Source organism: Lycium barbarum, chromosome 8 (genome assembly GCF_019175385.1).
Source record: "Lycium barbarum isolate Lr01 chromosome 8, ASM1917538v2, whole genome shotgun sequence".
NCBI classification, from domain to species: Eukaryota; Viridiplantae; Streptophyta; class Magnoliopsida; order Solanales; family Solanaceae; genus Lycium; species Lycium barbarum.
The window spans coordinates 29,435,609-29,507,697 of NC_083344.1; positions in this window are offsets into that span (position 1 = coordinate 29,435,609).

Here is a 72,089-nt window from a genome sequence, read left to right on the forward strand (position 1 = left end):
TTATTGTGATATATGGAATTCGGAGATACCAGCGATATTAGGGAGATGCTACCTGTTTCGTTTTAGGATCAAGTTATCAATTGATATACACGATATACGAAAGCCATCTAAAGTCATACATGTATTTCCTTGTCATAGGTTTAGCATCAGCATTACGACGAGTTCATTTGGGTTTTATATTGGCAAATTAAGGTATGTAAAGTTAACCCTTTCTTCTTTTTGGCATGATCTTTATGAGACGAACAGACGATGTGTATATGGTTCCAAAGAAATTCCTATTCTTAGAGACACTAGGATGGCTAATGTTCTTGATTCCCAGAACTTACTTTATTATGTTTTGATACGTACATACGGTTCCAGAGTTCTATTTTGATATAATTCACAGTGACATTCGAAAGGTATTTGATATGACTATTGTCTTGATTTGCAAATGATGGTTCGTTTGATTATTCCATTGAGTCTCAGATATGATTTAATTTGCATATGGTTTCTCACTACTCTGCTCGTGCGTGCCTCAATATGTCTTTCACTGAGTCCCGGGCCAGGACACGTTTTCGTGCACAGTTTCACTGCATTATTCACCGAGTGCCTCACTAGAGGGCCGGGACACGTTATATATATATATATGATGTGATAATATGATGGTGTGATGATGTGATGGTGGGATGATGTGATTATGGCGCCAAGGATGGTATGTGGCGACCTTATTCACCGAGTCCCTCACTAGAGGGCCGGGACACGTTATATATATGATATATGATATTGATATGCATGATTCTCATTTCATAAGGCAAGTGTACTGATGTTTTAAAAGTCATACTTGTTTCTGGTAATCTCTATTTCAGTTATGATCCTCTTTACTGTATTTCATGCTTTATATACTCAGTACATATTCCGTACTGACCCCCCTTTCTTCGGGGGGATGCGTTTCATGCCCGCAGGTACAGATAGTCGGTTTGGCGATCCTTCAGCATAGGAATTTCACTCACCTGTCTTGGGAGCTCCGTCGTTCCGGAGCCTAGATTTTGGTACAGACTTACTTATATGCATATATATATGTTTTTGCCCAGGGGTATGACGGGGCCCTGTCCCGTCATATGTTACTGTTGATACTCTTGGAGGTATGTAGACATGTTTGTGGGTGATGTACAGGTTTGATCAGCTGTGTCTATATGGTTATTGCGGATGTTCTGTCGTGGTAGCAGCCTTGCCGGCTTGCATATGTTATCGTTTCGTAATGGAAGCCTTGTCGATTTGCGTAATATACTGATATGTAGTGGCAGCCTTGTCGGCTTGCGTAGTATAATGATATATATACTGTGGCAACCTCGTCAGTTTGCGGATGTTATTTCAATATGATTGATTGAGGACCTATAGTATCAGTCCGGTTATGTTGTCAGGTATATGTGGGTGTCCAGCTCGGGCACTAGTCATGGCCCATGGGGCTGGGTCAAAAAAAAACGTGTCACGACCCAGCTAGGGGCCGTGACGGGTACCCGGGGCTAACCACCGAGCACCGCTCGTTCTGTCGCTCATTTTACTCATTTAATGCCCTTTTCATCAATTTTATACTAAAAGCGTAGGAAAAATCATATTTCATATGGAAACATAAAACACTTTCATATACATGTGCCCTTAGGCTATCAAAATAATATATATATATATATATATATATATATATATATATATATATATACGTATACAGCTGCGACCTCGTGAGACCATCTACCCCGCACTGCGTATCTACGAGTCTCTACTGGAGTGCTGAACATAGGGACTGGACAAGACCCCGTCGCGCCCAAAAATACATATACAAGGCTATATATATATATATATATATATATATATATATATATATATATATACACACAAAAGAATAATCAAAAGCACCTCCGGGATAATGGAGGGCTTCCAGTCAGCTGACAGCTACTACGGATCTGGATCGAGCTCTCCTCCCTGTCTACCAGTGGGCATGAACACAATGTCCAAAGAAAACGGACGTCAGTACGAATATTATCTGAGTGTGAGAGGCATAAACAACGAAATAAGACAATGATGTAAAGAAGATACTCATATGGAACATCAGAATCTAACTGCCAAGTATAAGAAAACAAGTCATGATGTCTTACTCATACTCATCATCATATCATAGATGCATAATGTATAAACTGCCTGTCCATATCGGGTCAGGGTGATAATCATAACATGAGCCTGCGTCAAGGCCTCCCGCGTCCGGGGTACCATCTCATGCCGCCCACTAGTGGTGTCTGCCCATGCGAATTGGCCATGGTGTATCATATAGCTACCCACCTTGGCGGTGACTGCCCGGCCAAATAGGCACGGTGTAATAGTAATATCATCATATGCTTATCACAATATGCATAGCTTACCATAATAGCTTGGAAAACGAGTAATACAAGTGACAGAACTGTGAAAGACCAACCTAAAGAAAGATGAGCAACGAGATAGAATGAATGCCAGAAATGACTGGTATGATAAGGACAAATGGAAATGAACAGAGTATGTTTTGAAGACGAAAGAGGGATTATGTAAAGTAGTGCTTTCCGAAGGATGTAGGGGTACCATGAGATTGCGCACGCACAATATAAAAGATGGACATAGACTGGAGAAATGGAAGGGATACTGAAGAAAGCACCCAAGGCAGACGTAACTAATTGAGTATGAGTATAGGACAAAAGGGAAATATACAGCTATGAATTTAAGAACAAGAAGGTGACAAGACAAGACCATTATCAAGACGAATTTGATATGATTTTGAGTAAGTTAGAAGTTAGCGTTGGGTATACAACAAGGATGAAAAAGAACAAGGCATCAAAAAGTACCACGTGTAAGTGGCTTCACCTCGGAAACAGTGAAATCCTTAAAGGACAAGGATTGTGGATTTGCAAAACAACTGATGTATTGTAAATTTATTAGAAGAAACAGACGATATCCGTTGGGATGAAGATAGTGTTATGAGAAAGCTTGAGACACTTATCATTAGAATATAAGTGCTACTGAATGGAGAATTTGAAGCGAAGATAAGCACTACCTAATTACTGATTGGGAGGAATGAAATGTGGCTTCGGACGAATTGCTACATTAATTACATTACTCCTATCAGATAAGATTTTGTACTATATATCGAGAGTTCTCGTCGCCTCGTGATTGTATTAGGGTTTCATACATGGGTAATCTAAGTTATGGATGATAAAGAAAAGACATGGATATGGCACAGTATATCAAATGTATTGGAAAAAGAATCATAGAAATTTGAAACTTAGAAATGGAGGCATAGAGCGGAATATAAATAGATAATGATTTGAGTACACCCAAAAGGGGGGAAGCGAATGAGAGAAATGCAAGTGTAAGATAAAATCAGCTGACATCAAAACGTGGATTCTTATAAAAAGGAAGAATATGACAAGAGAATGGTAACAAGTAACTTAAAAGATATTATAAGGAGCAAGGCTATACTGGATTAGAGGTTAAGGTGTAGGCAACAGAGTTATTGGCTAATGATATTATGACACATAAGTAGCAAAGGAAAAAGGGGGTAGGAAATCTCTCTTATAGTAGGATATGAGAAAACCAAATGGTAAATAGGGGAAAGGAAAGGAGTATGGCGAAATAAACAGCAAGTGAGTGTTAGTACAATAAGATATGTAGAGCAGAATAAGCCAGGAGAAGGAAAGACTATGACTAAGATTGGATGCACTTTGTACAAATGGTACAAGAATAGTTATGTGACCTACGAATATTTGTATGCTAAGGATGATACCAAGGGAGCACTTGAAAAGAAGAGTAAGAATTCAGTAACAACAACGCGGTTGTAATATTTTGGTTACACCAAAGAAACTTGTAAGATGGGTTGAGGCAAAACTACAGAGATGAAATTAGTACTGAGAGCAAAAGCCATAGTTGAGCCTTGACATCAATTGAAAGATATAAGAGAAGAATATAGGGTCTGCATAAAGACTAGCGAGGCAACGCTAAGGTCTTTACTGGGCTGATTTGAACACCTACACATACTTGTGTAAAGATTGCAATAGGAGGCGTGATAGGAGGACTAAGAGCAAATTAGAGTAATGGGGCAATAACAGAGTTTGAGTCAAAAATAGAGAAACGACACGAGATAATATGCCTAAAGTATTGCCAGTTAAGGTAAAGGGAATTACGAAATGATTTAATCGAGACAATCAGAACAAGCGAGTTACTGGTTACTGGATGACAGTAAAGTTATAATATGCGGGGGACCCTAGCGCTATTTGATAGCCAACCCTAAAGATCGAGATCGAGAAGTAAAAACAAGCGATAGTTAAAGACCTTTAAAAGCAAGTCAGAAAGTGACACATGATACTGAAGATTCCAGAATACGGGATATAACAACACGGTGAAGCAAGGATATTGGAGTGGAAAAATGTCACCTATGGGATGTTTCGTTTTACTCGTAGAACCTGAGAAGGGTATACAGGTTACCAGAGGCTTGCAATGCTCCAGGAGTATTAAATTCTAATGAACCAATTAGGGACGTTTGCGCATTACAAGATCTTGTTTAATGATAAGGAGGTAAAGTGAAGTGAATGATACGTCATCTTAAGGGAATAACAATAGAAAAAGAAAGAGTCGAATCATGACTACATGCACCATGAGTACAAGTCCTAATCAACCGATGACAGCACAACTAAACAGTATGCAAATAAGAAAGACAGTAACAGTTTAGCTGAACAGCTCGAAATGCAGTTGATAACCAACGGTGAAACAAAGAGAAGAGCAAAGACAATGGCATGGAATAATTACCTCGAGAAGCAACAGAAGGAGGAGATATTACAGGAATCACTATGTAAAGAACTGGAATGCGTTATAATGAACTAAAGCGAGTCAACAAACGAAAGAGGTATAAAAAGGGCATAATTAGTTAAGAGACCACTTGAGAAAGTATTGGGAGTTCAGGATCAGTTCAACATTCGAGGAAGAATGTTCTAAAGGGAGGAAGGATGTTATACCCCGTATATTTACACGTCGAATTATCCGCAAGAAAAATCGAGTCAAGTTAAAGGCGGAATCATTTTCGGACAAAAAGTAGAAACCCTTAACTTTTAATTTCTAAATTAAAACATAAATTGTTTATAAATTTTATTTAGTGTAAAAATATTATTGGAGATTAGGGATTAATTAATTTTGATTATATTATTAAGTGGAAATTAGTAATTAATTAAATTAATTACCTTGGTGGGCCCCACCCGACTACTAAAAAAAAGAAAAAAGAAAAAAAGAAACAAAGCACAATTAGATGACGCATTAGGTGATACGTGTAGGGACCAAGACAAAGGTATATAAGTGAAAAGATGATTCACAAAGGTAACATTTCATTTTGAATTAGTAAAAGAGCAAAAGGGAGTGTGGAAGCTTGGATTTTAAGCAATTGACGGTGTTCAAGGAGTTGCAACGTGAATTAGATTTTAAGTCGGAGAAGAAGAAATTGCGAAATTGGAGAAATTAAGAGTAGAAATTCCTCCGAGAAAATTAAGGTAAGATTTGTTTTGTTTTAGGATGTAATTGTGTTGATAGTATTGTAATGGAATTATTAGAATTGGATTGGACGAAATTGGAATTAAGAAAATGCATGAAATCGAGGTTATAGGAAATTGTGGGTTGAAATGGATTAAGAGAAATTGTTGGGTTCTTAGAATTGTTATGGGCTGAATTGTAAGAATTTTATATGTATATCGTTGTTGTTGGTATTTCTGTGTTGACAGGAGGACAATTAGAAATTCGGGATAGGCGAATATATAGGGGAAGTGCTGCCCGATTTTCGTTAAGTCTTTAGATAATAGAAAACCCTAAAACGAGAATATGTGAACTAAAGGATAAAGTCTATAAGGAATGGGCTATAGATTGGTGAGATATAAAATGTAGTTACTAATGGTAACGTTACTTTTATATAAATAGGCTAAAAGAGCTTCGAGGCGAAAAGGATTCACGAATAGTCGTTAACAGGTATGTAAAGCTGTCCCTTCTTTCTTTTGGAATGTCTTAGATCTAAGTAATGAATGATGTGAACTTTGGGGAAATTCTATTCATAGATTTTGGGTGTGATTTATAATTCTTATTCACTTCTTGATGTTAGAATTCTCAAGTGATTGAGCCTCCCTCTTCAGTTTTCTGTACGTTGGTTAATAGTCGATATATATCCGTTCCTATTCTTAGAAACTCTATGATAACTAGTGACTGGACTTCTATAAGGTGTTTCGTACTATAGTGACATATTACATGATCCTTAAGGCTTTATGATATACTTATGATGACATTCAAGGGATGTTTGATATGTTCCGAGTGACATTCGAAAGGTATTTGATACGACTATTGTCCTGATTTTCAAATGGTAATTCGTGTTGACCATTCTATTGAGTCTTTGAAAATGATTTTTTAAATTGCATACAGTTTCTCACTACTCTGCTCGTGCATGCCTCAATATGTCTTTCACCGAGTCCCAGGCCGGGTATGTTATCTTGCACAGTTTCACTACATTGTTCACCGATTCCCTCACTAGAGGGCCGGGTACGGTATATATATATATATATATATATATATATATATGATATGATGATATGATGATATGTTATAGCGGCCAGGAGGGCATATGATGACTTTATTCACCGAGTCCCTCACTAGAGGGCCGGGTACGGTATATATGTATATGATGATGATATGATTATGTCACCGAGTCCCATAATGGGCCGGGTATGATATATGATATTGACATGCATGATTTATGTTTCAAAGGCAAGTGTTTTGGTATTCTGGACATTGTACATGTTTTTTGTACTCCTTATTTCAGTTATGATCCTTTTTACTGTAGTTCATGCTTTATATACTCAGTACATATCCTGTACTGACCCCCTTTCTTCGGGGGGCTGCGTTTCATGCCCGCAGCTACAGATAGTCGGTTTGGTGACTCTTCAACATAGGACTTCTACTCAGCTGTCTTGGAGAGCTCCGTTGTTCCGGAGTTTAGGCCTTGGGAACAGATCTTGTGATATATATATATATATATATATATATATATATATATATATATATATATATATATATATATATATATATATATATATATATATATATATACATATATATATATATATATGTTTATCCAGTGGTACGACGGGGCCCTGTCCCGTCATATTTCGCTATTCGTATTCTTAGAGGTCGGTAGACATATTTGTGGGTTATGTATGGGCTCTATTCAGCTGTGTCTATACGATGTGCTGTGGTATGATGTTCATCTCTAGTAGCATCCTTTTCGGCTTGCATACGATATTGATATGTGATGGCAGCCTTGTCGGCTTGCGTATCATTTCATGATATGATTAGTTGTGACTCCTCAGGAGGCCGTTGATCTGGAAATATATATATATATATATATATATGATGTTACGAACTTTGGAGTTCCTTTATAAGTTTCCGTATTGTCGTAGTTTCAGTTTGATGTTATATGTAACAGGTTGGTATATGGGTGCCCAGTTCGGGCACCAGTCACAGCCTACGGGGTTGGGTCGTGACAACCAACGTGTCACAACAACCCACAATATCAGCGCCTCACAGGGCTACATTACAACAACGACATATCGATGGCCACACGCGACCAAAAGCATGAAAAATAACTATACATACCTCATCATTGGCGTTTCATCTTGAATCTCCTCTAGGGGTTGGAATAAATGCGGGTACTTGGACTTCATTTTATCTTCTGCTTCTCCAGTCATTTCTTCCCAATTGTTGTTTCGCCATAAGACTTTGACTGAAGCTACCTCTTTATTTCGGAGTCTTCGTACTTTCCTGTCTAAAATAGAGATAGGCACCACTTCATAGGTTAGCTTTTCTGTTAATTGCACATCATCTATCGGGACAATCTTTGTAGGATCCCCGACACACTTGCGAAGCATCGAAACATGGAAGACTGGATGAACTGCTTCAAGCTCCGAAGGCAAGTCCAGTTCATAGGCTACATGACCCATTTTACGGACAATTTTATAGGGTCCAATGTATCTAGGACTTAGCTTCCCTTTCTTACCAAATCTCATCACACCTTTCATTGGCAATACTTTCAGAAATACCCAATCATTAACCTGAAATTCCAAGTTTTGGCGGCGTTTATCTGCATAAGACTTTTGGCGGCTTTGGGCTGTCAACAACCGGTCTCGGATCACTTTGACTTTTTCGGTTGTTGTTGAACCAAATCGGGGCCTATCAATTGTGTTTCTCCGGTTTCAAACCATTCAATTGGAGATCTACACTTTCTTCCATACAGAGCTTCATACGGAGCCATTCGTATACTAGAATGGTAGCTATTGTTGTATGCGAACTCAATAAGGGGTAAGTGATCATCCCATCTACCACCGAAATCCAGCACACATGCTCGTAGCATATCTTCTAAGGTTTTAATGGTACGTTCGGCTTGCATGTCAGTTTGCGGATGAAATGCCGTGCTAAACATCACTTGCGTGCCCAAACTTTCTTGAAAAGACTTCCAGAACTTAGTTGTAAACTGTGCTCCTCTATCTGTGATAATAGACAATGGAATTCCATGGAGTTGCACAATTTCTTTGAGATACAACCTTGCATAGTCTTCTGCTGAGTACGTGGTCCTAACTGGAAGAAAATGGGCTGCTTTCGTCAGTCTATCCACGATCACCCATATAGAATCATACTTGCTACGGGAACGGGGTAATCCCACGATGAAATCCATGTTGATTGCTTCCAACTTCCAAGTAGGTATTTCTATGGCTTGCAACAAGCCTCCTAGCTTTTGATGTTCAACTTTTATTTGTTGAAAATTTGGGCACTGTACTACAAATTCTGCTATGTCCCTCTTCATGCCATCCCACCAATATACTAACTTGACATCATGATACATTTTTGTTGTACTTAGATGAATAGAATACCAGGAACAATGTGCTTCTTCTAGAATTCGTCGGCGCAATTCCGCCACATCCGGCACACATAGCCTACCTCGGTATCTGAGAATTCCATTAGTAGAAACTTCGAATGGAGATTTTTCTTTTCCGTGAGATGTGTCTCTGTAGTGGCATAATTGAGGATCTTCATGTAGCCGTTCTCTTACTTCCCTGTCCAAGGACGAAATTGTGGAATCTTTGATACTAATACCTGCATCACCTGAATAAAGTATACGCACTCCTAGAGTAGCTAATCGGTGAAGTTCTTGAACCATCTCTTTCCTTTCCGGAGGGATTTCACATAAACTGCCCATCGATCGTCGGCTAAGCGCATCGGCTACTACATTCGCCTTTCCGAGGTGATACAAAATATTTACATCGTAGTCTTTAATAATTCTAACCACCGCCTCTGCCGTAAATTCAACTCCTTCTGTTTGAAAATGTACTGAAGACTCTTGTGATATGTATAGATATCAACGTGCACACCATATAAATAATGCCTCCATATTTTCAGGGCATGAATAACCGCAACCAATTAAGAATCATGTGTCGGATAATTCTTCTCATGTTTCCGCAATTGCCTCGATGCATATGCAATAACTTTATCATTCTTCATCAATACGCATCACAATCCGACATCGGAAGCGTCATAATACACAACATAGCCATATGGCCCTTTGGGAAGTGTTAAGACCGGAGCTGAGGTCAATCTGCCTTTCAACTCTTGGAATCTGCGTTCACAAGCGTCATTCCATTGGAATTTAGCACACTTCTGGGTTAGCTTCGTCAATGGGGATGAAATAGATGAGAAGCCCTCTACGAATCTTCTTTAATAACCTATCAAACCCAGAAAACTACGGACTTCTGTAGGTGTCGTAGGCCTTGGCCAAGTCTTCACCACTTCAATTTTCTGAGTGTCAACTCGAATGCCATCATTTGAAATAACATGGCCCAGAAATGTCACGGAATTTAGCCAAAACTCGCACTTTGAAAATTTTGCATACAATTCTCGAGCTCGAAGAATGCCAAGAACGATTCACAAATGATCAGCATGTTCCGATTCCGTGCGAGAATACACCAAAATATTATCAATAAACACTATCACAAATAGATCCAAGAGAGGCCTGAATATGTTGTTCATCAAATTCATAAATACAGCCGGAGCATTATTCAGTCCAAACGACATCACTCGGAATTCATAGTGGCCATATATCGTTCTGAAGACCGTCTTGGGAATATCCGCTTCTCTAACTCTCATTTGATGATAACCCGATCTCAAATTTATCTTAGAAAACCACTTGGCACCTTGCAGTTGATCGAATAAATCATCAATCCTTGGAAGAGGATATCTGTTCTTTATCGTCACCTTATTCAATTGCTTATAGTCGATGCACATTCGCAAGGAACCGTCTTTATTTCTCACAAACAAGACCGGCTCTCCCCACGGTGATGAGCTGGGCCTAATAAATCCCTTCTCGAGCAAGTCCTTCAACTGCGCCTTTAGCTCCTTTAATTCTGTCAGGGCCATTCGGTAAGAAGGAAGAGAAATAGGCTGGGTGTCCGGCAACACGTCAATAGCAAAAACGATTTCTCTTTCTGGTGGAAGACCTAGAAGCTCATCTGGAAACACATTTGGAAATTCATTCACTACCGGAACTGACTGGAAAGTTGGCGGCCTTGCCTCGGTGTCATAAACGCGGACTAAGTGATAAATATAGCCTTTCTCTATCATCTTCCTCGCCATAAGGTATGAAATAAACCTGCCCTTTGGCGATGCTGCATTCCCATGATTACATCGAAATCTACCATTTTTAGCTCAATCAAGTCAGCTTTGGTCTGAAGATCACATATCACCACGACACAATTTTTGTACACTTGTCTTTGTCACACCCCGACTTTACTAGGGTGTGATGGGAACCCGACCCCATATCTGGAGCCGAGCGAACCCGCTGACTCTTGTTACATATAGAAACTCTTGAATCGGTAAGGAAAGAAATACATAGCAAGCTCTCCAATATGTATATATCTTTTTTTTTCATAAGTAAACTCTGACATCATATAAGGCTCGTGACATAAGACATAATAACATATCGGCTGCTGAAGCAGCTTACAGACTGACAACTCAATACCCATTGCTTTGTCTGCAAAGTCTCTAACATAGAAAAAAACATCATAGCATATACTTGGACCTGGCAACCCTCCGGGACAAATGGAGTTAGCCATCTCCGCTGGAACATCTTCAGTAAGGTCTTCTAATCATCTAGGAGTACCTGCGCGGCATGAACGCAGCCCCCGAAGAAGAGGGGTCAGTACGAGCAATGTACTGAGTATGTAAAACATGGATAGTAACATAATAAAGGAATATGTAGAATGAATAATGACAGAATAGACATATGGAGCTTATCCTGGGACAGATGTAACCTGTACATATGATTGCCTTTCTGCAGATGTCATGCATGTTTAGTTTCTTTTTCAGAAAAACGGTGTTTCTTATTTACATATACAGAAAACAGAACATTTCATAAAACGGTGTCCTTCGTTTACATTCACAGACGCCGAGTACATCGACTCTCCCACCCCCCTCCCCAGCAGTGTCCAATATATATATATATCAAAAATACAGACACCGTATCCGGCTCTCCCATAATCCCGCGTCCGGGCATCCCGCGTCCGGGACGAAATCCAGCTGAATCAGGTGGTGATATAACAGTGGCCCTTCCCCTTTCCCCATATACATATACATATACATATTCACATTCATATACATATGTCATACAATTGGCATACATGAGAGCCTAAAGAAAGTCATGTGTCCATCGGAGTGACGTAAGGTCGGTGACCTCCGATTACGTTATGGAATAATCATGGTCACTTTGTCTCACCTTGAAGGAACGAGTATTTTAAGGCGAGACTAGCAACGGAAAATAGCCTTAAGAGAGAGCATAGAATGAAATCATGGGCATTATATCCGTCAATTCATATTCTTTGAAGTCTTTTAGAAACTAGTGTCATAGCTACGGAATAAAATTAAGGTTCAAGAACTAGTATAACACTTTCATATTCGCATTGGATTTTTAGCTCAAGACTCTTAGTCGTGAGATCATTCTTGTCGTACTTATCTTAGGCATATTCTCTTTTTTGACATCATCGTTATCATTATCATCATGGAAGTATTCTCGTTGGGATAGGTACAGTACTTGTCATTTGGTAATGGAATAAGGATCGAAGGTTTCTTTTGGATTCAGCATCAAAGTAGGTCAAGTGGAGTAATAAGGTAAATCCGGGAAATAGTGGGCCCACCTCGGATCAAATGAGGCGGCGTACCCAGTTTACATATATTACATATCATGGCGTTACTTGTGAGGGTTTAGGGTCATCGGGTCCTATTTATGCGAGTTCTAGAGGTTTAGGACATTCTTCCAATATTTTGCACACTTTTTAATTCAATTCTACTGAAGGAAAACAGGAAAACTTTAGGTGCGGACTCCGGGGAATAGGGTTGTTCCCGAGGCTCGTACCCAACTTATTACGTCTAAGACATGCCATAGAAGGAAGGATAAAGCCTTACATACCTTTTATGCTTCTTATGCGACTCCAAATTCACGTTCCAAATCCGCCAAAATCTACAAATTGGTCATGTTTACCAAAACTTGATTAGAGCCTTTAGAAGTTGATTCTTTAAAGTAACACTTTGTCTGCCAAAATTTCGGCAGCATTTCCCCTGTAAATGCACCATCCCCGAGAATACGGCTCGGCCCCAAATCAACAACAAGAACAATCCGGGAATTCAACCCGGCCAAACTGTCAACAATACCAACAATTCATAATAACAATATCAATAACCAATCCCAAACGCATTCTAACATTAATAACTCCTTCCTATACAATTCGACGATATTCCAACATTCAATTTACCTTAACTTACCAAAATGCCTATCATTTAATCATAACCACTTCTTACATATTTCCATGCATTCTCATCCATCCCTTTACCTTTCAACAACAACATGACAATCAAAATGCTAACTAAAATTGTTTCATTTTTTTTTCTACACCTTGCAACAACCATACGACCAACACACATGCACATACGGCTACAACTTCAACATTGCATGATTTCACACTTTTTATCTATTCTACATTATGGAGTTCACCACAACAATTAAAACACTAAGTAAAGTTAATTCATCATAGGCACACACACCACCCGAAATCTTACAACCACTACAACTTCAACACGAGTCATCAAACATTCATTTTCATCATAGAATCTACACAACAATCAATCAAGAATACTAAATCAATTCAATTCATTTCTCCTACACCAACCACCTATATCCACGGCTACCCCCTTAATCATGCAAGGTTTCATGAGTTTCATCTATTTCAACACATAACAACATGTTTAAACATCCATAACACATGCAAGAAAGGATTGAATTTTACCTTCTCCCTTCCACTTCTTCACACGGCTAGGAGTATTTATTTTTTTGGCAAAACGAATGGTTTTCTTGTTCCAACAACTACTCCACATCGAAGAGGACCCTCCAATTAGCATGAAAGCATGAAGAAACAATTTTTCATGATCAAGTTTATGGGGCTGGTTCGGCCAGCCCCTCTTGGCCGCCCCTCCTTCTTATTTTTCTTTCTCCACCTCTGTTGAATTCTCTAGAGGAAAATGATGGATTGCCTTCCTTTTTTCATGACTTATTTTTATATATAGGTGTGCACATGACCATGCACATGGCCGGTCATGTGCCCCTATTTTTCCTCCTATTCTTTTTTTTTTTTCCAATACTCTAGAATAGTCTTCCTTTTTCTTGAATTTTCTCAAGTGGTCAAAGAAGACTAATTGTCTTCTTTTGTTCACTTTAGTCCATGCATTTATTATTATTATTTGTAGTTAGCCCCTTCATTCAATGGAATGTAAACATATGTCTACATAGGGTACATGGCCACTATGGCCTTTCAAGAACCTTCATGAACACCTTGTGAAATTACCGTTTCACCCCTAACCATCCACATTATTTCCCTGATACTAATGTTGTAAATAATATTTATGACCCACTTGTACATTGAAATACATTTGGGGAAATGGTCATTCCCTCAACTTCATCACGACTACCTTGGAATATCCGAACGTATAAAAAATACGGGATATAACATCTTCCCCCCCTTTAGAACATTCGTCCTCGAATGTTCAACTGATCTTATGGGGTGTCATAATACTTCGGGAGGATCCCTTTTGTAGTCGTCCTTTCTTTCATGCTCACTCTTTATCCTTTACCTTATTTCTTTTATACTCGAACTTCTCAGCTTTTACATGAATCTTCTTCCCGTGTCTTGGGCTTTCTACTTTGTTGGGCCAACGTATTATCCTTGTCTTTCTCAAATCATCTCTTTTCTGTTACTATTTCGTGACCATATCTTAACAAAAGCCACACCTTTAGATTCTTACTACAACTCTTCTCTAGTCTCTTTTTGTATCTCTTGATACATGTATACTTGTCCTTGGCCTCATGTGTTGGTGCTCATTTTGTTCATCGTTATTCCTCGTAAGCCTAATATGGCCTCCCCCCCCCCCCCCCTTTAAGGGGTTCCTTATATGCCAATAGTCCTTTATGAAGTCTGCGTTTATACCTTTATCCCTTATTCGTCGTTTCACTTGCTTAGCTCACTTGCCCGTAATTCTTTCTTAACTACATGTTCGTGAGGTAACCGTGCGTCCATATTTATTCAGCGCCCCGTTACTTTCTTAAACCTCTAAGCATATTACTATAGCTACATAGTTGTCCTTTTTCAGATCTTTCAACTTGACACCGTCACCATCCTGAGTATTCCTTCTCTTACTTCACATTTCTCTACCCTGGTCACCATTCTCTTAGACCTACTTGTTGAAATCAGCTCTCAACCTCTCCACATTCCTCCTTGTTTCCTTTTTCCTCACTCTATCTCGTCTCACATGCCTTATTGAATCTTCATCCTAGTGGTCTCATACTTTTACCATTAATTTCTCGCGGGGGTTTCACCCACTAAGGTTTTCTTAACTTTCACCCTTTTCCAACATTTAAGCTTCCTATCTTCCATTTACTCACACTTTATTTCTTTTCCGAGTATCGTTATGCTGAAATTTTCGACCTCAACCTATAGTAAAATAATAACGGCTCACACGCCGCACTTGTACCATTTACTCTTGCTATCCCTCGAGCTTCGATTCCTTTACTCTATTAACACTTTTTCTATCGCAGCTTCGGTTGCTGAAGCCCACAAGCCCACTGATACAATCATATATAGGACACACTACGCCTTTATACATATACATATATTTTTACTATCAACTAGCCCACAACTTACTTCCAGGCGCTGTTCAAGCCTATCCTAATTCCAGGGCTATGATGCCTTTTCTGTCTCTTTACCGGGCTAGTCTGCCCTATTCTACGTGTCTTCTTATAGTCTCCGGCCATCTTATGTGTCGTAGTTTCATTTAGGCTATTCTAGCTTTCCATTTGTCTTTTATGTCAGAATATGTAAAATTCCTTATAAACTTCCCAGGGGATCACTCATCATGGAATTGCTCCCACCTAAGCACGCTTAACCCAAAAACTTTGCTGGAATCCGTTGTCTTAATGCTGATATTTTCGCGTCCGCTTCTTCACATGACCTTTATTACATGTTTTGGAGCGAGTCGAGGTTTCACAGACTCCAAGGCACTTTCGTAACGCGTCCTTCTTTCACAATTACGCTTTTACCCTTTTTGTTCCCGATGTTCATCTTCCGCCTGTGTGTATGGCTACCTCCTGTCCTGGACTTCCAGATTCCCCATGATAGCGACCCCACCTTCGTCGCCACGTCCAAATCCATAACCTTTCTGAACCAACGTATTTCACTTATTGCCTATTTACAGTATTTCCTTTCCATGCTTCCTCCTGTGGGGCGTACCCGTCCTGGCCGAACCTCCTTTACCGTTCCTACTATTCAAAATCTGTATGCGGCCAATGTCATCAATGCCTCATAAAACGTACGACTACATGGCACATCCCCGCCATCCAGTACTTCCAGTTCAGGTAACAGAACAATTATGTCAGGACTTACCTCTATAAGCTTCCACAGCCTCGTTCGCTTCCTTTCGTTGTACGTATAGCTCGTATGGGGAAATCTTATTCCTTATGACTTGGCTCTATCGCACGATTTAAGACTGAAAGAAGGTCAGCAATTCCTAAATGCCCCTCAGCCTCCTGTTTATAAATGTGGCCGGCTTCACACCCATAAACAGGACTCTACTGGACATGACTTTGCAGACAACCCTTAGACCGACCTGCTCTGATACCAGTTTTTCACACCCCGACTTTACTAGGGTGTGATGGGCACCCGACCCCATATCTGGAGCCGAGCGAACCCGCTGACTCTTGTTACATATAGAAACTATTGAATCGGTAAGGAAAGAAATACATAGCAAGCTCTCCAATATGTATATATCTTTTTTTTCATAAGTAAACTCTGACATCATATAAGGCTCGTGACATAAGACATAATAACATATCGGCTGTTGAAGCCGCTTACAGACTGACAACTCAATACCCATTGCTTTGTCTGCAAAGTCTCTAACATAGAACAAAACATCATAGCATATACTTGGACCTGGCAACCCTCCGGGACAAATGGAGTTAGCCATCTCCGCTGGAACATCTTCAGTAAGGTCTTCTAATCATCTAGGAGTACCTGCGCCGCATGAACGCAGCCCCCGAAGAAGAGGGGTCAGTACGAGCAATGTACTGAGTATGTAAAGCATGGATAGTAACATAATAAAAGAATATGCAGAATGAATAATGACAGAATAGACATATGGAGCTTATCCTGGGACAGATGTAACCTGTACATATGATTGCCTTTCTGAAGATGTCATGCATGTTTAGTTTCTTTTTCAGAAAAACGGTGTTTCTTATTTACATATACAGAAAACAGAACATTTCAGAAAACGGTGTCCTTCGTTTACATTCACAGACGCCGAGTACATCGGCTCTCCCACCCCCCTCCCCAGCAGTGTCCCAATATATATATATATATATATATCACAAATACAGACGCCGTATCCGGCTCTCCCATAATCCCGCGTCCGGGACGAAATCCAGCTGAGTCAGGTGGTGATATCACAGTGGCCCTTCCCCTTTCCCCATATACATATACATATACATATTCACATTCATATACATATGTCATACAATTGGCATGCATGAGAGCCTAAAGAAAGTCATGTGTCCATCGGAGTGACGTAAGGTCGGTGACCTCCGATTACGTTATGGAATAATCATGGTCACTTTGTCTCACCTTGAAGGAACGAGTATTTTAAGGCGAGACTACCAACGGAAAATAGCCTTAAGAGAGAGCATAGAATGAAATCATGGGCATTATATCCGTCAATTCATATTCTTTGAAGTCTTTTAGAAACTAGTGTCATAGCTACGGAATAAAATTAAGGTTCAAGAACTAGTATAACACTTTCATATTCACATTGGATTTTTAGCTCAAGACTCTTAGTCGTGAGATCATTCTTGTCGTACTTATCTTAGGCATATTCTCTTTTTTGACATCATCGTTATCATTATCATCATGGAAGTATTCTCGTTGGGATAGGTACAGTACTTGTCATTTGGTAATGGAATAAGGATCGAAGGTTTCTTTTGGATTCAGCATCAAAGTAGGTCAAGTGGAGTAATAAGGTAAATCCGGGAAATAGTGGGCCCACCTCGGATCAAATGAGGCGGCGTACCCAGTTTACATATATTACATATCATGGCGTTACTTGTGAGGGTTTAGGGTCATCGGGTCCTATTTATGCGAGTTCTAGAGGTCTAGGACATTCTTCCAATATTTTGCACACTTTTTAATTCAATTCTACTGAAGGAAAACAGGAAAACTTTAGGTGCGGATTCCGGGGAATAGGGTTGTTCCCGAGGCTCGTACCCGACTTATTACGTCTAAGACATGCCATAGAAGGAAGGATAAAGCCTTACATACCTTTTATGCTTCTTATGCGACTCCAAATTCACGTTCCAAATCCGCCAAAATCTACAAATTGGTCATGTTTACCAAAACTTGATTAGAGCCTTTAGAAGTTGATTCTTTAAAGTAACACTTTGTCTGCCGAAATTGCGGCAGCATTTCCCCTGTAAATGCACCATCCCCGAGAATACGGCTCGGCCCCAAATCAACAACAAGAACAATCCGGGAATTCAACCCGGCCAAACTGTCAACAATACCAACAATTCATAATAACAATATCAATAACCAATCCCAAACGCATTCTAACATTAATAACTCCTTCCTATACAATTCGACGATATTCCAACATTCAATTTACCTTAACTTACCAAAATGCCTATCATTTAATCATAACCACTTCTTACATATTTCCATGCATTCTCATCCATCCCTTTACCTTTCAACAACAACATGACAATCAAAATGCTAACTAAAATTGTTTCATTTTTTTTTCTACACCTTGCAACAACCATACGACCAACACACATGCACATACGGCTACAACTTCAACATTGCATGATTTCACACTTTTTATCTATTCTACATTATGGAGTTCACCACAATAATTAAAACACTAAGTAAAGTTAATTCATCATAGGCACACACACCACCCGAAATCTTACAACCACTACAACTTCAACACGAGTCATCAAACATTCATTTTCATCATAGAATCTACACAACAATCAATCAAGAATACTAAATCAATTCAATTCATTTCTCCTACACCAACCACCTATATCCACGGCTACCCCCTTAATCATGCAAGGTTTCATGAGTTTCATCTATTTCAACACATAACAACATGTTTAAACATCCATAACACGTGCAAGAAAGGATTGAATTTTACCTTCTCCCTTCCACTTCTTCACACGGCTAGGAGTATTTATTTTTTTGGCAAAACGAATGGTTTTCTTGTTCCAACAACTACTCCACATCGAAGAGGACCCTCCAATTAGCATGAAAGCATGAAGAAACAATTTTTCATGATCAAGTTTATGGGGCTGGTTCGGCCAGCCCCTCTTGGCCGCCCCTCCTTCTTATTTTTCTTTCTCCACCTCTGTTGAATTCTCTAGAGGAAAATGATGGATTGCCTTCCTTTTTTCATGACTTATTTTTATATATAGGTGTGCACATGACCATGCACATGGCCGGTCATGTGCCCCTATTTTTCCTCCTATTCTTTTTTTTTTTCCAATACTCTAGAATAGTCTTCCTTTTTCTTGAATTTTCTCAAGTGGTCGAAGAAGACTAATTGTCTTCTTTTGTTCACTTTTGTCCATGCATTTATTATTATTATTTTTAGTTAGCCCCTTCATTCAATGGAATGTAAACATATGTCTACATAGGGTACACGACCACTCTGGCCTTTCAAGAACCTTCATGAACACCTTGTGAAATTACCGTTTCGCCCCTAACCATCCACATTATTTCCCTGATACTAATGTTGTAAATAATATTTATGACCCACTTGTACATTGAAGTACATTTGGGGAAATGGTCATTCCCTCAACTTCGTCACGACTACCTTGGAATATCCGAACGTATAAAAAATATGGGATATAACAGTCTTGCTATCACGGGTTAACCAACCGGAGTGAGTACCTCAAAGGTCTAATTGACTCGGGTTTCAACCCAATACAACCAGTAACATATGGAGTAATATAAGAGAATGTAGAACCCGGATCTATCAATGCATACACATCACGGGAGAATATAGACAATATACCTATAACTACATCCGGAGAGGACTCGAGATCCTGTCGTCCAGCTAAAGCATACACACGGGGCTGAGTGACACCTGAAGTAGATGCTGCCCCTCGGCCAGCTGAAATCTGGGGAGTCTGCCCTACCGGGCATGCTGAGGAAGAACCAGCTGCTGAACCTGTAGGCTGAACTCCAACTTTGCCACTCACCGACGTGCAATCTCTCATCATATGCCCCACCTGACCATAAGTATAACAGGCATCCGAACCTTGACGACACTGTCCAGAATTTAATCTGCCGCATTGATTGCATCGCGGCACTGGGGGTCTCCTCTGGCTATAATCTTCCCCGATTTGGGAATCTGGGGCCCTCGAACTCTGACCCTGTCCTGAACGGAAGGAGCGATCAAATCTCGTACCTGTGAATCAGGGACGTGCACTGGTCACCGACTGGCCTGAGTAACCAGAATATGTCTACCTTATCCCCCTCTATAACCACTGCCTGCTCCCATAGATCTAGCCCTCTTGCCTTGCCTTCTTTCGTCATCGCGATCACTTCTTAGCGGTTGTTGGCGCCCCTCTAAATTCGGAACATAGGCTTGTATCTGGGAAATGTCCATCCCGTCTTGCAAGGAAGCTGTCAGACAATCTATGAATAAATGTGGCCCTAGGCCACTTACAAATCTATGTACCCGATCCCCCATGTCGGCCACAATAGCCGGGGCATATCGAGCCAAAGAATTAAATTGAAGGCTATATTCCCGGGCGCTCATATTCCCTTGCCTTAGATTCAGAAATCTGTCCGCTCTGGCTCGGCGAACCTCGGGTGGCAAGTAGTGACGAATAAAAGCATCTACAAATTCTTGCCAAACCGGCGGAGGCTCATTCTCTCCTCTTGATAATACCCAGTTGTTGTACCATAACACCGCCACATCCCGGAGTCTATAAGATGCCAACTCCACGGATTCGGTCTCGGAGGCATGGACAATCTTCAATGTCCTTACCATCTCATCTACGAAACTTCGTGGATCTTCATCCGGCTTTGACCCGAAGAATTCCGGAGGATTTAAACTCATAAAATCACGGGCCTTTGTACTCGCTGCCCGATCGCTTGAACCCACATTCTGTCGTTGTGCCTGTGCGGCAACCAATTGTGTCAATAACTGGATGGCCTCGGTCATTTTTTGACCCGAAGCAGCCGGCGGAGGAATTGGAGCTGGGGCTCCTCCTTGTTCTCCCACATTGGGCGGGGTAGATGAAGTGTTAGAAGGGGCCTCGTTATGTGATTCACCTTCATCTACATTCACCGGAGGCTCTCTTTCTACCCACTTCTTTGCCGTATTCTTGCCCTTCTGGGCGGCTGTAGCCTTTCCCTTTGGCAGCATTCTGAAATCATAACACACTATTAGAGGAGGATAAAATCTTACACGTGGCTCTATTGCACGATCTCATAGAAGAAAGATGGTCATTTTTCCTAAATGCCCTGCTGCTTCTTGTTTATTGATGTGGCGCGCAAGACACCATAAACAAGACTCTACAAGACACGGCTCGTAAACACTTCCTAGGACCGAAGTGCTCTGATACCACTTTCCCACGACCCAGCTAGGGGCCTTGACGGGTACCCGGGGATAACCACCGAGAACCCTCGTTGTGTCGCTCATTTTACTCATTTAATACCCTTTTCATCAATTTTATACACAAAGCGTAGGAAAAATCATATTTCATATGGAAACATAAAACACTTTCATATACATGTGCCCTTAGGCTATCAAAATAATATACATATATATATGTATACAACTGCGATCTCGTGAGACCATCTAACCTGCACTGCGTATCTACGAGCCTCTACTGGAGTGCTGAACATAGGGACGGGACAAGACGCCGTCGCGCCCAAAAATACATATACATGGCTATATATATATATACACAAAAGAATAATCAAAAGCACCTCCGGGACAATGGAGGGCTTCCAGTCAGCTGACAGCTACTACGGATCTGGATCGAGCTCTCCTCCCTGTCTACCTGTGGGCATGAACACAGCGTCCAAAGAAAATGGACGTCAGTACGAATATTTTACTGAGTGTGAGAGGCATAAACAATGAAATAAGACAATGATGTAAAGAAGATACTCATATGGAACATCATAATCTAACTGCCAAGTATAAGAAAACAAGTCATGCTGTCTTACTCATACTCATCATCATATCATATATGCATAATGTATAAACTGCCCGTCCATATCGGATCGGTGTGATAATCATAACATGAGCCTGCGTCCAGGCCTCCCGCGTCCGGGGTACCATCTCATGCCGCCCACTAGTGGTTTCTGCCCATGCCAATTGGCCATGGTGTATCATATAGCTACCCGCCTTGGCGGTGACTGCCCGGCCAAATAGGCGCGGTGTAATAGTAATATCATCATATGCTTATCACAATATGCTTAGCTTACCACAATACATACATAAGGCTCAAGATCAACCATACTCTATCGGGGTGACGTAAGGTCGTGATCCCCCGACTGCATTATGGAACAATCATGGACATTCTCCCTCACCTTGAAGGAACTAGCATATAAGGTGAGTGTAAGCGATGAATAACATCATTAGAATCCATATGCTTTAACTCATTACCTTGTGTAGCTAACTATGGACATAGGCTCATTGATAAGAAAGAAGTTACGCTATAGGATTCATGCCATTAGAAAGAAGGGACTAACCTCACATACCTTTGGCGTCTAACTAAGCTATCACTCGCTCGTCCTCCCTCGATACCTCGTTTCTACCTTCAAGAGAGAATTCGCACCATCGTTAGTTAATCGACTATAAAACCGTGTTACTAACTCTAGGGAAAATTGGAAAACACTTCCTTTGTTTATAGTACGTTTCCCATATTCTATATCGACTCCCAAATTCTCACAACAACATTCACAATATTGCAATCAACAATCATCATTTGTGTAGATTGACCACAATCCACCATTCCTCTCACATTTCTCCACATTCATAGTTATAGCTTACTGTCACGTTTCCTCGTGTATCACACTTGTTTCATGGTCTAAATGTTATTTATAACATATTCATATTCACCACACTCCAACATTTATGATTCATCCCAACTACCACCCAAATATGTCACTATTCACTCCTTAATGACCCATCTCCTATGTTTTTCTACAATTCAAGTATCTTAACCTTCCAATTCCTTAAACAACATGTTTTAGTCATGAAACTTACCTTAGATGATGTTTGAACAAGCTTTGAATGGATTTACTCCTCTAGCACCAAAACCCTACTTCACTCCTTTTGGGTTTTCTTGAGAAGGATGAACTTTAGTGTGATTCTTACACTTAATTTCGTGGGTCTCATGTAATTGATCACAAACCTCCCTTGAGTTCTTGTAATTGAAGAGTAGAGAGTATTCTAGGAGTTTCTAGAGAGAAATATCGTGAAGATGAAATGATTTGAATGAGCTTGGGTCTCTTTTTAATGACTTAAAATCTATTCCGGAATGAACAGTGACTGAGGTGTACAGTGGTCGTAAACCCACTTTACGGCGTATTCTAGTTTACGGTCCGTCCTTCGCGACCGTATTTAAGCATAACAGAACCAGAAAGGTTTGCTAGAGTCATGGTGGTTTACGGTCACAGTTTAAGGGCCGTATTTCGATTTATGGTCCGTATTCTGGGTCGTATTTAACCATTTAGACATTTGGCAGAAAGTTGATATTTTTGAAAGGTTGGAGGACAATAGCAGTTTACGGTCCGTAAACTGCTTTACGGGCCGTATTTTGTTTTACGACCAACTGGGCCGAAGTGCAAAAGTGCAACTTTTCACTGTACGTTCACGGGGAAATTTCCGAGTTGTAACGAAACGGTTATTTTATCTTATGCTATTCTTCATTCTTTCATCATGTTACAATTCATGCCTTATATACTCAGTACATTGTTCGTACTGACGTCCTTTCTTGTGGACGCTGCGCTCATGCCCGCAGGCAAGCAGGGAGACCGATCTGATCCTTAGGAGCTTAATCAGCTGATTTTCAGGAGCACTCCATTTGCTTCGGAGTCGTAGTCTATTAGTATTACTCTTTTGTATATATATTTGGGCATGGCGAAGTCCTACCCCGTCTTTATTGATTCCTGTATTCTATATAGAGACTCGTAGATAGATGTATGTAGCTAGATGTCACGACCCGACCAGGGGCCGCGACGGATACCCGGGGCTAACCACCTAGCACCCCTCATTCTACCGCTTATCATGCTCATTAAACGTTCTTTTATCAAAATTATACACAAATTATGAGAAAAAAAATCATCTTTCATTCGAAGACATAAATACTTTTATATGCACAAGCCTTTTGGTCATTCAAATATTATATACATATATATAGATGGTAGCAACCTTGTGAGACCATACCACCCACACTGCGTATCTACGAGCCTCTACAAGAGTACTAGACATATGGACGGGACAGGACCCTGTCGTGCCCAAAACATACATGTACATAAGAGAATAACCATAAGCACCTCCGGAACAATGGAGTCCTCTCAAATCAGCTAACAGCTCCTACGAGTCTGGATCGAGATCACCTCCCTGTCTACCTGTGGGCATGAACACAGCGTCCAACGAAAACGAACGTCAGTACGAACATTGTACTGAGTATGAGAGGCATAAACAATAATATCACATCGATGAAATAAAGGAAGCATCAATAAGGAACATATGTATCTGACTGTCAAATATAAAGAAAATGATGCATACTGGCTCACTCAAAATCATCATTATATCATATATGCATAAATGTACAAACTGCCCGTCCGTATCAGATCGGTGTGATAATCATTAGCCTGCGTCCAGGCCTCCCGCGTCCGGGGTATCATCTCATGCCGCCCACTAGTGGTGTCTGCCCATGCCGTCTGGCCATGGTGTATAGCTGCCCGCCTTAGCGGTGACTGCCCGGCCAAATAGGCGTGGTGTTATATCATCATCATAATATGCTCGTCATAGTGCATGCATAAAGACTCAAGGACAACTATGCTTTATCGGGTTGACGTAATGTCGTGATCTCCCGATTTCCTTATGGAGCACTCATTAATATCCTGCCTCACCTTGAAGGGAATAGTATATGAGGTGAGTGTAAGAAATAAATGACATCATTGACGCTTTAGGAACATCATATTATGAACATCTATAACTTCTATACTTTAACTCATTACCTTGTGTAGCTATTTAGGGGTATAGGCTCATATCTTTCCGGAACTTAAGAGATTCAGGGAGAAGAAAGAAAGTCATTGTCACGACCCAGCCCCGTGGGCCGCGACTGGCACCCTACCTGGGTACCCAGACCAAATCGCATATTCATTTCCGAATCCAAACTTATTTCAGAATTTTTCAAAAGTTATATCAAACATAATTTATATCGAAAATACGTCTTAAGCGGTCGTATCAAATCAAACTCAAACAAAGCGGCGGAAATAGGCATCGCCGGTCAAAATGCAAATATATACAGAAGGGCCATTTGGGGCCATCATATCAAACAGACCGCTTTAAGACCCGAAAACAAAATCAGACAACATACACATAGGACCCTCGCCCCACACAGATGACTACAGGCCTCTACGAATTCAAAACATAACATATGGCGAGACAGGGCCCCGCCGTACCCAAACCGTCAAATGTACAAAGTATATACAAAGTGGAGGAGTCTGTACCAAGAGTGGACTCCGGATCTAGCAAGAGTACTCCGAGAAAGAAATAGGTGAAGCCTACTGCGGAAGATCACCGGAATCTGCACCTGCGGGCATAAAACGCAGCCCCCGAGGAGAGGGGGTCAGTACGGAATATGTACTGAGTATGTAAAGCACGGAGTACAGAAATATAAATCAAAATCGAAAGCAAATCAGATGTCAAAGTCTGTATCGAAATCATATACATATATATTATGCAAGTAAAATCATGCAAACGCTTAAGAACGTGGTCGCCACTCCGACGCTGGCGCCACACACAGCATAACACCGGAAGGTTTCAAATCTCCGTACATCCCCGAACATAATCATAATCATCGGTGAGCGTATCGCATCCCGAGCCATATCACAGCATAACTCCAAACGGAACCGGGCCCTATGGCGAAGCCTCGGGAACCGTAACACAGCATACTGCCGAATTTATCATACAGCGCACGAATCAAAACCGGCCCGGGAACCGGTGAACGAAGTCATACTAAGGCACGAGCGGAGTCGTGAGCAAACAAATGCAAATCGTATTTCAAAATAGTCTTTCAAAGCAAAGTGAACTCATAAGTCATTTTAAAATACAAGTAGTCGAGTACTTAGCCGACATAAAGTTTCATTTTGCAAAACGTTTCCAAAATGGTCCATATTGTTCAGAACATAGATTAGCGCATCGAATAGTCCAAACATACCCCGTAGGAGGATGTTCCAAAGATCAGAAGTAGTACGTTCAACTTGTTCTCAAAGGTGGCCCGAAGGGCAAATCGGGCATTTTTGGGGTAGCGGACCCACCTCGAGTTGAAATGAGGTGACGAACATATCTTTATGAGCAGTTATATGCCAAGGGTCATACATAATCATTTCTAGGTTACCCGACCACATTTCGATAGGTCTCGGACGAATAGTGGCATTCTAGCCAAATTGGAGCCCTTAAGCTTCAATAGAATTGAATGAATAGTAACTTTTCTGTGGATCGGGTTTCGAGGAGCAGAAATACTCCGGAAGGTCTCATATTCAACTAACACACTAAGATATGCCAAATAAAGAATTGGGAAGCTTTACATACCTCACAGACGTCGTAAGCTCTTCCAAATGTCTCGTCCCGTTTCGTCAAAAATCTGCAAATGGTCAAAGTTACCAAATGAGATCCTTAGGCTTAGAAATGCCTTTAACTTCACAATTGCCTACCGAAATTTCGGCAGCACTTCCCCTATAAATCTAACATCCCCGAGGCATAGCTCGGCTCAAATTAACCAACTACAACAGCCCACATATCAACAACCAAAACAAACAACAATAACACCATTCTAGTTTCAAAGTTTTACATGATTTCTTAAGTTGGCAACTTTTCATTCAAACCTTCACAACTCCAATTCTATATCTACATAATGGTATGCATTCCCACATTCAAACTTGTATAATCCCATTCTAATTACAAACCATGCCATACACGAAATTGCATAAAAATCCATTATTTTCCCAAATTCTTCAAAACATCTAAAATGCACTACGAACATTCTAACTCACGTCGTTTCATTCCGAATTCATCAACATCGATATAGATTCATATCTAAAGTCTATAACACCCAAGATATACATTGATATACATAAAGATACCGAAGGTATACGCTTTCCGATAATATTCAAAATCATTTTTCAATGCCAATTTCATTCACCAATTAATCATTTACGATATAAGGGCCACAACAACACATTCTACCAACTTAAACAAGATTAATTCACACCAATTTCCCTATCTATGGCTCACGGCCAAACACACTACAAACACACACCCACGACTTTCTATTTACGTCTAAATTACGGGATTCTCGTCTACTTCCAATCCTTAACCCATTCATAGCAATTCTATAACATTAGAGGGTAAGAATTCATACCTTTCTTGAAACCCCGACTTGTCGAAAACGTCGTCCTCGTGCCAAACTAATTATACCCCGTTGAAGAGGGCCTTGAGTACTTCACAAGTATGTAAAGAACAAGATTTTTAAGCCACAACACAAGCTAGGAAAATTTTTCTTTTCTTTTCCTCTATGGTTCGGCCGAACCCTCTCTCTCTTGGTGTTCTTGATTTTATGATCTTTTCCTTGAATAATACAAGTATTCCTCATATATATCCACTTAGGGGTCATGTGCTTAGCACATGCCCCTTTTAAAAATGGATTTGGGCTTCACCATGGCCGGCCCCCATTTGATCTTGGGCCTTAGTTTTGCATTGCATTTTTCTTGGCCCAATCCGAGGAAAGTCCCGTTTTGTAATTCCCGAAACTAATTTCCGAAATTCCAAATTTACCCTCGGCCTTCCCCGAGGTCTTGACATCAATAATTCCATATCCAACATAGTCATATTCTCAAAAATTAATTTATGTCCTTCTAACACCCGAGTCATAGTTATTTCTCGATTTCCAATTGTACGAACACACGGGGCCTAACATTCTCCCCCCCTTAGGAACATTCGTCCCCGAATGTTAAATAAATCTTATAAAGGCTCACAAGCATAACGGGAAAACCATTTTATATACAAATAGCACACATGGTCCATCCGTTCATTGGTACAACAAATACAAAAGTTTAGATTACAGGAGGCGTAGGGAATAAATGGGGAAATCTCTTCTTCATCTCATCCTCTGCCTCCCAAGTCATCTCTTCACGGTTGTTATTGCGCCACAGAACCTTGACCGAAGGCACCTCCTTAGTGCGCAATCTCCTCACCTGACGATCCAGAATAGATACCGGCTGCTCGTCATAAGATAGCTGCTCCGTCACCTGAAGATCATCTACTGGGAATATCCTTGAAGGGTCACCAATACACTTCCGCAGCATAGACACATGAAACACCGGGTGCACGGACTCCAAATCGGATGGCAAGTCTAGCTCGTAGGCGACTGCGCCAATCCTCCGAACAATCTGGTATGGCCCGATGTACCGCGGACTCAGCTTGCCCTTCCTGCCAAATCTCATAACGCCCTTCATAGGCGAAACCTTCAGGAATACCCAGTCACCACTCTGAAACTCCAACGGTCGACGTCGTTTATCAGCATAAGCTTTCTGTCGACTCTGGGCAGCTAACAGTCGCTCCCGAATAAGCTTCACCTTATCTACAGCCTCCTGGATCACATCTGGCCCAATCAGCTTAGTCTCGCCCACGTCAAACCAGCCAATAGGAGATCTGCATCTCCTGCCATAAAGGGCCTCATACGGGGCCATCTGAATGCTGGAGTGATAACTGTTATTGTAGGCAAACTCTATAAGCGGCAAATGATCATCCCAGCTGCCCCTGAAGTCAATAACACAGGCCCGTAACATATCCTCGAGCGTCTGAATAGTGCGCTCAGCCTGGCCGTCGGTCTGAGGATGAAATGTTGTACTGAGGGTCACCTGGGTCCCTAATCCCTCCTGAAATGACCTCCAAAAATTAGCTGTGAACTGAGCACCTCGGTCAGTGATAATAGATATAGGGACCCCGTGAAGTCTGACTATCTCTCTGATATATAATCTGGCATAGTCCTCAGCCGAAAATGTAGTCCGGACCGGAAGGAAATGGGCTGATTTCGTCAGCCTGTCCACAATAACCCAAATGGAGTCATACCTGCGTAGAGTACGCGGCAACCCAACAATGAAGTCCATATTAATCATCTCCCATTTCCAGGCTGGAATCTCCATCTCCTGTAGCAACCCACCGGGCTTCTGATGTTCAACCTTGACTTGCTGACAGTTCGGGCATTGACTAACAAATTCAGCAATGTCTTTCTTCATGCCGTCCCACCAATACAAACACCGAAGATCCCGATACATCTTAGTGGAACCAGGATGAACAGAATACCGGGCACAATGTGCCTCGCCCATAATCTGCCGTCGTAAGCCCGCAACGTCCGGTACACAGAATCTGCCGTCGTACAATAGTACCCCTTCAGGCGAGATCTCAAACTGGGTCTTTGTCCTATTAAGGGCCGCATCCCGGTACTGAATCAAAAGAGGATCCTCAAACTGGCGCTGCTTTACCTCCTGAATAATAGATGACTCAGCAACTGGACGAACAGAAATCCCAGAATCTCCAGAATCCACCAAACGAACTCCGAGGCTGGCCAGCTGATGAATATCACGAACCAAATCTCTCTTATCAGGTGGAACATCAGCCAGACTGCCCACGGACTTGCGGCTAAGCGCATCAGCTACCACGTTGGCTTTCCCCGGATGGTACAAAATATCAACGTCGTAGTCCTTTAGTAACTCAAGCCATCTCCGCTGCCGCAAATTTAGTTCCTTCTGTCTGAAAATATACTGGAGACTTTTATGGTCCGTATAGATATCAACATGGACCCCATATAAATAATGCCGCCAAATCTTCAGAGCATGAATCACCGCGGCCAACTCAAGATCATGAGTGGGATAGTTCTTCTCGTGCGGTCTGAGCTGCCGGGAAGCATAGGCTATGACTCGACCGTGCTGCATCAATACACATCCTATCCCAATACCAGAGGCGTCACAATAGACAACATACCCGTCAGCTCCCTCTGGAAGAGCCAAAACTGGTGCTGTAATCAATCTCTCCTTCAGCATCTGAAAGCTGCGCTCGCAAGCATCTGTCCACTGGAATTTTGCTGCTTTCTGGGTAAGCCTCGTCAATGGTGCTGAAATAGAAGAGAAATCCTCCACGAACCTGCGGTAATACCCAGCCAATCCAAGAAAACTACGCACCTCTGTCGGTGTAGTAGGCCTGGGCCAATTCTGCACAGCCTCAATCTTCTGCGTGTCAACCCGAATACCATCTGCGCCGACAATATGGCCCAAGAATGCCACAGAAGTCAACCAGAACTCACACTTAGAGAATTTGGCATATAACTTCTGCTGACGGAGGATGCCAAGTACCGTCCTCAAATGATCTGAATGCTCCTCGGCTGATCGCGAGTAAATCAGGATATCATCAATAAATACAATAACAAACATATCCAGAAAAGGCTGAAATACCCGGTTCATCAAATCCATAAACACCGCTGGAGCATTAGTCAGCCCGAAAGACATAACTCTGAACTCATAATGCCCGTACCGGGTCCTGAAAGCAGTCTTCGGGATATCAGACTCCCGTACTCGCACCTGGTGATAGCCTGAGCGCAGATCTATCTTGGAGAAGTGTCTAGCACCCTGCAGCTGATCAAACAAGTCATCAATCCGGGGAAGGGGATATTTATTCTTAATAGTCACCTTATTCAGTTGCCGGTAGTCAATACACATCCGCAACGACCCATCCTTCTTTCTGACAAATAATACCGGCGCTCCCCAGGGTGACGTGCTGGGCCTGATAAAACCCTTATCCAGCAAATCTTTCAGCTGCTCCTTCAACTCCTTCAACTCAGCTGGTGCCATCCTGTAGGGAGGAATAGATATAGGCTGCGTATCCGGCATCAACTCAATAGAAAAATCAATCTCCCGCTCCGGCGGAAGGCCAGGAAGCTCGTCAGGAAAAACATCTGGAAACTCACTGACGACCGGGACAGACTGAAAGGTAGGTACCTCCGCTGCAGTATCGTGCACACGGACCAAATGATAGATATAACCCTTCTGGATCATCTTCTTAGCCTTGAGGTATGAAATAAACTTACCCCTCGGCGATGCAGTCGATCCGAACCACTCTATAACTGGTTCCCCCGGAAACTGGAAACGGACTACCTTTTTCTGGCAGTCGACATTAGCATAACAGGAAGACAACCAGTCCATACCCATAATGACGTCAAACTCAAACATGTCTAGCTCTACCAAATCAGCCTTAGTGGTACGATCATAAATGGTCACAGAACAATCCCTATAGATCTGTCTCGCTACAATAAAATCCCCAACTGGCGTAGCTACCTCGAATGGCTCTATAGGCTCAGACACGATCCCAATCTTACTAGCAACGAGCGGGGAAATATATGATAAAGTAGAGCCAGGGTCAATCAATGCATATACAGATCTGGAGAAAACCAGTAATGTACCTGTGACAACGTTTGGCGAAGCCTCCTGATCCTGGCGGCTGGCCAAAGCATATATGCGGTTCGAGGGACCGCTAGAACCTGAAGCGCCACCGCGGCCTCGACCGCGCCCTGCCGGTGCTGGAATACCCCGCCCTCCAGGGCGTGCAACAGATGGAACAGAGGAAGAACCGGCGGCTGACCCTGTCTGCTGAGCCGCATTACCCGAACCACTGGCCAATGGGCAGTCTCTCATAAAGTGGCCCTGACCGCCACAAGTAAAACAAGCTCCCGTCGCTCGGTAACACTCCCCGGGATGAGACTTCCCGCAATGTGGACAACGGGGTCTAGGTGGTCTGGCCTGACTGGGACCCCTGGATACCTGCGATCCTGCCACTCTGGGGCCCTGACCGGCCCCAGACGATCCCATACTGTCGAATCTCCGGCTACCTGACTGAGTACCCCGGCCGGAAGGAGGGAAATATCTATCAGACTGCTGCTGCTGCTGAGGCTGTCCACCTCGAGAATCTGCTGAATAACCCGCGGATCTAGCCCTCTTGGGCGGCCTCCTGTCTCTATCTCTGCCAGCAGGATCAGATCTGCGACGGTCCTCCATACCCATCGCATAGGCCTGAAGCCGAGAAATATCCATGTCTGTCTGCAGTGACACGGCCATACAACTGTCTACCAAATACCGGTCCAACCCCATAACATAGCGGTGCATCCGATCGGACATATCTGCTACCACGGCCGGTGCATATCGGGCCAGAGAATCAAACTCAAGGCTATACTCGCGAACACTCCGACCCCTCTGCTGCAGACGTAAAAATCGATCAGCCCGTGCCCGCCGCAACTCTGGTGGCAAAAAGTGGCGGGTGAATGCTGTCACAAACTGATCCCAAGTGGCTGGAGGGGCACCCTCTCCCCTAGACAGCTCCCAAGTCTCATACCAGTGGGTAGCCACATCTCGAAGCCTGTGCGACGCCAGCTCAACCGACTCGGTCTCAGAAGCCCTGACTAGGTCCAGTGAGCGTCGCATCCCCCGAATAAAGTCATGGGGGTCCTCGTCGGGCTTAGACCCGAAGAACTCTGGAGGGCCACATAGCAGAAACTCCCGAACTCTCAGGCTGTCCCGCCTGTCATCGTCATCATCGTCCCTCCGCCCGCGTCTGCGAGCCTGCCCTGCTACCAACGTAGTCAGCAACTGTACAGCCTCCCTCAAGGTCCGATCCTCCGCCCCTGGCTGAGGAGCTGGAGTCTCAGGTGCGGGTACACGGACCTCTGGAGCTGCTGAAGGTCCTACTCCAGGCTGTACTGGTGGGGGTGTAGCAGACCCCTCAGACTGTGGCACATCCTCAGGCAAATCATAAACACGAGCCCGGGTAGCTCGCTGTGCCTGGCTAGTCTCTCCAATCCTCGCCTTACCCTTCTGGGCCGCCGTAGCCTTCTTCGGAGGCATCACTGCAAACACAAGGGCGAGTCAGACCAAAATAATCCTAATAGCTCAGCTCTATCGCACGATCTAAGATTACAAAGAAAGTAACGTCCTAAATGCCCTGTAGCTTCCCGTTTATAGATGTGGTGCACAACACATCGATAAACAAGACTCTACGAGACACGGCCTGTAGACATTCCGAGGACAAACTGCTCTGATACCACTTTTGTCACGACCCAGCCCCGTGGGCCGCGACTGGCACCCTACCTGGGTACCCAGACCAAATCGCATATTCATTTCCGAATCCAAACTTATTTCAGAATTTTTCAAAAGTTATATCAAACATAATTTATATCGAAAATACGTCTTAAGCGGTCGTATCAAATCAAACTCAAAAAAAGCGGCGGAAATAGGCATCGCCGGTCAAAATGCAAATATATACAGAAGGGCCATTTGGGGCCATCATATCAAACAGACCGCTTTAAGACCCGAAAACAAAATCAGACAACATACACATAGGACCCTCGCCCCACACAGATGACTACAGGCCTCTACGAATTCAAAACATAACATATGGCGAGACAGGGCCCCGCCGTACCCAAACCGTCAAATGTACAAAGTATATACAAAGTGGAGGAGTCTGTACCAAGAGTGGACTCCGGATCTAGCAAGAGTACTCCGAGAAAGAAATAGGTGAAGCCTACTGCGGAAGATCACCGGAATCTGCACCTGCGGGCATAAAACGCAGCCCCCGAGGAGAGGGGGTCAGTACGGAATATGTACTGAGTATGTAAAGCACGGAGTACAGAAATATAAATCAAAATCGAAAGCAAATCAGATGTCAAAGTCTGTATCGAAATCATATACATATATATTATGCAAGTAAAATCATGCAAACGCTTAAGAACGTGGTCGCCACTCCGACGCTGGCGCCACACACAGCATAACACCGGAAGGTTTCAAATCTCCGTACATCCCCGAACATAATCATAATCATCGGTGAGCGTATCGCATCCCGAGCCATATCACAGCATAACTCCAAACGGAACCGGGCCCTATGGCTAAGCCTCGGGAACCGTAACACAGCATACTGCCGAATTTATCATACAGCGCACGAATCAAAACCGGCCCGGGAACCGGTGAACGAAGTCATACTAAGGCACGAGCGGAGTCGTGAGCAAACAAATGCAAATCGTATTTCAAAATAGTCTTTCAAAGCAAAGTGAACTCATAAGTCATTTTAAAATACAAGTAGTCGAGTACTTAGCCGACATAAAGTTTCATTTTGCAAAACGTTTCCAAAATGGTCCATATAGTTCAGAACATAGATTAGCGCATCGAATAGTCCAAACATACCCCGTAGGAGGATGTTCCAAAGATCAGAAGTAGTACGTTCAACTTGTTCTCAAAGGTGGCCCGAAGGGCAAATCGGGCATTTTTGGGGTAGCGGACCCACCTCGAGTTGAAATGAGGTGACGAACATATCTTTATGAGCAGTTATATGCCAAGGGTCATACATAATCATTTCTAGGTTACCCGACCACATTTCGATAGGTCTCGGACGAATAGTGGCATTCTAGCCAAATTGGAGCCCTTAAGCTTCAATAGAATTGAATGAATAGTAACTTTTCTGTGGATCGGGTTTCGAGGAGCAGAAATACTCCGGAAGGTCTCATATTCAACTAACACACTAAGATATGCCAAATAAAGAATTGGGAAGCTTTACATACCTCACAGACGTCGTAAGCTCTTCCAAATGTCTCGTCCCGTTTCGTCAAAAATCTGCAAATGGTCAAAGTTACCAAATGAGATCCTTAGGCTTAGAAATGCCTTTAACTTCACAATTGCCTACCGAAATTTCGGCAGCACTTCCCCTATAAATCTAACATCCCCGAGGCATAGCTCGGCTCAAATTAACCAACTACAACAGCCCACATATCAACAACCAAAACAAACAACAATAACACCATTCTAGTTTCAAAGTTTTACATGATTTCTTAAGTTGGCAACTTTTCATTCAAACCTTCACAACTCCAATTCTATATCTACATAATGGTATGCATTCCCACATTCAAACTTGTATAATCCCATTCTAATTACAAACCATGCCATACACGAAATTGCATAAAAATCCATTATTTTCCCAAATTCTTCAAAACATCTAAAATGCACTACGAACATTCTAACTCACGTCGTTTCATTCCGAATTCATCAACATCGATATAGATTCATATCTAAAGTCTATAACACCCAAGATATACATTGATATACATAAAGATACCGAAGGTATACGCTTTCCGATAATATTCAAAATCATTTTTCAATGCCAATTTCATTCACCAATTAATCATTTACGATATAAGGGCCACAACAACACATTCTACCAACTTAAACAAGATTAATTCACACCAATTTCCCTATCTATGGCTCACGGCCAAACACACTACAAACACACACCCACGACTTTCTATTTACGTCTAAATTACGGGATTCTCGTCTACTTCCAATCCTTAACCCATTCATAGCAATTCTATAACATTAGAGGGTAAGAATTCATACCTTTCTTGAAACACCGACTTGTCGAAAACGTCGTCCTCGTGCCAAACTAATTATACCCCGTTGAAGAGGGCCTTGAGTACTTCACAAGTATGTAAAGAACAAGATTTTTAAGCCACAACACAAGCTAGGAAAATTTTTCTTTTCTTTTCCTCTATGGTTCGGCCGAACCCTCTCTCTCTTGGTGTTCTTGATTTTATGATCTTTTCCTTGAATAATACAAGTATTCCTCATATATATCCACTTAGGGGTCATGTGCTTAGCACATGCCCCTTTTAAAAATGGATTTGGGCCTCACCATGGCCGGCCCCCATTTGATCTTGGGCCTTAGTTTTGCATTGCATTTTTCTTGGCCCAATCCGAGGAAAGTCCCGTTTTGTAATTCCCGAAACTAATTTCCGAAATTCCAAATTTACCCTCGACCTTCCCCGAGGTCTTGACATCAATAATTCCATATCCAACATAGTCATATTCTCAAAAATTAATTTATGTCCTTCTAACACCCGAGTCATAGTTATTTCTCGATTTCCAATTGTACGAACACACGGGGCCTAACAGTCATGTTATAGGATTCATGCCATAGAATGAAAGTACTAGCCTCACATACCTTTTGCGCTTACTAATCTATCGTTCGCTTTGTTTCCTTTGATGCCCACGCCCTTCAAGAGGAATCGCGTCAACATGAGTTACTCGTCTATAAGAACATTTCACTATTTCTAGGGAAAATTGGGCAGCACTTCCTTTGTTTATACTACTTTTCCCACATTCTATATCAACTCCCAGCGTTAATAACGACATTCACAATATAGCAACAACAATCATCATTTATCTACACTTACCACAATTCACCATTTCTCCTTAATTTCTCCACAATTATGATTATAACTCGTTATCGCGTTTTCTCATATATAATACTTATTCCATGGTCTAAATGTCACTTACAACATTTTCACAATCACAGCATACCACCATTCATGATTCATCCCAATCACTATTCAACAATGATACGATTCACACATTCATGACCCAATTCCTATGTCTTTCAACAATCCAAGTGTTTCGACTTTTAACCACTCAAACCATATAAAAGGGTCATAAAACTCACCTTACATGATGGATGAACAACACTCAAGTGGAGCTTCTCTTCTTGCACTAAAACCCTAACTCACTTCTCTTGAGTTTTCTCGGCTTGGATGAACTTTTAATGGGTTTCATACACTTGATTTCATGGATTTGGTGTAATTGAACACGGTTTTCCTTTGATTTCTTGTGGATGAATGATGGAGAAGGTTCTAAAGGGTTCTTGGAGAGTGGAGAGTGGAGGATGAAATGAAATAAAATGAAGGAGCGGTCCTTATATTAATTCATGAAATCAGTCCCGACTGAGATGTACGGTGCGATTGACGGAGCGTCGATTGGATCGATGGAGCGTCGATCTGGCCGTTGAAGTCATTAAATTTCCAGTGAGAAATCTATCGTTTCGTTTCATTCAACGGTGAGAAAGACGGTTCGTCGAACTGATCGACGGAGCGTGGAACTGTTCGTCGAATGGTCTTCGCTCCAGCTCAATTTGTACGGCACAATCGACGGAGCTTCGACTCGTCCGACGGTACAAGAAACGACTGTCGAACCCCCTTTCGCAGAGCTACGGTGCAGTTTCATTTGACGAACTTTTCTCTCTTTCCTCTAACTTCTTTGGAATCATAATTAGAATTATTAAGTATCCCTTCTTACTTGTGGGGACATCATGTTCACCTTAACTTACGTTAGTCCCTTCACCGCTCAGCAACCCAAAGTTCCGAGGTGTAACATTCTTCCCCCCTTTTGGAACATTCGTCATCGAATGTTACGTATTCGGGAATTCTACAAAATTTTTGCCAGAGTTTCCCCTGTAATACGACGCTACCATCCTGTCACAACAACCCATAATAATCTGCCTCACAGGGCTACAACACAATAAATCTCTAAGAAAGACTTACGAAAGCTCCCGAAGATAGGGGACATAATATCTGAGTAATGATGGAAATAGTTGTGTTCAAATACTCTAATTATTACACTTCATTTACTGCATACATACCTTATATTGCCGGCGTTTCATCTTGAGCCTCTCCTGGGGGTTGGAATAAGTGTGGATACTTGGATTTCATTCCCTCTTCCGCTTCCCAAGTAATCTCTTCTCTATTATTATTCCGCCATAAGAACTTAACTGAGGCCACTTCCTTGTTTCAAAGTCTTCGCACTTGCCTGTCTAGAATGGCAATAGGCACTTCTTCATAGGTTAGCTTTTCTGTCACTTGCACATCACTCATTGGGACAATCCTCGTAGGATCCCCAACACACTTGCGGAGCATTGAGACATGAAAAACTGGGTGAACTGATTCAAGCTCCGAAGGTAAGTCCAATTCATAGGCTACTTGGCCCACCTTACGGATAATTCTAAAGGGTCCAATGTAGCAGGGACTCAATTTCCCCTTCTTGCCAAATCTCATCACCCCTTTCATTGGCGACACCTTCAAAAATACCCAATCATCAACCTGAAATTCCAAGTCTCGCCGGCGATTATCCACATAAGATTTTTGGCGGCTTTGGGTTGTCAACAGTCGATCCCAGATCACTTTGAATTTTTCTACCGCTTGTTGAATCAATTCCGGGCCTATTAGCCGTACCTCTTCTATTTCATACCATCCAATAGGGGACCTACATTTCCTTCCATATAGGGCTTCATACGGGGCCATTTGGATACTGGAATGGTAGCTATTGCTGTAAGCAAACTCACTAAGGGGTAAGTGATCATCCCAGCTACCACCAAAATCTAATACACATGCCCGTAACATATCTTCAAAAGTTTGAATAGTACGTTCGGCTTGTCCATCAGTCTGTGGATGAAATGTCGTACTAAGCTTCACCTGGGTACCTAGACCTTCTTGGAAGAACTTCCAGAATTTGGCTGTAAACTGCGTTCCCCTATTTGTAATAATGGATAGTGGAACTCCATGAAGTCACACAATTTCTTGGAGATATAACCTCGCATAATCTTGTGCTAAGTATGTGGTCCTGACTGGAATAAAATGAGATGTCTTTGTTAATATGTCCACAATTATCCATAAAGAATCATACTTGCCTCGGGAATGGGGCAATCCTATAATAAAATCCATATTGATAATTTCCCATTTCCATGTAGGAATTTCCATCTCTTGCAATAACCCTCCTGGCTTCTGATGTTCGATCTTTACTTGCTGGCAATTTTGACATTGGGCTACAAATTCTGCTATGTCCCTCTTCATGCCATCCCACCAATATATAAATTTGAGATCGTGGTACATTTTTGTTGCACCTGGGTGAATAGAATACCGAGAATAATGGGCTTCTTCCAGAATTCGTCGGCGCAATGCTGCAACATTCGGAACACATAGCCTGACTTGGTATCTAAGAATCCCATCCATCGAAGTTTTAAATGGAGATCTCTTTTTTTCATGAAGTGTGTCTCTATGCTGGCTCAGCTGAGGATCTTCATACTGACGCTCTTTCACTTCCACATTCAGGGACAAAACTGTGGAATCATTAATACCAATCCCTGCACTGCCTGAATCAATTACACGCACTCCGAAATTAGCTAGCTGGTAAAGCTCATGAACCATCTCTTTCTTTTCCGGAAGGACTTCACATAAACTACCCATGGATCGGTGGCTAAGCGCATCGCCTACGACATTTGCTTTTCCGGGGTGGTATAAAATATTCACATCATAATCTTTCAGCAATTCTAACCACCGCCTTTGTTGCAGATTTAATTCCTTCTGTTTGAAAATGTACTGAAGGCTTTTATGATCGGTATAGATGTCAACATGTACCCCATACAAGTAATGTCTCCATATCTTTATTGCATGAATGACTGCAGCTAATTTGAGGTCATGAGTTGAATAGTTCTTTGCATGCTTCCGCAGTTGTATCGACGCATAAGCAATAATTCTACCGTGCTGCATTAGCACACATCCTAACCAAACACCGGAAGCATCACAGTATACCACATAACCATCTGACCCTTCTGGAAGCGTTAGGACGGGAGCTGAGGTCAATCTGTCATTCAACTCTTGGAAACTGCGTTCACAAGCATCATTCCATTGAAATTTAGCTGACTTCTGGGTTACTTTCGTCAGTGGGACTGAAATAGATAAAAATCCCTCTACGAATCTTCTGTAATAACCTGCCAATCCCAGAAAACTACGGACTTCGGTAGGCGTCGTAGGCCTTGGCCAATTATTTACCGCTTCAATTTTTTAAGTATCCACTCGAATACCGTCATCTGAAATGACATGGCCCAGAAATGTTACAGAATTCAGCCAAAACTCGCACTTTGAAAATTTTTCATATAATTCTCGCGCTCGAAGAATTCCAAGTACGATACGCAAGTGATCTACATGTTCTGGTTCTGTACAAGAATACACCAGAATATCATCAATGAATACTATCACAAACAAGTCCAAGAGTGGCCTGAACACATTATTCATCAAATTCATAAACACGGCCGGAGCATTGATCAACCCAAACGACATCACCCAGAATTCATAGTGGCCATATCTTGTTCTGAAAGCTGGTTTGGGAATATCTTCTTCTCTAACCCTCACTTGATGATAACCCGACCACTAGTCTATTTTAGAAAACCACTTGGCACCCTGTAGTTGATCAAATAAATCATCAATCCTGGGGAGAGGATATTTGTTCTTTATCGTCACCTTGTTCAATTGCCTATAGTCGATGCACATTCGTAGGGAACCGTCTTTCTTTCTCACGAACAAGACTGGTGCTCCCCACGGCGATGAACTGGGTCTAATAAACCCCTTTTCGATCAAATCTTTAATTGCGCCTTTAACTCTTTCAATTCTGCCGAAGCCATTCGATAAGGAGGATAGAAATAGGCTTGGTGTCCGGCAACACATCAATGGCGAAGTCAATTTCTCTTTCTAGAGGAAGGCCTGGAAGTTCATCCAGAAATTCATTTACTACCGGAACAGATTGGAAAGTTGGCGACTTTGCTTCGGTATCATGAACTCGGACTAGATGATAAATGTAGCCTTTGGCTATCATCTTTCTTGCCTTGAGGTAGGAAATAAACCTACCCTTTGGAGATGCTGTATTACCCTTCCATTCAAGCACGGGCTCTCCCGAAAATTGAAATTGAACTACTTTCATCCGGCAATCAACGTTAGCATAGCATGAGACCAACCAATCCATACCCATGATCACATTGAATTCTAACATTTCAAGCTCAACCAAATCAGCTTTAGTTTGGCGATCACAAATCACTATCACACAATTTTTATACACTTGCCCAGCTATCACGGGATCACCAACCGGAGTAGATACCTCAAAAGGTTTTATTGGCTGAGGTTTCACCCCAATACTACCAGCAACATACGGGGTAATATAGGAAAACGTAGACGCCGGATCTATCAAGGCATATACATCATAGGAAAATAAGCATAGTGCACCTGTAACCACATCTGGAGAGGACTCAAGATCCTGTCGTCTGGCTAAAGCATATATACGGGGCTGAGTTGCACCTGAAGTAGATAATCCCCCTCGGCCTCTACGACGGCCCGCTGGAATCTGAGGAGTCTGCCCTATCGGGCGCATTGAAGAAGAACCAGCTATTGATCTTGTAGGCTGAATCCCAACTTTACCGCTCGTCGACGGGCAATCTCGCATCGTGTACCCAACCTGGCCATAGGCATAGCAAGCATCCGAACCTTGGCGACACCGTCCGGAATGTAGTCAACCGCACTAACTGCATTGCGGTACTGAGGGTCTCCTCGAACTATAATCTTTCCTGAACTGAGAATCCGAGGCTCTCGAACTCTTACCCAGTCCTGAACGAAAGGAGTGATCAAATCTCCTACCCGTGAATCGAGGAGGTGCACTATTTACCAACTGGCCTGAATGTTGGGAATAAGTCTGCCTCGATCCCACTCTATAATCGCTGCCTGCCCCCATAGATCTGGCCCTCTTGCTTTGCATTCTTTCAATATCACGATCACCTCTAGGTGGTGGCTGTCCTCCCTCTAAGTTCTGGGCATGGGCTTGTATTCGGGAAATATCCATCCCTTCTTGTAGCGAAACCATTAAGCAATCCTTGAATAAATGTGGCCCCAAGCCACTCACAAACCGGTGCACCCTATCCTTCATATCGGCCACCATAGTCGGGGCATATCTAGCCAAGGAATTAAATTACAGGCTATACTCCCGGGCACTCATATTTCCTTGCTTCAAATTTAGAAATCTATTCGCTCTAGCTCGGCGAACCTCTGGTGGCAAATAATGACGAATGAAAGCATCTATGAATTCTTGCCAAACTGGAGGAGGCACATTCTCTCCTCCTGATACCTAGTTATTATACCATAAGACTGCCACATCTCGGAGTCTATAAGATGCCATCTCCACGGATTCAGTCTTGGAGGCATGAATAATTCTCAATGTTCTCACCATCTCATCAATAAAACCTTGTGGGTCTTCATTCGGCTTTGACCCGAAAAACTCCGGAGGATTCAAACTCATAAAATCGCAGGCTCGGGTACTAGCTGACCAATCACTTGGGCCCGCATTTTGCCGCTGTGCCTGTGCGGCAACCAATTGTGTCAATAAATGGATGGCCTCAGTCACTTGTTAACCTGAAGAAGCCGGTGGAGGAACTAGAGCTGAAGATCCTCCGGGTTCTTCTACATTGGGCGGGGTGGAGGAAGTATTAGATAGGGCCTCATTATGTGACTCGCCCTCGTCTACATCCGTTGGCAGCTCTCTTACTACTCGCCTATTTGTCGTAGTCTTGCGCTTCTGGGCGGCAGTAGCTTTTCCCTTTGGCGGCATTTCTGAAATCACAACACACTATTAAGGAGGGTAAAATCTTATACACGGCACCATCGCACGATCTCATAAGAAGAAAGATGGTCATTTTCCTAAATGCCCTATAGCCTCTTGTTTATTAGCGTGGCGCGCAACACACCATAAACAAGACTCTACTAGATACGACTCGTAGACACTTCCTAGGATTGAACTGCTCTGATACCACTTTTGTCACGAGCCGACCGGGGGCCGCGACGGATACCCGGGGCTAACCACCGCGCACCCCTCATTCTACCGCTTATCATGCTCATTAAACTTTCTTTTATCAAAATTATACACAAATTATGAGAAAAAAATCATCTTTCATTCGAAGACATAAATACTTTTATATGCACAAGCCTTTTGGTCATTGAAATATTATATACATATATATATATATATATATATATATATATATAGATGGTAGCAATCTCGTGAGACCATACCACCCACACTGCGTATCTACGAGCCTCTACTAGAGTACTAGACATATGGACGGGACAGGACCCCGTCGTGCCCAAAACATACATATACATAAGAGAATAACCATAAGCACCTCCGAAACAATGGAGTGCTCTCAAATCAGCTAACAGCTCCTACGAGTCTGGATCGAGATCACCTCTCTATCTACCTGTGGGCATGAACACAGCGTCCAACGAAAACGAACGTCAGTACGAACATTGTACTGAGTATGAGAGGCATAAACAATAATATCACATCGATGAAATAAAGGAAGCATCAATAAGGAACATATGTATCTGACTGTCAAATATAAAGAAAATGATGCATGCTGGCTCACTCAAAATCATCATTATATCATATATGCATAAATGTACAAACTGCCCGTCCGTATCAGATCGGTGTGATAATCATTAGCCCGCGTCCGGGGTATCATTTCATGCCGCCCACTAGTGGTGTCTGCCCATGCCGTCTAGCAATGGTGTATAGCTGCCCGCCTTAGCGGTGACTGTCTGGCCTAATAGGTGTGGTGTTATATCATTATCATAATATGCTTGTCATAGTGCATGCATGAAGACTCAAGGACAACTATGCTTTATCGGGGTGACGTAAAGTCGTGATCTCCCGATTTCCTTATGGAGCACTCATTAACATCCTGCCTCACCTTGAAGGGAATAGTATATGAGCTGAGTGTAAGAAATAAATGACATCATTGACGCTTTAGGAACATCATATTATGAACATCTATAACTTCTATACTTTAACTCATTACCTTGTGTAGCTAGTTAGGGATATAGGCTCATATCTTTCCGGAACTTAAGAGATTCATGGAGAAGAAAGAAAGTTATGCTATAGGATTCTTGCAATAGAAAGAAAGGGCTAGCCTCACATACCTTTTGCGCTTACTAATCTATCGTTTGCTTGGTTTCCTTTGATGCCCACGCTTCTACCTTCAAGAGGAATCGCGTCAACATGAGTTACTCGGCTATAAGAACATTTTACTATTTCTAGCAAAAATTGGGCAGCACTTCCTTTGTTTATACTACTTTTCCCACATTCTATATCAACTCCCAACATTAATAACAACATTCACAATATAGCAACAACAATCATCATTTATCTACACTTACCACAATTTACCATTTCTCTTTAATTTCTCCACAATTATGATTATAACTCGTTATCGCGTTTTCTCATATATAATACTTATTCCATGATCTAAATGTCACTTACAACATTTTCACAATCACAGCATACCACCATTCATGATTCATCCCAATCACTATTCAACAATGACACTATTCACACATTCATGACCCAATTCCTATGTCTTTCCACAATCCAAGTGTTTCAACATTTAACCACTCAAACCATATAAAATGGTCATAAAACTCACCTTAGATGATGGATGAACAACACTGAAGTGGAGCTTCTCTTCTTGAACCAAAACCCTAACTCACTTCTCTTGAGTTTTCTTGGCTTGGATGAACTTTTAATGGGTTTCATACACTTGATTTCATGGATTTGGTGTAGTTGACCATGGTTTTACTTTGATTTCTTGTGAATGAATGATGGAGAAGGTTCTAGAGGGTTCTTGGAGCGAGGAGAGTGGAGGATGAAATGAAATAAAATGAAGGAGGGGTCCTTATATCAATTCATGAAATCAGTCCCGACCGAGATGTACGGTGCGATCGATGGAGCATCGATCTGGCCGTCGAAGTTGTTAAATTTCCAGTGAGCAAGCTGTTGTTTCTTTTCATTCGATGGTGAGAAAGACGGTTCGTCAAACTGATTGACAGAGCGTTGACCTATTCGTCTAATGGTCTTCGATCCAGCTCAATTTTTACGGCACAATCAACGGAGTGTCGACTCATCCGACGGTACAAGGAACGACCGTCAAACCCCCTTTCGCAGAGCTGCAGTGCAGTTTCATTTGACGAACTTTTCTCTCTTGCCTCTAACTTCTTTGGAATCTTAATTAGAATTATTAAGTATCCCTTCTTACTTGTGGGGACATCATGTTCACCTTAACTTACGTTAGTCCCTTCACCTTTCAGTGACCCAAAGTTCTGAGGTGTAATACTAGATGTCTCATAACCTCATTAGTTCATATTGTCGTATAATATTATGGAAGCCATGTTGTCTTGTGTTTATGGGCATAGTTGTTGATGATTATATAGAGATGTGTCAATATCTTGTGATATGTGCCCTAACAGAGTATGACATCCATGAGCTATCTTTGTGGCCCACCTAGAAATAATTATGAGATGTATGTTCAGTGGTGCTCAGTAGGTTAGCTCCGTGCCCGTCATGGCCCTCTGGTTGGATCTTGACAAAAGTGGTATCAAAGCAGTTCGTCCTAGGGTATGTCTACGAGTCATTTCCAGTAGAGTCCTGTTTATGGGTGTGAAGCATGCCACACATATAAACAAGAGGCTGCAGGGCATTTAGGATCGATTGACTTTTCTTTCTCATCTTAGATCGTGCGATAGAGCTATATTATCAGGATTCCCTTTTTCCTAATCATCTGTTATGATTTCAGCGATGCCTATGAAGAGAAAAGCAACAGCAGCCCAAAAGGGCAAGATAGTGGCCTGAAGGAGGATTGAGCAGGAGCCACCATTAGATATAGAGGAGGGTGAGTCTCAAAATTAGGTTCCATCTCAGACCTCTCATACTCCACCCGTTTCAGAGAAGCATGAAGGGACTTCAGCTCCAGCTCCAATACCCCCAGTTCCTCTACCAGATACGTTAGGCCAGCAAATGAGAGAGGCCATTCAGTTGCTGACTCAGTTAGTCGCCGCTCAGGCTCAGCGTCAGGGTGCGGGTCATGGTGATAGAGCGGTCAATGAAAGAGCTCGTGATTTTATTAGCTTGAACCCTCCCGAATTCTTTGGGTCAAAACTGGATGAGGACCCGTAAAGCTTTATAGACGGAATATCAAGAACCTTGTTGATAATGCATGCTTTGGATGTGGAGTCGGTAGAGTTGGCCTCCTATGGATTACAGGATGTTGCGGTTCATTGGTATACTGTTTGGATGTCTTCAAGAGGAGTCAATACTCCTCCACTAGTATGGCAAGAGTTTGTGGATGCCTTCTTCAGACATTATTTTCCACCGGAGGTTTGACGGGCCTGAGCTGATAGAATTTTGAATCTTAGACAGGGAAATATGAGCGTTCGAGGGTATGGCCTTTGCTTTAACTCTTTGGCCAGGTATTCCCTAGCCATGGTAGCTGATATAGGAGACCATGTACATAGGTTTGTGAGTGGGTTGGGGCCGCATTTGATTAAGGAGTGCTTGACGGCCTCACGCCAGGAAAGAATAGATATCTCTCGTATTCAAGCCCATGCCCAGAATATGGAAGAACAGCAGCAGCCGCAAAGGGGTGAGCGTGATTCTAATAAAGAGTATAGTAAGAAAGGCAGATCTTTAGGTGCCGGTAGTGAGTTCGAAGGGGGTCAAAAGCAATAGCATTCTAGGCACTCAGGCCATTCAGTGGCTAGTGCACCTCCTCGATTTGCAAGCAATAGATTTGATCATCCTAATTATTCTGGACTAGGTCAGAGCTTCAGAGTTTTGGGTTCCCAAAATAGAGGTGAATCCGGTCAGATGAGACCCGCCCTTACTGTTACACCCCATACTTCAAGATGAACGTTCGCTAAGTTTAACTACAAGTACGTGGAATTATGATCAAGATGAGCCATATTTCGGGTTTAGGGAATTGTATAATTATTAGGTCTACTTATGGATAAAGTGATATATGAGGAGTACTAGGAAGTATCACGACCAAATAGAGTTGAAGAAATAAGCTATTGAGACCTTGAATTTTATGGAAAATATGAGGAGTAATTTTTGGTCAAATTTTGAGAAAGAATATCTTTTAGTATATGAGAAGTTTTGAAGAAAAGAAAAATCCTAAAACGAAGTTCGTCGAGTCTAGTTTCCAACGCAACAAACCGCTCGTCGATATGACATCGGAGTAGAGAATTATGGATGTTGCAAGTTAGGTTGACAGAGCAGAAACGTGTGCTACAGTTGTCGCTCTGTTACAGTACTGCTACAGTGCCGAACCGACTTTGGGCCCTCGTAAAAGGGGTTTTACCCCTCATTTTTTATCCAAAAACACCTCTTAAAATCTCCCAAGCTTTCTAGAGAGTTCTCCCAACCTTTCCTCCACAAAAGTTTAACGCGAATTAAGTATAATCTCCGGATTTAAGTTCGGACATTATGTAGTTGCGATTATACTATCGTATTGTGTTGAATCCTAGTTGGAATTCAAGGAAAATATTGGAGCTATCATGGTACTAGCGAGAATAAGGTATGAATCTCTCCTTATTTTTATGGATATAAGCTTATTTACGGAAGTAGAGTTGTTGAATAATTGTATAGTAGATTTGTTGGTGGAAAAATTGGACAAATGTCGTGTGGGATATTTTATAGAATATATTGGTATTGATAATATTGTGGTTGATGTTGGTATTGTTGTTGGTTGCTGGATTATGGTTTCGGGTTAGGCATATAAACAGGGGAGATGCTGCCCGAATTTTGGCAGATTCTAATTGGAATTTAATTAAAGGCTTAAGACAAGTGTATGATAGTGAGCCTAATAGTAGTATGAATGGTTTAATATGTAGATTACAAGTCAGGAGCTAAGTGGGAAGGTCAAGGAGCAAGATTCAAGGTATGTTAAGGCTAAACCCTTTCTTTCTAAAGGCATGATTCTTTTGTTATAAACCTTTACGCCATATCCATAATGTTATTGCTTCCCCAAATGTTAGAATCTATGAGCCTTATGGCCCGTATAATATTGTTGAGCTATTCCTGACCTTCAAACTATTCATTGTTATCGATCTCGCCTTATGATTTGTTCATTCAAGGTGAGATGTGTTCATGATGGCGGTTCCATAAGAATAATCCAACGAGATGAGAAATGTGTACTTAGGTAATGTCTAGTGGAACATGAATAATGTGCTAGTGGAGGATTCCTAAGAAGTCCTAACTGCCAGAGATTTGCTTATAAGGCTTATATGATTATGCAAACACTACGGGTTAAGAGAAGACCATGAGAAGTGCATATACATTACTTGTAGAAGTTTGATTATGATGTCGATCATAATTACCACTGGTCTACAACTAGTCGGGTAGATGTTACCACCGTGCTATGGCCGGTTGGGAAGATATGTGTTTACCACCATGCTACGGCTGGTTGGGCAGTTATTACCACCGTGCTATGGCCGATTGGGCAGATGTATGTATGTATGTATGTATTTACCACTAGTCTACGACCAGTTGGGCAGCTGTATATATTTACCACTAGACTGTAGCCAGTCGGGCAGTTACCGCTAATCAGTTGGGTAGTTCCGCTCTACCGTCGGGCGATAATTAGACGGGCAGTTATTACCACTGGACTGCTGCTAGTAGGGAAGTTACCACAGTACTGTACATAGATATGGTTAAGCATGCGAGAGTATAGAGAGACAAGTATTATATATGGATCGGGTTGCACGCCGCAACGTATGTTTTGATAATGTTTGATGATAAGTTAACCAGGGCCATGGTAGGGTATATAGACCTAGTAAAGATTGCAAGAAGATAAACAAGTATGTATACATATTCTAGATTTCCATTAGTAGTTCAGAAATGCCAGGTTGATTCTTATTCTTCTCATTTTTAGTATATGGCTATTTTGTTGCACTTTCCGCCTTGCATACTCAGTGCTTTGCTCGTACTAATGTCCTTTCTTATGGACGCTGCGTTTTATGCCTGCAGGTCTTGAGATACAGCTTGACGGATCTTTCAGTAAGGATACCAGCTCAACAGGCAGAGTCGTGGCACTCTACCTGCTTCGGAGTTGCCCTGTGAGTCTGCATGGCTACATATGCATTTGCATGGGTATGGTGGGGCCTTGTTCGGGCCACTTTATTTTATGTCATTTACTCCAGTAGAGGCTCGTAGACAGATGTGCACAGTTAGGTGTTTTATGATCATCTCAACTTACACTATGTTATATCATTATTATGGATAGCCTTACCGGCATATGCACTCGAGAATTAGTTTGATGACGTAAGCATGTTATCTTTCGGGCTTGTGCCCCTATGGTTTATGGTACCTTGGTCTTATGTTTCCTTTCGAGGTACAGAAAACGTGGGTTATAAGTTGGTTCGCTCGGTTCCCGTAAGCTGCCGAGTGCAGTCACACCTTACCAAGGTTGGGGTGTGACACTTACCTTGGTGTAATCAATGTGGTAAGCCACATTTTAGACCATGCCGCTTGGGTTCAGATGTTTGCTATGCCTGTGGTATATTATACTTGAGTGTCCATTTCTCAGCAGAACAAGTATGGTGCAGCTGTTACACCTTGGAAAATTTCATATCGTTGCTCAGTAAATAGACTAACATAGGGTGAGAAATATATGATGTTTCTTGAAGTAAGAAGTAGTACTTAACGGCTCTAATTAATATTTCAAATACGTTTGAGGCAAGAGAAGAGAGTTCGTTGAGAAAGGCGAAGTATACGTTGTGTTTCAGAAAGGTTTTATAAAGTACCGAGCTAATGTTGACTTAATGATGTCTTGAGGAAACGTTATTACACTCCTTAGATTGTTAATGAAGTGTTAAACAAGTGCCAAGAAGGTTCCATAAGGATTGGAGATCAAACGAAATGACAAGAACAAGTTCGGAGCAAAGTGAATTATACGACCATTTATAGGGTCTGTATAATATCATACAGTCCGTATAATGGTCCGTATAACTGTTATAGTGAAGGTCCATCACTGATGGAGTTATACGGTAACTTATACGGACCGTATTAATTAAATAGACTGTATAATCTGTCGTATAAAGGTTACAGAAACGAGATGTTGCTGGGGCGATTTCACGGTCACTTATACGAACCATATAAGTTTATACGAACCGTATATGTGTCCGTAGAATGCACGACCGGTCAGATTCTTCCAATTATAAATACAAGACCCCACGTTATTATTTTCATTTTTTTAACTTCTCCACTTCTCTCCAAGTCTCTAGAACATTCTACACCCTTCATCCACAAGAATTCAAGGGAAATAAAAGATCAATATCATAAATTGAAGAGAATCAAGTGTAAGAATGGTAGCTAGGGTTGCTTCAAGTCAAGAAATCTCCTTGGATTGAAGCTAGGGTTTTTCTTCAAGTGAAGCATTTCCATCCAAAGCCCATCCCTACATAATCAAAGGTAAGTTTTATCATCATTTCATGTTATTTGGAATATTGAGGGGTTGAAAGACTTGGATTGTGGAAAAAGGTAGAATATAGAGCTCATATGTGAAGAAATGGTGTCCTTGAATAATAGTGTGACATGAACCATAATTCTTGAGATGTTATGAGTATAATCTTATTATAAATGGTATCAAGAATATTGGAGAAACATTAAATGAGGATGAATGTGGTGTTATAATATGGCTATGGTTACGAGTGACCTTGAGGAGAATTTTGGGAATTTAATAATGTTGAACTTTTCAAGTTATGGATTATAAAATTAGGAATGTTGTTATTGATGTTTGGAAGTTGTTATACCATGTGAAGGAAGTTGTAGAAAAAAAGGAGATGCTGCCCAATTTTCATTAGCTTTTGCTTAAGACTAAGCATGTTTTCGATTATCTAATGTTAGTACGAACTCTTTTGAATGTAGAAATGTGAATAATGGAGGGAAGCGTTCAAGTAATTAAGTTAGCGAAATGTAAAGGTATGTAAGGCTAGTCCTTTTTTTTCTTAAGGCATGATTCCTACGACATGACTTCCTTTATCATTCCTTGACTTTCTTTCATTCCGAAAACTATGAGTCTATGTTTATAAAGAGCTTCTCATGAGATAAAGATAAGAGATATGTTACGAGTATGATAATGATGATGATGAGTCTAAGTCTAGAGATTCTAAAGCTTATGATATGATATTCATTATTGTTACACTCACCTTAAAATGCACTCCTTCAAGGTGAGCTATGATGATTATGATTACTCCATAATGGAATCGGGGGTTCTCGACCTTACGTCACGCCGATATAGCTATAGATTATCTTTGAGTTCTAATCCATGTTTTATGATAAGTATATGATGATGAGACTACACCGTGCATAGATGGCCGGACATATCAACGCGAAAGCGGGCTGTACACGATTACACCGTGCCTAGATGGCTGGGCATGTCACCGCGAAGGTAGGCTGCATATGATTACACCATGCCTAGAGGGCTGGACATGACACCACTAGTGGGCGGCGTGCGATGGTTACCCGGACGCAGGTTAACAATGATTGTATATGTGATATGTATGACATGTGTTTTCTTTTAAAGGGTAAACAGGTTATATCTTCATCTCATGTTTCATGATTTCTTTATTATGCTAGTATTATTCATGCCTTACATGCTCAGTACATATTTCGTACTCACGTCCTTTTCTTTTGGACGCTGTGTTCATACCTACAGGTAGACAGGGAGGTGGCCCAAATTCATTGGAGCTGATCAGCAGATTTGCAGGAGCACTCCATTATTCCAGAGGTGCTATTTTGATACATTACTTTGTGTACATATTTGGCCACGACGGGGTCCTATCCCATCCTTATGTCTAGTACTCTAGTAGAGGCTCGTAGATATGTACATGTGGGTAGTTGATGTCCTATGATGATCGCATTGTATATTTGTATATCATTTTTGCAGCCATTAGGGCTTATGTATATCCATGTATTGCCTTGTAGTTATATGTGTTCAAAATGACTATGATGACTAGTGTAATTACAGGTGCTCGGTAGCCACCTCCGGGTACCCGTCATGGCCCCCTAGTCGGGTCGTGACAAAACTGGTATCAGAGTAGTTCCGTCCTAGGGTGTGTCTACGAGCCGTGTCCAGTAGAGTCTCATTTTTAGGTGTGAAGTGCGCCACACTTATAAACAAGAGGCTGCGAGGCATTTAGGAAAAATGACCATTCTTCTTTTTATTAGATTGTGCCATAGAGCCATGTTATAAGATTTTCCCCTCCCTAATTGTGCATTATGATTTCAGTGATGCCGCCAAAGAGAAAAGCTACAGCCGCCCAGAAGGGCAAGGCTACGACAGATAGGCGGATAGAAAGGGAGCCGCCAACTATTGTAGAAGAAGGTGAATCTCATAATCAGGCTCCATCTAATACCTCGCACACTACGCCTATTCTAGAAGAGCAAGAGGGGGCTTCAGCTCTAGCTCCTATGCCTCCATTTCCTCCATCGGGAGCTTCGAGTCAACAAATAACCGAAGCTATTCAGCTATTGATACAGCTAGTTGCCACTCAGCCCCAACGGCAGTGTACGGGTCCAGGTGACAGGGCGACTAGTGCTAGAGCCAGAAACATTTCATGAGTTTAAATCCCCTAGAATTTTTCGGGTCAAAGCCGAATGAGGACCCGTAAGGTTTTATTGATGAGATGCTGAGAACGTTGAGGCTTATTCATGCCTCCGATACAAAATCTATGGAGTTGGCATCTTATAGACTCCGGGATGTAGCGATTCTTTGGTATAATAACTGGATATCTTCGAGAAAGCAAAATGCACATCCCCCAATTTGGCAAGAATTCGTCGATGCTTTCATCCGCCACTATTTACCACCCGAGGTTCGAAGGGCCCGAGCTGACAGGTTTCTAAATCTAAGGCAAGGGAATATGAGTGCTCAGGAGTATAGCCTTCATTTTAATTCATTAGCCCGGTATGCTCCCACTATAGTGGACGATATGGGAGATAGAGTGCATAGATTTGTGAGTGGCTTAGGGCCACATTTGTTCAAAGATTGCTTGATATTCATTGCAAGAGGGGATGGATATTTCCCGTATTCAGGCCTACCCCCAGAACTTAGAAGAGCAGCAACAACTCGAAAGGGGTGAGCGCGATATTGATAGAGGGCAGAGTAAGAGGGCCAAATCAGTTGGTGCTAGCAGCAACTATAGAGGGGGATTGAGGCAGTCATATTCTAGACATTCAGGCCAGTCGGTGACTAGTGCAGCCCCTCGGTTTGCTGGTAGGAGATTTGACCGTTCCATTCATTCAGGACAGGGTCAGAGCTCGAGAGCTTCGGGTTCTCAGTTTAGAGGTGATTATAGCTAGAGGGGACCGCCGGTCCAACGATGCAATCAGTTCAGGAAGTTACACTCAGGTCCATGTGGCCAGGGTTTAGATGCTTGTTATGTTTGTGGACAGACTAGGCAATTGATGCGTGATAGTCCCTCGAGGTACGGTAGAGGTGGAGTTCAGCCCATAGGATCAGCAGCTGATTCTTCCTCATCTGTGCGCCAGATAAGGAAAACTCCCTAGATTCCAGTAGGCCGTGGTAGGGGGAGCATCCAGTTCAGGTGGCACTCAGCCCTGTATCTATGCTCTAGCCGGACGACGGGATCTTGAGTCCTCCCCGGATGTGGTTACAGGTATACTATCTATATTTTCTTATGAGGTTTATGCATTGATAGATTCGGGTTCCACGTTGTCTTATATTACTCCCTATTTTCTGGCCATATTGGGGTAAAACCTGAGCCAATTAAACCTTTTGAGGTATCTACTTCGGTTGGTGATCCAGTAATAGCTAGACAAGTATACAAGAATTGTGTAATTGTGGTATGTAATCGTCAGACTAAAGTTGATTTAGTTGCGCTGGAAATGTTAGATTTCAATGTGATTATGGGTATGGATTGGTTGGCTTCTTGTTATGCTAATGTCGATTGCAGAATGAAAATAGTCCGATTCCAATTCCCAGGAGAACCCGTGCTTGAATGGAAAGGTAATACAGCATCTCCAAGAGGTAGGTTTATTTCCTACTTTAAGGCAAGGAAGATGATAGCTAAAGGCTATATTTATCACCTAGTCCGAGTTCATGACACCGAAGCAAAGCCACCGGCTTTCCAATCTGTCCCGGTAGTAAATGAATTTCTGGATATATTTCCAGATGAACTTCCAGGCCTTCCTCCGGAAAGAGAGATTGATTTCGCAATTGATGTGTTACCGGATACTGAGCCGATCTCTATTCCACCTTACCAAATGGCTCCTGCAGAATTGAAAGTGCTAAAGGCACAACTGAAAGATTTTCTTGAGAAGGGGTTCATTAGGCCCAGTTCATCACCGTGGGGAGCACCCGCCCTATTTGTGAGAAAGAAAGATTATTCCCTACGGATGTGCATTGATTATAGGCAACTAAACAAGGTGATGATAAAGAATAAATATCCGCTTCTAAGAATCGATGATTTGTTTGACCAATTACAGGGTGCCAAGTGGTTCTCAAAAATTGATTTAAGATCGGGGTATCATCAAGTGAGAGTTAGGAAAGAAGATATTCCTAAAACAACTTTCAGAACGAGATACGACCATTATGAATTTCGGGTGATGTCATTTGGGTTAACTAATGCTCCGACAGTGTTTATGAATTTGATGAATAATGTATTCAGACCCCTTTTAGATCTGTTTGTAATCATGTTCATTGATGATATTTTAGTATACTCTCAGACAAAGGCCGAGCATGCAAACCATTTACGTATTGTCCTTGGAATTCTTCGGACTTGAGAATTGTATGCAAAATTTTCAAAATGCGAGTTTTGGCTGAATTTTGTGACTTTTCTAGGCCATGTTATTTCAGCTGATGGCATTCGAGTTGATACCTAGAAAACTGAGGTTGTAAAGACTTGGCCAAGGCCTACAACGCCTACAGAGGTCCGTAGTTTTCTAGGATTGGCAGGTTACTATAGAAGATTTGTAGAGGGGTTTTCTTCTATTTCAGCACTCTTCACGAAGCAAACTCAGAAATCGGCAAAATTCAAATGGACTAATGCTTGTGAATGCAGTTTCCGGAAATTGAAGGATAAATTGACTTCGGCCCCAGTTCTGACACTCCCAAAAGGACCAGACGGTTATGTTGTGTATTGTGATGCCTCTGGTGTGGGGTTAGGTTGTGTGTTGATGCAACACGGTAAAGTCATCGCCTATGCTTCAAGGCAGTTGCGGAAACATGAATAGAACTATCCGACCCATGATCTTGAATTGGCGGCGGTTATCCATGCGCTAAAAATATGGAGACATTATTTGTATGGCGTTCATGTTGACATTTATACGGATCACAAGAGTCTCCAATATATTTTTAAGTAGAAGGAGTTGAACCTACGACAGAGACGATGGTTAGAACTGCTGAAGGATTATGATGTGAGTAAATTGATTCGAGTGATGCAAGAATTAGTATTGGTAACCCAACTGTTTCGTCCTTAGATATGGAGGTGAGAGAGCGCCAATATGAAGATCTCCAGTTGAGCCACTATAGAGATACACTTCTTGAGATAGAGAAGTCGCCATTTGAAGATTCTATAGATGGAGTTTTTAGATATCAAGACCGGCTATGTGTCCCAAATGTTGCAGGGTTACGTCGTCGTATTCTAGACGAAGCTCACTACTCTTGATATTCTATTTGTCCGGGAGCGACAAAGATGTATCACGATCTCGAATTAATATATTCGTGGGATGGAATGAAGAAAGACATAGCGGAATTTGCAACTCAATGTCCAAATGGCCAACAAGTGAAAATTGAGCATCAAAGACCAGGAGGGTTATTGCAAGCAATGGAAATCTCAACTTGGAAATGGGAAATGATTAACATGGATTTCATTGTAGGGCTACCTCGTTCCCGAAACAAGTATGACTCTATATAGGTGATCGCGGACAGACTCACGAAATCAGCTCATTTTCTTCCACTTAAAACCATATATTCGGCAGAAGATTATGCAAGGTTGTATCTTAAAGAGATCGTACGACTTCATGGTGTCCCGACATCTATTATCACAAATAGATAAGCACAATTTACAGCTAAATTCTAGAAGTCTTTCCAAGAAGGTTTAGGTACTCAGGTAAGGCTTAGCACAACGCTTCATCCACAAACTGATAGGCAAGCCGAACACACTATTGAGACCTTGGAAGATATTTTACGGGCATATGTGCTAGATTTCGGTGGTAGTTGGGATGAACACTTACCTCTTATTGAGTTGGCGTACAATAATAGCTATCATTCCAGCATCCAAATGGCCTCGTATGAAGCCCTATATGGAAGATAGTTTAGATCCCCAATTGGGTGGTTTGAAGGAGGAGAGGTACAGCTAATAGGCCCTGCGTTGATTCAACAAGAGGTGGAAAAGGTTAAGGTTATCCGAGACCGACTATTGACAGCCCAAAGTCGCCAGAAATCTTATGAAGAAAACCGTAGGCGAGACTTAGAATTCCAAGCTGATTATTGGGTATTCTTAAAGGTATCACTGATGAAAGGAGTGATAATATTTGGTAAGAAGGGAAAATTAAGTCCTCGACACATTGGACCCTATAAGATTGTCCGCAAGATAGGCCAAGTAGCTTATGAAGTGGACTTACCCCCAGACCCAGAACTTGAATCAGTCCATCCAGTTTTCCATGTATCAATTCTCCGTAAATGTGTTGGGGATCGTACTAGAATCATGCCGATAGACGATGTCCAAATTACTAAGAAATAGGCTTATGAGGAGGTACCCATTGCCATACTATAGGCAAGTACGGAGACTTAGAAACAAAGAAGTAGCTTCAGTCAATGTCTTGTGGAGAAATAATAACCGAGAAGAAATGACTTGGGAAGCGAAAGAAAATATGAAGTCCAAGTACCCACACTTGTTTCCACCCCCGAAAGATATCCAGGATGAGACATCAACGTTATGAGGTATGTATGCTTTCTATTTATGCTTTTGGTCGTGTGTGGCCATAAATTTCTTGCTATTGTGTTGTAGCCCTGTGAGGCGTTGTTATTGTGGGCTGTTGTGACAGGATGGTAGCACCATATTACAGGGGAAACTCTATTGAAATTTTGTAGAATTTCCGAGAACTTAACATTCGAGGACGAATGTTTTTGAAGGGGGGAAGAATGTTACACCTCGAAAACTTCCATGTCGTTGCTCAGTAATTAGACTAACACAGGGTGAGAAATATATGATGTTTCTATAAGTAAGAAGTAGTACTTAACGACTCTAATTAAGATTCCAAAGATGTTTGAGGCAAGAAAAGAGAGTTCGTTGAGAAAGGCGAAGTATGCGTTGTGTTTCGGAAAGGTTTTACAAAGTACCGAGCTAATGTTGAATTAATAATGTCTTGAGGAAAAGTTATAACGCTCTTTATATTGTTAATGAAGTGTTAAACAAGTGCCAAGAAGGTTCCATAAGGATTGGAGATCAAATGAAATGACAAGAATAAGTTTGGAGAGAAGTGGATTATACGACCATTTATACGGTTCGTATGATATTATACGGTCCATATAATGGTCCGTATAACCGTTACAGTGAAGGTCCATCACTAATGGAATTATATGCTCACTTATACGGACCGTATAGAATTATACGGACCGTATAATGTGTCGTATAATGGTTACAGAAACGAGATGTTGCTGGGGCGATTTCACGGTCAGTTATACGGACCGTATAAGTGTCCGTAGAATGCACGATGGGTAAGATTTTTCCAATTATAAATACAAGACCCCACGTTATTATTTTTATTTTTGTCACTTCTCCACTTCTCTCCAAGTCTATAGAACATTCTACACCTTTCATCCAAAAGAATTCAAAGGAAATCAAAGATCAATATCATAAATTCAAGTGTAAGAATGGTAGCTAGGGTTGCTTGAAGTCAAGAAATCTCCTTGGATTGAAGCTAGGGTTTTTCATCAAGTGAAGAATTTCCATCCAATGCCCATCCCTACATAATCAAGGGTAAATTTTATGATCATTTCATGTTATTTGGAATATTGAGGGGTTGAATGACTTGGATTGTGGAAAAAGGTAGAATATAGAGCTCATATGTGAAGAAATGGTGTTCTTGAATAATAGTGTGACATGAACCATAATTCATTAGATGTTATGAGTATAATCTTGTTATAAATGGTATCACGAATAGTAGAGAAACATTATCAGGTACCATTTTTGTCCGTCATAGAGCAGCATCAGTGTTATTTGATCTTGGATCTGCTTATTCGTGTGTATCTGCATTTCATGCCGTTGGTTGGGATTTGCCTTATGATAGCATAGATATACTTGTTCATGTGTCTACTCCGATCAGAGATTTTGTGACTGTTAATCGAGTCTACTGGTCTTGTGTGGTTACTTTTATGGGGTATGACACTTGGGTAGATTTGATGATTCTTGGTATGGTGGACTTTGATATTATATTGGGTATGTCCTGGCTTTCTCCCTATCATGCAATCCTGGACTGTCACGCCAAGACAATTGCCTTAGTCATGCTGGGCATTCCTAGGCTTAAGTGGAGAGCTACGCCTAGTCCCGCTCCGAAGAAGATTATTTCCTTCCTTCGGGCGAAGAAATTAGTAAGTAAAGGGTGTTTAGCGTATTTAGCGCATGTTCGTGATACGATTGTTGTACCTCCACCCCTTGAGTCTATCCTTATTGTGAGCGAGTTCGCGGAGGTATTCCCGTCGGATCTGCTGGGTATGCCACCCGATCGCGACATTTGTTTCTGTATAGACGTAAACCCGGGCACTTGTCCCATTTTCATCCCACCATATCGGATGGCACCTGCCGAGTTGAGGGAGCTTAAGGGGCAGTTACAGGATTTGTTGAGCAAGGGGTTCATTAGACCGAGCGTCTCCCCTTGGGGTGCTCTTGTGTTATTTGTGAAGAAGAAAGATGGGACCATGAGGATGTGTATTGATTATCGCCAGTTGAATAAGGTCACTATTCAGAACAATTTCCCTATGCCTCGTATTGATGATCTGTTTGACCAGCTTCAGTGTGCTTCGATGTTTTCAAAGATTGATTTATGTTCCGGCTATCACCAGTTGAAGATCAAGGCGGAGGACATTCTGAAGACAGCATTTCGGACGAGATATGGCCACTATGAGTTTCTAGTGATGTCTTTTGGCCTTATCAATGCCCCGGCTGCATTATGACTGTTATATCCCGTAATTTCGCATAATTGGAAAGTCTTGGAAATAATTAGGACTTGTATGTTATAAGGAAATACTTTGATTTTAGTTAATATGCCTATGTTGGTTATGAAACTATTGGTGCAAAAACATCGGGGAAGGCCGAGGGTGAGAGTTGGAATTTCGGAAATTAGTTTCGGGAATTACAAAACGAGATTTTTACGAATTGGGCTAAAAAAAAAATTGTAAAATTGAAGCCCAAGTGCTAGGGGTGGCCGGCCAAGGGGCCAAGGCCCAAGCCCCACTTATTGGTCATGTGAGCTCCATGTGAGCATTTAATGATAAGTATATATTCATGCCTATCCATTGAAAAGTCAAGAAAATCAACAAAGAAAAATTAAGAACACCTCTAGAGAGGGTTTCGGCCATAGCAAAAGAAAAGAGGAAAAATTCTCTAGCCTCCAAGTTTGATCCAAACATCTTATTCTTTTTGTATTTGTAGTAAGTTCAAGACGCTCTCCGACGTGATACAATTTGTTTGGCGAAAGAATCACGTTTGCGGCAAGTCGGAATTTCAAGAAAAGGTAAGAATTTTTGCTACTTTTGTGTTATGGAATTTGTATGAATATTATAAGGATTGAGAATAAACGAGAATTTCGTAGTTTTGGTGTGTGTGTGTGAAACCGTGGGTGTGTGTGTGTGTGATGAAGTGGTTGTGAGCCATGTTATGGTGAAGGAGACGAATTTGATTTTTGTTTAGTTTGTTAGTTGCGTCGTTGTGGCATTTATGACGTAAATGAATGTTTAGCGAGTTGAATTGGCATTGAAATGGTTGCGGGTTTTATGGGAAAATATATGATTTATGTGTATTCTTCTATAATTGTGGAAGTAAGACTTCAAATGTGGATTATGGTTGTTGTTAATAAATTTGGAAGGAAGACAATGTGATTTGGGAAGTTTTGTGCATTCGTAGAAGTTTTGAATAGAATATGGAAAGTAGCGGATTGCTTAAATTCATGTATGTCGCTTGGAATATTATTGGAATGTGTTTGAATAACTTTGAATGAGTAAATGAATAGGATAATGTGGATGTTAGTTCGATGTTGTGAAGTTTGGATGAAAGTTGTTGATTTATGTAGAAAGAAGGAATATTGACGTTAGAGTGATTTTGTATGACTTGTGATGTTTGTGATATTGTGGGTTGTTGTGGTTGATGTTTATTGAGCCGAGCTAAGTCTCGGGGGTGTTATATATATAGGGGAAATGCTGCCGAAATTTCGGTAGATAAAAAATGAGGTTAAGTGAATTCTTAAGCCTTGAAACCCCTAATTGGTAACTTTGACCATTTGCAGATTCTGGACGAAACGGGATTTGATTTTGGGGAAAGCATAAGACGTCTATAAGGTATGTAAAGCTTCCCACTTCTTCGTTTGGCATGTCTTAGTATGTTAGGTGAATATTGGAACCTCCGGAGCATTTCTGCTCCTCGAAACCCGATCTACAAAACGACTACTATTCATTCAATTCAATTGAAGCCTAAAGGCTCTATTTCGGCTAGAATGCAACCAAATGTTCGGAACCTATCGAAATGTGATCGGGTCACTTTGAAATCATTATGTATGATCTTTTGGCCTTTAAATGTTCGTAAATTATGTTCGCCACCTCAATTTGACTCGAGGTGGGCCCGCTAACCCCGAGACGCCCTATTTGTCCTATCGGGCTCTCTTTTTGGATGAACTTCGATATGAGATCTTCGACCTTGAAACTTCCCTCTATGAAATATGTTTTGACTATTATGATATGTTAAGTTTCGTTTGAGCTATACGTACCACTTTGGAAACAATCTGTGAGATAAACTTTCGTATGAACTAATCATTCGACTATTTTGGTTTATGAAATGACTTATGAGATTATTAAGTTTTGAAAGGCTATTTTGAAATATAAATTGCATTTGTTTGCTCACGACTCCGCTCGTGCCTTATTTTGACTTCGTTCACCGGTTCCCGGGCCGGTTATGATTCGTGCGCGCTATGATCAATTCGGCCGTATGCTGTGTTACGGTTCCCGAGGCCTCGCCATAGGGCCGGGTTCCGTTTGGAGTTATGCTGTGATATGGCTAGTGAGGCGATACGCTCACTTATGTTTGTGTCCGGGGATGTACGGAGATTCGAAACCTTCTGGTGTTATGTTGTGTGTGGCGCCAGCGTCGGAGTGGCGACCACGTTCTTGAGTGTTTGCATGATTTCGCTTGCATTATGTATATGTATATGATTTGATATGGATTTTGACATACTGATTTGTACTCCCTTTGATATCCGGGTTGCTTTCAGTTTTGGCCCATATTTCTGTACTCCGTGCTTTACATACTCAGTACATATTCCGTACTGACCCTCTTCTTCGGGGGCTGCGTTTCATGCCCGCTGGTACAGATATTGGTTATCCTCCACTGTAGGCTTCACTCTCTGCTATTTCGGAGTACTCCTTCTTGACTCGGAGTCCACTTTTGGTACAAACTTCTTTTGCTATGTATATATTCTGTACATTTGACTATTTGGGTACGACGGGGCCCTGTCTCGCCATATGTCTTTGTTTTGAATTCGTAGAGGCCTGTAGTCATATATGTTGGAAGAGGGTCCTATGTATGTTTGTTTGATTTTGTTTTCAAGTCTTACAGCGGTCAGTTTGTTATGATGGCCCTAAATGGTCCTTATGCTTATATTTGCACTTATGACCGGCGATGTCTATTCCGCCGCTCCGTTTGGATTCGATATGACATTTTGATTTGTGCGACCGCTTAAGACATATTTTGATATAATCTATGTTGGTATGACTTTTATGAAATTCTGAAATACGTTCGGATTTGGTAAATGAATATGTGATTTGGTCTGGGTACCCAGGTAGGGTGCCAGTCGCGTCCCTCGGGGCTGGGTCGTGACAAAAGTGGTATCAGAGCAGTCTGTCCTCGGAATGTCTACAGGCCGTGTCTCGTAGAGTCTTGTTTATCGATGTGTTGTGCACCACATCTATAAACAGGGAACTACAGGGCATTTAGGATGTTACTTTCTTTGGAATCTTAGATCGTGCGATAGAGCTGTGCTATTAGGGTGATTCTGATCTGACTCGCTATTGTGTTTGCAGTGATGCCTCCGAAGAAGCCAACGGCAGCCCAGAATGGCAAAGCGAGGATGGGAGAGACTAGTCAGGCACAGCGAGCTACCCGGGCTCGTGTTTATGATTTGCCTGAGGTTGTGCCTCATTCTGAGGAGTTTGCTACATCCCCACTAGTACAGCCTGGAGCAGGACCTTCAGCAGCTCCAGAGGTCCGTGTACCCGCTCCTGAGACTCCAGCTCCTCAGCCAGGGGCGGAGGATAGGACCCTGAGGGAGGCTGTACAGTTGCTGACTACACTGGTGGCAGGATAGGCTCGCAGACGCGAGCGGAGGGACGATGACGATGATGATAGGCGGGACAGCCTGAGAGTTCGGGAGTTTTTATTATGTGGCCCTCTAGAGTTTTTCGGGTCTAAGCCCGACGAGGACCCCCACGACTTTATTCGGGGGATGCGGCGCTCACTGGACTTGGTCAGGGCTTCAGAGATCGAGTCGGTCGAGCTGGCTTCGCACAGACTTCAAGATGTTGCCACTCACTGGTACGAGACTTGGGAGTTATCTAGGGGTGAGGGTGCTCCCCCAGCTACGTGGGATCAGTTTGTGACTGCTTTCACCCGCCACTTTCTGCCCCCAGAGTTGCGGCGGGCACGGGCCGACCGACTCTTACATTTGCAGCAGAGGGGTCGGAGTGTTCGCGAGTATAATCTTGAGTTTGATTCTCTGGCCCGATATGCACCGGCCGTGGTAGCAGATATGTCCGATCGGATGCACAGATATGTTATGGGATTGGATCGGTATTTGATCGACGGCTGTATGGCAGTGTCATTGTAGACAGAAATGGACATTGCCCGACTTCAGGCCTATGCGATGGGTATGGAGGATCGTCACAGGTCTGATCATTCTGGTAGAGATCGGGATAGGAGACCGCCCAAGAGGGCTAGGTCCGCAGGTTATTCTGGAGATTTTCGGGGCGGACAGCCTCAGCAGCAGCAGTCAGGTAGACAGCTTCCTCCTTCCGGCCGGAGTACTCAGTTGGGCAGCCGGAGATTTGACAGTGCGGGACCGTCTGGGGCCGGTCAGAGCTCCAGAGCGGCAGGTTTACAGGTATCCAGAGGCCCCTGCCAGGCCAGACCACCCAGGCCCCGTTGTGCTCATTGCGGGAAGTCTCATCCTGGAGAGTGTTATCGAGCTACTGGAGCTTGTTTTTCGTGCGGTGGTCAGGGCCATTTTATGAGAGATTGTCCGTTGGCCAGCGGTTCTGGTAGTGTGGCTCAGCCGACAGGGTCAGCCGCCGGTTCATCATCTGCTCCATCTGTTGCACGCCCTGCAGGGCAAGGTGCGCCGACACCAGCGGGACGCGGTCTAGGCCACGGTGGCGTTTTAGGTTCTAGCGGTCCCTCGAACCGCATATATGCTTTGGCCAGCCGCCAGGATCAGGAGGCTTCGCCAAACGTCGTCACAGGTACATTACTGGTTTTCTCCAGATCTGTATATGCATTGATTGACCCTGGTTCTACTTTATCATATATTTCCCCGCTCGTTGCTAGTAAAATTGGGATAGTGTCTGAGCTTATAGAGCCATTTGAGGTAGCTACGCCAGTTGGGGATTTTGTTATAGCGAGACAGATCTATAGGGATTGTTCTGTGACTATTTATGATCGTTGCAATAAGGCTGATCTGATAGAGTTAGACATGCTTGTGTTTGATGTCATTATGGGTATGGACTGGTTGTCTTCTTGTTATGCTAATGTCGACTGCCAGAAAAAGGTAGTCCGTTTTCAGTTTCCAGGGGAACCAGTCATAGAGTGGTTCGGATCCACAGCATCGCCGAGGGGTAAGTTTATTTCATACCTCAAGGATAAGAAGATGATCCAGAAGGGTTATATCTATCATTTGGTTCGTGTGCACGATACTGCAGCGGAGATACCTACCCTTCAGTCTGTTCCGGTCATCAGTGAGTTTCCAGATGTATTTCCTGACGAGCTTCTTGGCCTTCCGCCTGAGCGGGAGATTGATTTTACTATAGAGTTGTTGCCAGACACGCAGCCTATATCTATTCCTCCGTACAGGATGGCGCCGGCTGAATTGAAAGAGTTGAAGGAGCAGCTGAAAGATTTGTTGGATAAGGGCTTTATCAGGCCCAGCACATCACCCTGGAGAGCGCCGGTATTGTTTGTTAGAAAGAAAGATGGGTCACTGCGGATGTGTATCGATTACCGGCAGCTGAATAAGGTGACTATTAAGAATAAATATCCCCTCCCCCGGATTGATGATTTGTTTGATCAGCTGCAGGGTGCTAAATATTTTTCAAAGATAGATCTGCGCTCAGGTTGTCATCAGGTGCGAGTGCGGGAGTCAGATATCCCGAAGACTGCTTTCAGGACCCGGTACGGGCACTATGAGTTCAGAGTTATGTCTTTCGGGCTGACTAATGCTCCAGCGGTATTTATGGATCTGATGAATCGGGTATTTCGGCCTTTTCTGGACATGTTTGTTATTGTGTTTATTGATGACATTCTGATTTACTCGCGATCAGCTGAGGAGCATTCAGATCATTTGAGGACGGTGCTTGGTATTCTCCGTCAGCAGAAGTTATACGCCAAATTCTCTAAATGTGAATTTTGGTTGACTTCTGTGGCATTCTAGGGCCATATTGTCGGTGCAGACGGTATTCGGGTCGATACGCAGAAGATTAAGGCTGTACAGAATTGGCCCAGGCCTACTACACCGATGGAGGTGCGCAGTTTTCTGGGATTGTCCGGATATAATCGCAGGTTCGTGGAGGATTTTTCTTCTATTGCAGCACCACTGACGAGGCTTACTCAGAAAGCAGCAAAATTTCAGTGGACCGATGCCTGCGAGCGCAGCTTTCAGATGCTGAAAGAGAGATTGGTTACGGCCCCAGTATTGACTCTTCCAGAGGGATCAGACGGGTATGTTGTCTATTGCGACGCCTCTGGTATTGGGATAGGTTGTGTATTGATGCAGCACGGTCGAGTCATAGCCTATGCTTCCCGGCAGCTCAGACCGCACGAGAAGAACTATCCCACTCATGATCTTGAGTTGGCCGCAGTAATTCATGCTTTGAAGATTTGGCGGCATTATTTATATGGGGTCCATGTTGATATTTATACGGACCATAAGAGTCTCCAGTATATTTTTAAGCAGAAGGAGCTAAATTTGCGGCAGCGGAGATGGCTTGAGTTACTAAAGGATTACGACGTTGATATATTCTGTACCATCCGGGGAAAGCCAATGTGGTAGCTGATGCGCTTAGCCGCAAGTCCGTAGGCAGTCTGGCTGGTGTACCATCTGATAAGAGAGATTTGGTTCGTGATATTCATCAGCTGGCCAGCCTCGGAGTTCGTTTAGTGGATTCTGGAGATTCTGGGATTTCTGTTCGTGCAGTTGCTGAATCATCTATTATTCAGGAGGTAAAGCAGCGCCAGTTTGAAGATCCTCTTTTGATTCAGTATAGAGATGTGGCCCTTAATAAAGCAAAGACTCAGTTTGAGATCTCGCCTGAAGGAGTATTATTATATGACGGCAGATTCTGTGTACCGGACGTTGCGGGATTACGGCAGCAGATTATGGGCGAGGCCCATAATGCACGGTATTCTGTTCATCCTGGTTCCACTAAAATGTATCGGGATCTCAGGTGTTTGTATTGGTGGGACGGCATGAAGAAAGATATTGCTGAGTTTGTTAGTCAGTGCCCGAACTGCCAGCAAGTTAAGATCGAGCATCAGAAGCCCGGTGGATTATTACAGGAGATGGAAATTCCAGCCTGGAAATGGGAGATGATTAATATGGATTTCGTTGTTGGGTTACCGCGCACTCCACGCAGGTATGATTCTATTTGGGTTATTGTTGACAGGCTGACGAAATCAGCCCATTTGCTTCCGGTTCGGGCTACTTATTCGGCTGAGGACTATGCCAGATTGTATATTAGAGAGATAGTCAGACTTCACGGAGTCCCTATATCTATTATTACTGACCGAGGTGCCCAGTTTACAGCTCATTTCTGGAGGTCATTTCAGGAGGGATTAGGGACTCAGGTGAGCCTTAGTACAGCTTTTCACCCTCAGTCCGACGGGCAGGCCGAGCGCACTATTCAGACGCTCGAAGATATGTTGCGGGCCTGCGTTATTAATTTCAGGGGCAGCTGGGACGATCATTTGCCGCTTATTGAGTTTGCCTATAATAATAGTTATCACTGCAGCATTCAGATGGCACCGTATGAAGCCCTTTATGGCAGGAAATGCAGATCTCCTATTGGCTGGTTTGATGTGGGCGAGACTAAGCTGATTGGGCCAGATGTGATCCAGGAAGCTGTAGATAAGGTAAAGCTTATTCGAGAACGATTATTGGCTGCTTAGAGTCGACAGAAAGCTTATGCAGATAGACGACGTCGACCGTTAGAGTTCCATATTGGCGACTGGGTGTTCCTGAAGGTGTCTCCCATGAAGGGTGTCAAGAGATTCGGTAAAAAGGGTAAGTTGAGCCCCCGGTACATTGGGCCGTATCAGATCGTTCAAAAGATAGGCGAGGTCGCCTACGAGCTAGACTTACCATCCGACTTGGAGGCCGTACACCCGGTGTTTCATGTGTCTATGTTGCAGAAATGTATTGGTGATCCTTCCAGGATATTCCCAGTTGATGACATTCAGGTGATGGAGCAGTTATCTTATGACGAGCAGCCTGTATCTATTCTGGATCGACAGGTGCGGAGACTACGCACTAAAGAAGTGCCCTCCGTCAAAGTCCTGTGGCGCAACAATAATCGGGAGGAGATGACTTGGGAGGCGGAGGATGAGATAAAAAGGAAATACCCTCACTTGTTCCCGACGTCCACAGGTAATCTAACCTTTTAAGTTTGTTGCATTAATTGACGAATAAATCATGTGTGCTAGTTATAAAGAGAGACTCCCCCGTTATGCTCAAAAGACTTTATAAGACTAATTTAACATTCAGGGACGAATGTTCTAAAGGGGGGGAGAATGTTATATCCCGTAATTTCGCATAATTGGAAAGTCTTGGAAATAATTAGGACTTGTATGTTATAAGGAAATACTTTGATTTTAGTTAATATGCCTATGTTGGTTATGAAACTATTGGTGCAAAAACATCGGGGAAGGCCGAGGGTGAGAGTTGGAATTTCGGAAATTAGTTTCGGGAATTACAAAACGAGATTTTTACGAATTGGGCTAAAACAAAAATTGTAAAATTGAAGCCCAAGTGCTAGGGGTGGCCGGCCAAGGGGCCAAGGCCCAAGCCCCACTTATTGGTCATGTGAGCTCCATGTGAGCATTTAATGATAAGTATATATTCATGCCTATCCATTGAAAAGTCAAGAAAATCAACAAAGAAAAATTAAGAACACCTCTAGAGAAGGTTTCGGCCATAGCAAAAGAAAAGAGGAAAAATTCTCTAGCCTCCAAGTTTGATCCAAACATCTTATTCTTTTTGTATTTGTAGTAAGTTCAAGACGCTCTCCGACGTGATACAATTTGTTTGGCGAAAGAATCACGTTTGCGGCAAGTCGGAATTTCAAGAAAAGGTAAGAATTTTTGCTACTTTTGTGTTATGGAATTTGTATGAATATTATAAGGATTGAGAATAAACGAGAATTTCGTAGTTTTGGTGTGTGTGTGTGAAACCGTGGGTGTGTGTGTGTGTGATGAAGTGGCCGTGAGCCATGTTATGGTGAAGGAGACGAATTTGATTTTTGTTTAGTTTGTTAGTTGCGTCGTTGTGGCATTTATGACGTAAATGAATGTTTAGCGAGTTGAATTGGCATTGAAATGGTTGCGGGTTTTATGGGAAAATATATGATTTATGTGTATTCTTCTATAATTGTGGAAGTAAGACTTTAAATGTGGATTATGGTTGTTGTTAATAAATTTGGAAGGAAGACAATGTGATTTGGGAAGTTTTGTGCATTCGTAGAAGTTTTGAATAGAATATGGAAAGTAGCGGATTGCTTAAATTCATGTATATCGCTTGGAATATTATTGGAATGTGTTTGAATAACTTTGAATGAGTAAATGAATATGATAATGTGGATGTTAGTTCGATGTTGTGAAGTTTGGATGAAAGTTGTTGATTTATGTAGAAAGAAGGAATATTGACGTTAGAGTGATTTTGTATGACTTGTGATGTTTGTGATATTGTGGGTTGTTGTGGTTGATGTTTATTGAGCCGAGCTAAGTCTCGGGGGTGTTATATATATAGGGGAAATGCTGCCGAAATTTCGGTAGATAAAAAATGAGGTTAAGTGAATTCTTAAGACTTGCAACCCCTAATTGGTAACTTTGACCATTTGCAGATTCTGGACGAAACGGGATTTGATTTTGGGGAAAGCATAAGACGTCTATAAGGTATGTAAAGCTTCCCACTTCTTCGTTTGGCATGTCTTAGTATGTTAGGTTAATATTGGAACCTCCGGAGCATTTCTGCTCCTCGAAACCCGATCTACAAAACGACTACTATTCATTCAATTCAATTGAAGCCTAAAGGCTCTATTTCGGCTAGAATGCAACCAAATGTTCGGAACCTATCGAAATGTGATCGGGTCACTTTGAAATCATTATGTATGATCTTTTGGCCTTTAAATGTTCGTAAATTATGTTCGCCACCTCAATTTGACTCGAGGTGGGCCCGCTAACCCCGAGACGCCCTATTTGTCCTATCGGGCTCTCTTTTTGGATGAACTTCGATATGAGATCTTCGACCTTGAAACTTCCCTCTATGAAATATGTTTTGACTATTATGATATGTTAAGTTTCGTTTGAGCCATACGTACCACTTTGGAAACAATCTGTGAGATAAACTTTCGTATGAACTAATCATTCGACTATTTTGGTTTATGAAATGACTTATGAGATTATTAAGTTTTGAAAGGCTATTTTGAAATATAAATTGCATTTTTTTGCTCACGATTCCGCTCGTGCCTTATTTTGACTTCGTTCACCGGTTCTCGGGCCAGTTATGATTCGTGCGCGCTATGATAAATTCGGCCGTATGCTGTGTTACGGTTCCCGAGGCCTCGCCATAGGGCCGGGTTCCGTTTGGAGTTATGCTGTGATATGGCTGGTGACGCGATACGCTCACTTATGTTTGTGTCCGGGGATGTACGGAGATTCGAAACCTTCTGGTGTTATGCTGTGTGTGGCGCCAGCGTCGGAGTGGCGACCACGGTCTTGAGCGTTTGCATGATTTCGCTTGCATTATGTATATGTATATGATTTGATACGGATTTTGACATACTGATTTGTACTCCCTTTGATATCCGGTTTGCTTTCAGTTTTGGCCCATATTTCTGTACTCCGTGCTTTACATACTCAGTACATATTTCGTACTGACCCCCTTTCTTCGGGGGCTGCGTTTCATGCCCGCAGGTACAGATATTGGTGATCCTCCACTGTAGGCTTCACTCTCTGCTATTTCGGAGTACTCCTTCTTGACTCGGAGTCCACTTTTGGTACAGACTTCTTTTGCTATGTATATATTCTGTTCATTTGACTATTTGGGTACGGCGGGGCCCTGTCTCGCCATATGTCTTTGTTTTGAATTCGTAGAGGCCTGTAGTCATATATGTGGGGCGAGGGTCCTATGTATGTTTGTTTGATTTTGTTTTCTGGTCTTACAGCGGTCAGTTTGTTATGATGGCCCTAAATGGTCCTTATGCTTATATTTGCACTTATGACCGGCGATGTCTATTCCGCCGCTCCGTTTGGATTCAATATGACATTTTGATTTGTGCGACCGCTTAAGACATATTTTGATATAATCTATGTTGGTATGACTTTTATGAAATTCTGAAATACGTTCGGATTTGGTAAATGAATATGTGATTTGGTCTGGGTACCCAGGTAGGGTGCCAGTCGCGGCCCACGGGGCTGGGTCGTGACAATGACCTTGATGAACGGTATCTTTAGACCATTTCTTAATTTATTTGTGATTTCATTGATGACATCTTGGCGTATTCCAAGAGTAGAGAGGACCATGAGAGCCATCTTCGTTCTGTTCTTAGATTGTTGAAAAAACATAGCTTGTTTCCTAAGTTTTCTAAGTGTGAGTTCTGGTTGGAGTACGTAGCCTTCTTGGGCCATGTGGTGTCCAAAGAGGGGCTTATGGTTGATCCCCAAAAGATTGAGGCTGTGAGGAGTTGGCCAAGGCCCACTACTGTTACTAAGATACATAGTTTTGTGGGTTTGACCAGTTACTACCGTCACTTTGTGAAGGGTTTTGCTGCCATTGCTTCATCCTTGACCAGATTGACTTAGAAGGATGTTTCCTTCAAGTGGACGGATGATTGTAAGGAGAGCTTTCAAATGCTCAAGCTTGTTTTAACTACGGCCCTGATCCTAGCCTTACCTATAAAGGTAAGGATTTCACTGTCTATTGTGATGCCTCCCGTATGGGTTTGGGTACGGTGTTGATGCAAGAGGGTAAAGTGATAGCTTATGATTCCCATCAGTTAAAAGTTCATGAGAAGAATTACCCTACCTATGATTTGGAGTTGTTGGCCATAGTCTTCGTTTTGAAGCTTTGGAGGCATTATTTGTATGGCGTCCATTGTGAGGCTTTCACCGATCACCATAGCCTTCAGCATGAATTTACCCATAGAGATCTTAATTCCAGGAAACGCCGATGGATGGAGCTCCTGAAAAACTATGACATCTTTATTCTGTATCATCCCAGGAAAGCTAATGTGATAGTTGATGCCTTGAGTCGCAAGGCAGTGAGTATGGGGAGTTTAGCTCGACTGACTGTTTCCGAGCGTCTGTTGGCCATCTTTATTGTATAGAGGCGAGATCATCTTTATTTGGATCGGATCAAGACTCGTTAGTTTTAGATGCTTAGTTGAGCAAGATCCGAGATAGGGTTTTGAGAGGTGAGGCCAAGGAAGTCGTGATTGATTTTGAGGTGATTTGGTTCAGTTGATCTTGTCTAAGGCTCGTAGCTCTCGCTACTACATTCATTCGGGGGTCACTAAGATGTATCGTGATTTGAGACAGCACTGTTGGTAGCGTCACTTTTACACCTCGAAAAATCTTCCGTTGATATGCAAGTGAATGAACTAGTGAGGATCAAGAATTTACGATATTTCCATGAGTAAGAAATGACATTTGGTGACCCTAAGCGAGATTTCGAAGGCATACGATGTTAGACGAGAAAGTTGGCCAAGAGAAGGAAAGGCATACGATGAGTATCAGAAAGGAAATACGAGTAACAAGTTAACGAGGACTTAATGATGTCTTGGAGAAGTGTGATAACGTCCCTTAGATTGGCATTGAAGTTTTGAACAAGTGTTAAGAAGGTTCCATAAGGATTGGAGATCAAACGAGTCGACGAAATGAATTTCGGAACCACTAGGAGTTATACGGCCAAACATACTTGCTGTATAAATTATACGGTCCGTATGTTTGGGACCGTATAATCAGCCCAGAAAGGCAAAATTTTATGGACCAAATCTATGACCAGACATACGGCCCGTATAAATTATACAGACTGTATGTTGGTCTGTATATATGGTCGGGACAGTTTTAGATCAATAAATGAAGGGGGCAAGTCTTATTTCATTTCACTTCTATATCACACCTTTTCTCTCTAAAACATCTCTCTACATTTATTCCACAAGAATTCAAGGATTATTAGTGATCAACAACATAAACTAAGTGAATCAAGTGTAAGAACACCATCAAAGATCATATAAAGTCAAGAAATCTCATGGAGGTAAACTAGGGTTTTTACTCAAGTGGAGTATTATCAACCAAGGCTTGCTCCTACAAAGTCTAAGGTAAGATTCATGGTATTTCTATGTTGTTTAAGGTATTTAAGTGTTGAAATACTTGGATTGTAGAAAGGTATGGAAAAATGGGTCATGAATGTGGAATAGTGTCATTTTGAGAAATAGTTTGAATTGAGTTATGAGTCTTGATGTATTGTGATGTAAATATGTTATAAATGATGTTGACAACATGAGATGAGCAATGTACGTGAATGAACATGGTCGTGTATTATGGCCATAGATATGAGTAATTGAAAGCAAATTGAGAAATGTGGGTAATGTGGGTGAATAACGACTATTGTGATGGTATTGTGAATGTATTATTGACGTTTGCGAGTTGATATACGTTATGGAGGAATGTCGTAGAAATAAAGGAGATGTTGTCCGAATTTCTCTAGCTTTATTCATATATGCTAGCTATCGATTCTAATGATAGTATGACTTTAATGAAGGTAGAAACGCTAGCATTGGAGGAGAAAGCGCAAGTGTAGAATAGTTGAACGGAAAGATATGTAAGGCTAAACCTTCTTTCATAAGGCATGGTTCTT